At 43.5% G+C, this 72,089-nt stretch overlaps 2 protein-coding genes across 4 annotated transcripts in view; one reads left to right on the top strand and one right to left on the bottom strand.

Moving 5' to 3' along the window:
- UBLCP1 (ubiquitin like domain containing CTD phosphatase 1) overlaps positions 1-470 on the bottom strand; it is a 14,059-nt gene extending 13,589 nt beyond the window's left edge. The window contains exon 1 of the mRNA XM_082213772.1: positions 392-470. The gene's annotated coding sequence lies outside the window, so the exon portion shown is untranslated. The remainder of the gene's footprint in view (positions 1-391) is intronic.
- A 12,478-nt stretch (positions 471-12,948) lies between these two features.
- RNF145 (ring finger protein 145) lies at positions 12,949-71,377 on the top strand. 3 transcript variants are annotated; one of them, XM_082210990.1, is made up of 11 exons: positions 12,949-13,280; positions 30,457-30,670; positions 39,192-39,300; positions 48,347-48,438; positions 55,712-55,947; positions 59,483-59,658; positions 60,913-61,053; positions 62,964-63,146; positions 65,327-65,474; positions 66,224-66,580; positions 69,698-71,377. In XM_082210990.1, the coding sequence occupies exons 2-11, from the start codon at positions 30,487-30,489 to the stop codon at positions 70,130-70,132; spliced, it is 2,061 nt and encodes a 686-aa protein (XP_082067116.1). In that variant the 5' UTR covers positions 12,949-13,280; positions 30,457-30,486; the 3' UTR covers positions 70,133-71,377. The 3 variants fall into 3 exon arrangements, with proteins under 3 accessions (XP_082067116.1, XP_082067115.1, XP_082067117.1); XM_082210989.1 differs by lacking the exon at positions 12,949-13,280 and adding an exon at positions 14,038-14,289; XM_082210991.1 differs by lacking the exon at positions 12,949-13,280 and adding an exon at positions 14,363-14,488.
- The last annotated feature ends 712 nt before the right edge of the window (positions 71,378-72,089 follow it).

Genomic DNA, 72,089 nt, shown 5'->3' with positions numbered 1-72,089 from the left:
CGCTGCGCAATTCATATAGGTTAAGGGACGCAGACAGGCTCCTGCTGCACCGAGGGCTGCGTCCTAAAGGCTCCCAGCAGGTGTGCAAGGGAGGGAGGTCTGGATTAGGTCCCCTGCACCATCGCCGCCCCCTCTGCATGGTCCGGGCCTCGCGCTTCCACTAGCAGACCCTTGGAGGTACTGGGGGGGGCGGTTGTAGGGCGCTCCTTACTAGCCATGTTTACCCCCCGAGTGCCACCCACGGCCTTTGGGGTGCCCGAGAGGGGCGGGGCAGGGGGAGAGGGCGCCCCGCTCTGGAAGACTTGCGGGCTGCGCCCATAGGGGCTCCCGCAGCCCCGCCGAGCGCCGGCCGGACCATAAGGAAGAAAGAGGAGCAGCCGCCCCGCCTCACCCCCAAGAGAGCGTCCCAGGAACCAGCCGCGCCGGAAGCAGAACCCGGCGACCGGAGCTCGCGCGCCGCGCGAACCGGAAGCACTTCGCGCTCTCGGAACCTGGACGTGGCGAGGGGGCCAGATGGCAGCACAGAGATATAGCGAGGGGAAAAAAGTAGAGCGGACAGCCCGGGTTTCGCGTGTGGCTCCCCCCCCCCACTCCACCCACACAGACGGGATTTCCGAGTTCCCCTTGCAAGAGTGAGAGCCTTCGGAGCGTGTCATGGCGGTTCAGGGACTAGGGCTGCTTGGGGAGATCAAAGAGAATGAGGGGCTCCCGACGGCCCCGCAGTGTAGGTTGTGACGGTGCCGTGGCAGCACCAGGGCTTGCAGGGTCGCTCCCTATTGCCTCCAGCAGATCCTGCTCGTTTCACCCTCTTGCGTCTTAGTCCCAGACGGGGTGGACCCAAATTATAGCCTACATACACACAAGCAGACGGACACCCTACAGAGAACCAAGGTCCCGATAGCTACAGGTTTCCGTGTGATCTTGAGCCCCTTTAGAAGTTTCTATATCAGCTTCCACCAGCGACTTATTAATACCCAAGCAGGTCATATGCAGGTTTTGCCAGGAACTTCGCTAGGATGGCTGCCTTCGTGTGATTATGCCCTTGCTTACAAGTAACTTTCCATATGCTAACCCTGCAATGTAGTCCAGAGTTAGTAACCTGGGACGTGGGTCAGGTAGAATGGTATGGATTTCTGTCCAAAAATCGCTCATGCAAAACACCCAGTCTGCTTAAATTTCCCTCACAGATGCCCTGCCGGTCCCAATCCATAAAATAGGATAAAGAGAGCAGGATCTTGCTTTTGCTACTACTGTTCGTTTCAGGGTGGATGCTGAGGGGCAGTCCTCATTGGTAGTTCGGGGATGAAAAGGGCTTCATTCAGAAGTTAGGTCTGAAGCCTATTGTCTGTGGAACACAATACAGGTCTGAGAGAAGAGAAGCACAATCCCTATTAAGAATACTTTCCTCCAGGTGGTGTAGGGCTTTGAAGTTCAACACCAGCCGTATGAATGATGCCTGGAAACTATTTGAAGCTATTTGTGGAATAGATCAAGGTTAGCCAATGGTATGCAGTGATGGGAGTTGTTGTCCAACAACATCTGGAAGCCAGTGTGGTTGCTTCATTCTAGACCAGAACATTCCTGGACAGCAGCAATAGTTTACACATATTGCTCTAAGTTAGAGGTATGGCATGAATGATGGAGGAGGCAGGGTTCTTTTTACTCCTGTAAGGACATATCAGAGGAGGGACAATGGGGCCATTTGGCCTGGATCCAAAGCTCAAAGGGGGCCTCAAATTTAGACCCTTGTGAATTTGTTGATACTTGATAAGTTTCGCAATTTGTTTGTATGTACATAGGACCAAAATGCAATACACTGTCAGCTTAGAGCTGCAAATTCAAGCAAACAAGGTATGTAATTTGGGGAAAGGACACTGGCATTTTTGGTTAACTGATACAGATTTTATCATATTAATGAGTTTTAGATTTTCATATTCATCAAAATAAAGTTTTGATAGCACAATATTAGTCCACGGTGAATGTATCCTCAAAAGCATGAATTAGCCCAGGCCTCTCTGGACCTCTGAGAGGGCCTGCCTATTGGACAGAGGTGACTATCCAGAAGCTGTTGGATTCCATCAGCCCTAGTCAAAAAGGCTGATGAGAGTTGCAATTTAACAACATTTGGAGAGCCATGGGTTCCTCATCTTTGTAGTAGATGAGTGTGCAGCTGGTACGCCAGAACTAGCTGGAAAAGCATCCCTTGCCACAACTGCCACTTGAGAAATCATCAGCAATATTGTGTTCAGGAGCACTCACTCTTCATAGGGAGCAGTACCTGCTCAACAGATTGTCCATCTACTCCCAAATCAACAGGTTCACCATCTCTTTATTAGCTGGATTGAGTTTTAGTGGACAGCTAAAGCCAGTAATGTTAGAAATTCAAAACTGATAGCCCTGGGTACAATTTGACTTATGCACCATTGTATAAGTGTAGCAACTGAGTAGGTATGACATGGAGTTGGCACCTGGTTTTATTCCATGAGTGCAGTTTTTAGAGTTGCCTACTGTAATGTAATACCATGCTGGAATCTACAATATACAGGGGTGCCTCGGGTTACTTAATTCGTTCTGGAGGTCCGTTCTTAACCTGAAACTGTTCTTAACCTGAAGCACCACTTTAGCTAATGGGGCCTCCTGCTGCTGCCGCACCACCGGAGCATGATTTCTGTTCTCATCCTGAAGCAAAGTTCTTAACCCGAGGTACTATTTCTGGGTTAGCGGAGTCTGTAACCTGAAGCATATGTAACCTGAAACGTATGTAACCCAAGGTACCACTGTATATCTGTTGCAGGCAAGCTTATTGAGTATTTGGATGTGATTTCATAAAGTTTGTGGGGAGGTAAGATAAAAGGCTCTTTATTGAGCATTGATTCTGAGTTGTTTGCAATGCGGTCACAAAAAGTTGTGCTGATCTGTATCGTACCATTCCAGTACATTTTGCCATCACAAAAGTGTCAAATCATCTTAAATTTGCTGGTGTGACTGAGTATCACCTGAAAACAGTGACAGCCTGGCCTAGTTTTGACACAATAGCCATTAAAATCAATTTCTATCCCTTTCGCTTACTTTTTGACAGTGGATTGGATCAGGTTCCAAGTTAGGCATGAACTGTTTTATTCATGGTGAAGGTATAGGCTAATTTGAGTATGTGTCATTGCATATTAGGGTCCCTTTTGTGTATCTCATGATCAGCCTCAAAATTGTATGACTTACAAGAGAAAGCTGTTCTTCCAGTTATGACGGATTAAAGTTTTAGATCACTGTTTAAATTGCTACTGCTTGCCCTCTGCACCTTGGGAGGTGTCCAAATCTGTCTCTCTGCTGACAGAAGGAATTCATCAGTAGATGGGAAGGGAGGCTATTTTCAGCAATGTCTCTCCTTTTCTGCAGCCTGCCCGCCCCAGCACAGCAGTTGTAGGCAATACAGATGTGTTTAACACTGGTTGTGCTAGTGCTTTGTAAATGTCAGCACTGTATTATCTGTCTGTAAGCAAACATCATTGGATACTACCCTTACCAATTCAACACTTTAAATGCAACTGAAAGGTAAAAGGCTATACAGTATTTCCCCCTTTCTTTTCTTGGGTAGATGTCATTTTCATCACCACATCTTAAATACGTGTTTCCTTGGTTTTACTTAATACAGGACCACAAGGGACTATCCAGACCTGTATATAATGTGAGCTGTGTATAATGTGTGGTGCCTCGCAAGACGAAAAGAATTCGTTCCTTGAGTCTTTTCGTCTTGCGATGTTTTTCGTCTTGCGAAGCATGGTCCGTCGCAACTGCGCCTCTTCAAGCGGCTTTTTAAAAAAAGTGCAAGACGTTTTCGTCTTGCGAAGCAAGCCCATAGGGAAATTCGTCTAGCGGAGCAACGCAAAAACGGAAAACCCTTTCGTCTAGCGAGTTTTTCATCTTGCGAGGCATTCGTCTTGCGGGGCACCACTGTACATGGATTCAGCAGTGTAAGCATGGATGGGAAACTAGTAGCCCTCCAGGTGATATTGTACTACAACTCCCATCATCCCTGATCATTAGCCATGGTGTCTGGGACTAATGGGAGCTGAAGTCCTACAATATCCTAAGGGCTGCAAGTTCCCCATGCCTAAGCTAAAAGGTTCACTTTCCTTAGGAATCTCGTGTTGGAAGAGATGAAAAGAAAAGAGAATTCTGAATGAATTTAAGTACATCGTAAACTTCTGCCCTTCCCTTAAGCATGAAAAATGCATGTCTTGTCCATGTACATTTCATATTTTATGTGGCTGGGGGAAATGTGTTTGGCAAGGTAAGGCTGTTGTTTTTGTAAAAACCTGTTGGTGATGAGAGCTGTACACTGACAAATTGCCCTTACACTGTAATGTGTTTATAAAATGTTATATACAATGCATTACTTTGGCATTGTATATAATTACCTCATAACTATGCTAATAATGAAGCTATTCCCCTCCCCTGATTGCAGTGATGGCCATTAGCTTTGACAAATTGACAGACAGTTCCAACAGTAGCTGATGTGCTGAATGGAATGTCCCTGTCCAGAGGCAGTGTGCTGCCCAGTATCAGAGCTGAATGTAAATAACAGGGACTGGCCGTCCCTCTGCTGGTGAGCTTCCAGAGGCATTTGGCCAGCCACTGATGTAAACAGGATGCCTGACTAGAAGATGATCCTGTTTCCAGGATGGGGAAGGGGCAGGGCTAAGCTGAGTTGCTCCAGATCCCAAACTGATGTCATAGCCATCACCAGCCAGCATCAGGCCTGATCCAGACCCAATCCCTGAGCCACCCTGGAGATGGCACAGGGATTGGGCCTGACCGTCCTCCTTCCAATCCACACATCCACACCCTCCATCGCAGGGATGGCTACTGTTGCTCTACTATCCTCTGCAGAACCCCAGCAGCGAGTTTAGATTTAGCTCATGTTTTGTATTAGGGTTGTTTTATTGTGTATTTTAATTGTGAATGTTTATTTTTAAATACTTGTGTTATGGGTATTTATAATTCGTAGGCCGCTTAGGAGCCCTTTCTGGCATTAAACGATAAATAAGCCAATACCACCAAATGCATAATAATGATTGCCTGTATGTGATTTTTCCTCTGTGAAAAACTGTTCTAACAATTAAAAGAAAATGCAGCAAATGCAAAAGAAGACACACAAATGCTAGTCTGTACCTGTGATTGAGCAGTTAAAGTGCAGAAATCTCACTGTATTATTTTTTTAAAAAAATACTTTCTGCTAGAGTAGGATTCTGCTTTACAAAAGCAACTGAGTCAGAAAGGAGAAGACTTTTCTAGTCCAGAGAAGTTCAAAGTATTTGCCATGTCTGATGATTCAAACACCAGGGTAGATAGGAAATTCCCCATGGAGTTCAAACTTGTTTACTGTTAGCACTTGCATGATGACTATGTACTGCTTCAAGTATCAAAGGCAATGTGCCTTTAATTACCACTGCTGGGGATCATGAGTGTGGCTGTTTTGCACATGCCATGCTTGAGGGCTTCTCAGAGGTATCTGGCCATTGTTGGAACAAGATGCTGTGCTAGATATGCCTTGGGTCCAATCCAGCAAGGCACTTCTGGTATTCTATCCACAGAGTAAACGATGTTTTACACTTCTGATGTTTCACCCTTGGAAACTAATTTAATAGCTTAAATTAGTCCTTCATATCCTGTTCCCTTTGTTTTTAAGTACCTAGTTCATACCATGAAGGGCTCTCTACCGTGCGTAAATATTCCATATTTTAATAACTGAAAGGAGAGCTCAAACTTTCTCTCCAGTGATAACAGTTACAATGGTGCATTTTCTTCCATGACATTTTTCTCTGCCTCTTTCAGATGCCCTCAAAGGAATTTCCTTTCTGACTAATTTAAGGTGATGGCTTTTGTCCAGGCACTGTCATCAGACCTCCACATTATCTCTCAGTTCTGAGGAAATCTTTGGAAACTTTTAATGAGATTCTTCTGCATACTGCAAGCTTTTATTCTTCAGAAATCAACAGAGCTTTTGTTTCTGAGAAGGAGTGATTCTTTTCTTTTATCGTATGCTGAAAAGTTGAGAAATCCAATTTATATAAAGCTCTGTTAATAATGGGGTAAATTATAGCTGCAAACATCATGGCAGCAACAAATTAAAATTGCAGGAGGCCTTTGAAATGTTTGACAAATAAATGATTCTTCTCAAATGATACACGGCTGCAAATCTGTGTGCCTGGTTTCCCTTTTGAAAGATTTCCGCATTTCTAAACAAAAACCTTTTCCAGAAAGGAATCCTGGCAAGTTTCAGGTTGGGAAATATTAATTTGCCTTCTTGCCAAATATGAGAAGATGATTTGTTATAGCACTTGGAAAATCATACAAATACTAATACATCATGAATACAAAATGCATGAGACGTAGCTAGCTGGTCACCCTTCTGTTATCAAAGCCTTGTGGGTGGGTGGACGGGCTCATTCACACTTTCACTTGCTCCATTTTTTTTAAAGAATCAGAATGTACACCAATTAATTCCCCTGAGTCTGAGAGCTGTTATTGTTCTGCAGCTGTGCCTTATGAAAATCCAATCTTACCCACTTACTAAGACACCCAGTAATCAAAGTATCTTTTTTTAAATTTTCCGTGCACCTGATAATATCTGATTCAGCAGGTAAGATCTGATTTTTGCAAGGCACAACCACAGAGGAACAATTTCTCAGATCCAGAGGAATTAATTGATACACAGTATGTTCAAAATACAGGTCAAGCGAAAGTGTGAATGAGCCTTAAGTCACATTAAGAAATGCCCTGTTATTACAAATAATCTCTCCAGATTTGGCAAAATTAATATTCCCCAACCTCGAGCCACAGGGGTGGGAGAATTCAGCATTCCCCTCCCCCACATTCCTCTAAAAATGAAAGCGTTCGTATTAACTTTGTTTTGGGGAAATCATTGATATTTGTGAACGTGCATGACCTCAGATTAGCCTGATCCTCCTGGCTGGCTGTGGATATTTGTTTGTTAGTGCAATTTGCTCACATATTCATGTATCTGAAGCCTCTGCTTTGCCCTAAAGCCTGCACAAAGGGTGCCTGACATGTGCAATACTGGCGCATCCATGCAAGCAAACTGCATATGACTTTAAGAACTATTTTTGTGTGTGTGTATGTTTAGGAGTGACAGCAGTGCCTTCCATCTTTGCAGTTATCCTTGCACTAGGACTCCGTCCTCCAGCTACAGCATGACAACTGTTCAAACACAAATGGTTGGGGGGGGGGAGGAATCTGACTGCAGGAGGTCTATTCTTGCTGTGGGAGGGGAAGTCTGTCCGCTCCTTTAAACAGCAACAAATAGAAAGTAGAGCCACGCATTTCAATGCTGGAGGGTTTTTGAAAAAATCATATCCTTCAAAGGAAAACAATGTATTTTTCAAAAGCTTATGACAGCACTTCATTGCTGTCGAAGAGGAGCACAGCTTTGCTTTAATTTCCTACTTTCCCCTTCATTGTAATCTCCTGCACCAGGGGAGTCACTCTGGCCTGAGAGTCATGTGGCTCTTCAAGCCTCTCTTGGCAGAGGATCAGGAGCGGCCTAGGATGTTTTGCTGCTGTAGGCGAAACACCCCTCTGCCAATGGCCTGCCAGCCTCGCCACCACAACTGCATCTTCACCCACAGATGCATGCATGCTGCCAGAACTATGCAGTAGCAAGGGCACAGTGTTAACGGCAAAGGCAAGAGCTCTGTGGCATAGTTGAAGCCAGGGAGGGGCTAGCAGCAGTACAATGGCAGGGTCGGACCTGCTACTGGGGCAAATTGCTTTGCCTGGCCTCATGGAAACGCCGGCCTCCTTAGAACTCTCTCCAGGCCACACCCCTCACTGGTCCCCTGCTTTACACCCTCCTTGAGTGTTTTTGTCTGGCTGAAATGTATTCTTGAACTCGGATCCTGCCCTTTGCTTTCCCAGATGGAGGATAAAGAGGAAGCAGCCTACCATGCAAAGGTGGTTATTTATATTTGTTGCTCCACCCACTTTTGCTGGTACCCCTGCCCACTACTGACGTGTGGCCCCTGGAAGGTTGTCCAAGTGGAGATCTGGCCCTTGACCTGAAAAATAGATGAGTTGTGTTAGCTTCTATTAAGTTCACATTGTCAGCAATGTAGAAAATACTGTCCATGTGATAGGGCACTGGTTATTAAATGGGTGCTTACCAAGTATAGAACATAACATGTGCACTGGACGTATGCAATACAACTATATGATTTAATCTTGATTTCTGTGATCTATCTACAGTACAGTGGTACCTTGGGTTAAGTACTTAATTCGTTCCGGAGGTCCGTTCTTAACTTGAAACTGTTCTTAACCTGAAGCACCACTTTAGCTAATGGGGCCTCCTGCTGCTGCCGCGCCGCTGGAGCACGATTTCTGTTCTCATCTTGAAGCAAAGTTCTTAACCCGAGATACTATTTCTGGGTTAGCGGAGTCTGTGACCTGAAGCATATGTAACCCAAGGTACCGCTGTATCTTCTTTTGGAGTGTTACGGTAAAATCTGGGTGCGAGGCTGCTCTGCCACCCAGCTCGTCGGACTAAGTTCGCGGGTCCCTGCGGAGGAAAATGAGCTCAGCCGGAGACAGGAGCAAGATGCAGAAGATCCAAGTTTATTGCGCAACAGGTTCAAGGTGAGATTGAACAGCGAGGAAGGGGTGACATGAACTTTTAAAACTTCCCTCCATGTCCCAGAATACAGTGCAGAATACATCCCAGTTACATCATGAATACATTAAGAAGAGGTTGGGTTACACAGGATTAACATATGGAGGAGGGAGGGGGAAATATGCAGAGCTGGAGATATGCACAGATAAGTACATCCTGAGTACCGGTGATGAGAGGACAATAGTCCAGGTATGCATAGTCTGCTACCTGGCACTGCCCGGAGGAAGGGCTTGGCAGGGTGATTAGGGAAGATTAGGGTCTTCCTGAGTGTACGTGACACCTCACTTGAGGGATTATGGAGGACACTGGAGGTGTCATGGAGTCCTAGAGAAATTGAGCAAATTGGCACCGAAAGCAAGAAAATCGGTGTTACAGTTGATTTTCTATGAATTTTATAGATTTTAGTCCCTTTTGACATTGACAATTGGACTCGGAAATAAATGGATATATTGTAGCGAAGAAGAAGGTGAAGAAGACATGCCCCCCCTTCCGTATCAGGAGATAACACGCACACGTGAAAAAAGACAGTGAGAGATATACCTGCGCGCATACTTATTTTTTACTTTGTTTTGAAGGTTATTATCCTACATTTTGACGAGTCCACAAAGCAGCTCACAATGCATATATATATATAGAGAGAGAGAGAGAGTGTACTACGCTGCTGGCCTTAAACCTGTTGCTTTGTTAGAGTAATGATAATAGAAGCAATATTGTATGTAACACTAATGTCTCACAACAAATGAAACTGATCTGTAGGAAACGCAACTTGAAAAAAGAGACAATACACGTGTTTTTGTAAATCAAGAAATCTTTGATATTTTTTTTTAAAGTATAAATACAGCATTATAATAGTTCCAGAGGAAAGATAGCACAAGAATGAAAGGTGCCTCCATTATTTTGTAGTAAGGATTTTTGTAGTAAGCCATTATTTTGTAGTAAGGATTCGAGGTGTGCACTTAAGGTGGTGCACATTTTAAAATCCACTTTTCCAAAAAACAGACTGTGGTTGGAAAGTGATGCGGAAATGCATTGAAACTTTTTAAGCGCAATTTGGTGGAACTTTATTTTATATATATTAACCGCAACAATCTACAATATCAGTTACAGACAGTATCTCTTGAGGTCTGGAATGCTTCGTTGTACTTTTGACCTTTTGTGTTTTAATTTTAGGTACATATCTATGCTTTTGAATGTTTTCTTTGTCCTTTGTGTTTTCTATGTTTGTAATGCTTTATTTAGTTATGTTATTCATATAACAAAAATAAAAATGTTAAAACATTAAATAATAATAATAATACATAGAAACAGTGGTAGCATCACTGAGCATTTATATACCACATTTGTATGGTTTTAAAGTGCTCCCCACAAATTAAACATAGCGACGAAATCTGCTTTGCATTCAGATTTGCATTTGATTCAGCAAGGGGGGGGAGGGGAGAGCTCAAACCCACATCCTCAAATAACTTTCCACTAAACAGGAAACAAGAGACTCCATTAACATTTTCTAATTGAAAAAACCCCCAGCCTTTAACCAAAAAGAGGAGCTTGCAAAAACCAGTAATTAGGCAATCCCTGCCCTCCAGCTTATCATCTAAAAGTTATGACGCAGGCACCAGGAAAAAGGGATGTGAAGGAGCAAGAACCCAAGCTCAGAAATCTTAAGGCCACAGATCTGTTAAGGACCAGCTGGGATGGAATAAGTTCAGGTAGCCTGGTGGAAGAGTTGCTGCCAGGTGGAGACGCACTGGAACAGCCCAGCAGCTTCTCTGCTCTGAAGCTCATTGGAATGGCTGCCACATAGTCCCACTTCGCACATCATGCTGAGCCAAAAGTTATTTTCCAGCAGGACGTTGCCCACATTTCTGTGCCTTCAGACCTCCCTCTTTATATTTCCCCTCTCCACAACCATGCACACACATGCTTGCAACTCATGGTAACACTTGTTGCATCTGATGAAATATACTGTAGTCCACAAAAGCTTACGCCACAATGAATTTGTTAAGTCTGTAAGGTGCCACAAGACACCCTTATTTTTCTCTCACTTTCCTAGTGAAACCTGGTATTTACTATTGCCTGTAAGGTGGCAAGCTCATCTTTATTTGGGTATAAGTCAGACTGAACTAAAATTTATTTCCAAGTAGGCATGACACTGCAAAACTAGCTATTTTCAAGAAGTCACCACGGCTAATTAAAAACGGACCTACTTCAGCACTGGACTTCAGATCGTCAGATGGAACTGATCCAAACAGGTCAAAACTGAGCTTTCGATAATTCAAACATCCTTATATTCAAATCAGTAGGTATGAGAGTATTTGTGCCAATTGCAGTGTGGGACATTGTCTGAATGGACCTAAAAACAGGCTCTGCAATGTGGTGGGATTGCCACTTGGGGAAGACATAGGGGTGCCCCTACTTGTGGGATTACAGACTAAGCACTATGGGTGACAAGTCTGGTTGAGAGAAAGTTTGATTAAGTGGGGCTCCCCCATTGTGAGAGACGGGGGAGGAGAGCTGAAGTGGACTTTTTCTCTCCTGACAGAGTGGGATGCACATATTATGGGGGCCTTACAGGGACGCGGACTTATAAAAAATATTGGGGGGGCCCGGGAAAGCTCATGAATAATAAATAAGCTCATGAATATGCAGATAAAGTGGCGGCGCCTCCTCGTGAGCGAATAGGGGAGAGCGTGCTGCGCCTATTAATCAGCTCCGGAGCGGAAATTGGGTGGAGCTTTTGCTCGGGAGGGAGGGAAGGAGGCATGCAGCCCGACCCTGTGCATTTTGGGCTGGGGGAGGGGCGGCGATGGCGCTCTGCTGGAGGGGCGCCGAAGATTATTGGGGGGGCAGAGCCCCCCCAAACGAATTTTTGAGGGGGCTCGGGGCCCCTCAAGCCCCATGGAGTCAGCGCCTATGGGGCCTTAGTTTAATATCTGTGGCTCTTAAGTACAGTATCGGTTGATATCGCAGTGGTGGAATTGGGGCTCTCCAATTTCACTAGCGCCCTATGTGACTGCCTCTCGCGCTCTGTTCTACAGCATTGTTGTGGTAGTCCCTGCAGCACAGTGCCCAGCTCAAGCACACTGGTTGTGCAACCTTAAAACTGCCTTTGGATATTAAATGCTAAAATGTGTCTTGCTGGGCATATAGCTAGGAATTGCTAAGATGCTTCCTCTATTTCAGTGGGTGGGGGTTCAGGTGAAGAGGCTAACTACCACATGGGTAGTTAGAAATCGTTTGATTTCTGTTCCTTCCTCTAGAGATACTGGTAGGCTATCCACCAAGCCTCCCTGGTTTGTGCTGCTATTGAATGCCAGAGCAGTCCACCATGATCATTCAGGACTGGATGATCTGGTTTGCATTACCGAGACTTGGATGAATGAACTGGGTGGGTTTGACCTTACCCAGCTGTGCCCATCTGATTTCTTTATGCAGTATCAGGCCAGGTTGGGGGGGGGTCCTAAGGGAAGTTTTGCTATTGTCCATAAAAGGACCATCTTCTTTTCCAGAAAACCTATTATTGTATACCTTGGGACAGGCTTAGGAGGTCTGCACCTGATCCGGGACTAGAGAAAGCGCCCCCTTGAATGCAGAGGGCTTACTTTTTAATGTTTGATGTCTCACTGTGTTTTTATATTATTCCGGAAGCCGTCCAGAGTGGCTGGGACAACGCAATCAGATAGGTGGAGTAAGAATTATAATTTATTGTTAGTTCCTAGTAGGCAATTATAGGATTTCGCCACAATCCCAAATTCCTAGGTGATTATTATTACTATTATTATTAATTAGATTTATATTACCGAGGGCGGTTCATAGGGTAAAAAAATAAATACTGTGGTTAAAAGCAGCAAAACAATAACGCCCCCACAAACACATTAAAAAAGCCGTGGAATATCATTTCTTATTAGATTTATATAGTTGGGCTTATGAATCCTCGATTTATATATATTTACTTGGAAGTCCCCGAACACAACGGGGCTTCCTACTGAGCAGCTGGAATCAGGCAGCGGGATCACCCCGAGGGATCTTCTCTCTCTCCGCCTTTCGCGACAAGCTAGGCCACCTGCGGCCGCGCTGGCTGGGCTCCGCTCCCGCGCGGAGCGGCTGGACTGGCCCCGCGGGCGAGGAACGGGACCTGCAAGCGCCGAGGCGCCCAGGAGAGGGCGAGCCAGCCGCATCCTGCCCCCGCCCGCCAACCGAGCAGCGCGCCGGCCGCGACAGCAGCAGCAGCGACTTTTTGTTTCGGCGGGGCGGGCGCATGCGCTCTCCGCCGGCAAGGGCTAGAGGAGGGGGACGGACGGGCTGCTCTGGGAGCTGGCTGCAGGCGCAGAGCGCAGCACCGCGGAGGGCCCCATGGCCGCCTGCTAATGGGGCAGCGGCGCTCGCCGGCAGGCGGACCACGACCACGACGATGCTGCTGCCTGTGGAGGCCGATCGGGTGCCGCTGAGCCGACGCAGGCCGGGCATGGAGCCTTGGCAGCTGCTGTAGGAGCAGCCAGGAGGAGGCGGAGGAGGAGGAGGCGGCGGAGGAGCGGGCGAACAAGCGAGCGGAACAATCCGAAGCCCCCCGGCTGGGGCGGAGGCGGATCGCACAGCCCAGGTGATGGAGAAGCGCCCGAGCCGCTTGCATCCCCACCCCGCCCCCGCCCAGCATGCCCATTCCCCAGCCTTCCTAACGGCCCTTTCTCCGGAGCCTCGGGGCCCTTCCCAGATCCCCTCCCGCTCCCCGATCTCCTCCTTAGTCACCCCCCCCCTCGATCCTTTCCAAACCCTCGCCCACGTTGCCAACACCGCCTCCCTCTTCTCCAGATCTGCCTGTCTTTTTACCCCCCACCCCACCCCGTCGCCTCTCGTTTCCTGAGGATCTTCCCTCCCAACGAGGGCCTCCTCCATCCCCTCCCACCTTCTTATTATGGCCCTTTCCCACCCAAACTCCTGGCTTGGCTGCTTAAAAGGCCGAGAGGCTGTGACTGAGAAGGGGGGGGGGTCTTCCCTGCCTGGATCCTCTTAAAGGCCTTCCGAACACCCCCTGCCCATTTGCCACGATACGTCGCCAAATTCATGGGACAGTTGCACAGTGCCTTTGAGTTATTGCAGCCTCTCTCTCCCCCCCCCCTTTCAAGAGCAATACTGGGAAGCCCCCCCCCTTTCCCCGCCCTGCCCCCTTTTTCCTTGCTGCGCGCAGGTCTGGAGACTGCTTTTGCTGCCGCTTGGGTCTGGCAGCGAGCTTTGGAGGGGTTACTAGAGTTCAGACGCAGCTGAGCTCGCAGGAGGGGAGGGTGCGGGGGGGGGTCCGCAGCAAGTTGTAGATTAATGGAAAGTGCTGAATGGAAATAAAAAGCGAGGTGCGGGGGAGTGGAAGGGCCAGGGGAGTTAGGGAGAACTCGCTTTCCAAGGAGTGCGTCGGCTCCTTGCGGTGGGATCCTAACCTCACCCAGGGTGGTGACCTGGGTGCTGAGGTTTGGCAATGGCACTTGCGGCTCCCGGTTCCTTAAACGCTTTCGGTCTGTTCACCTTGCTGGTCTTGCCACCGAGTTAGCCCCGAGCACCTAGATCCGGAACTGGTTACGAGGAATTAAAGGCCTGTCGAGATCAATGGCATGCCCCAGGTATGTCGGATTGGAGTATGGACGATGGCTATTTGTTTATGGTCAGTCGTCGCGAGCGTTTTTGTTTTGTTTCTTACAGCGAGGCATGCTTTGCTGCAAAACCGTCCCATTTTGTGTGTGAAACTCGGTATTAAAGAGAGAAAGAGAGAGGAAGGAAGCGGGGAGTCTGAAGAGGTCCAGTTGTAAAGCAAATGCTTATGTAAGAATTATTTCCCTTTTCTCAGTCTGGTGAGCAGGGCAGTCCGCCTGCACCTCTCCCTCCCAACCTGATTCTTTTAGGCACCTTAAATTAAAGCTTGAAATGTGTGTGTGTGTGTGTGTGTTGGGTTTAATAATAATAATAATCTTTCTCTTTGGAGCTGCAGTTTGCCTTGACAGATGGGTAGCTATTGGAAATCTGCCTCCCTGTCAGGTATTACTTTGTCCTCTGGCAAGTACAGGAAAGGAGTGTGTGTGCTAGGAAGACAGGCTGGGCTGGAGGAAAACGTGACTTTAAAGATAATTTAACAGGCTCCACTCCTGCGCATTATATATTTTTAAAAAACCCAACACCTTAGTATGCTAACCTTTTGGTTATGATCACATGCAGATTTTGCTCTCTTTAATGTAGACTTCTGGAAATAAGTTCATTTAAAAGCTATGCGATTTTTTTGGCAGTGATCAGCTTCAATTTTTGTTAAGAGATGTGTTTAAAGCTCACTGTTTCGTGTGGAAGAGGCAAAGAGATTAATTTTCCATACATTATTGTAAATTAACACAGTTAACATGCTGGCATTGTACTGCAGATTTGATGTAACTAGCTCCTCTTGGTTTTACTTATTGTGCAGTGTAAAATTGCAATTCTCTGTATATAATTTTGGGGGAAATTCCACTAAATTCAGTGGGCTTTTGTCCAGTTTGGGATTGGGCTGCAGATTAAATTAAAACCACATTGTTAACTAAAGCTGTAATAAGAAAAGGATGGTTTAACTTAAATAAATAAGTTTTATGGTAAATAAAAATTGGCTTCTTTAATTGTGATCAATGGCATGCTTGTGTGAGTAGGCCAGTGTTTCCCAAACTTTTTTGGGCAACGGCACACCTGTTTACTGAAAAAAATCTCGCGGCACACCACCATTAAAGCCCCGTGACGTCAGCGCGCAGCGTCACGCCGGGAGGGACGCACGAAAGTGAAAGTTTTTTCCCTCCCCCTTGCCGGGGAACCTCCAAGCTTTGGGGGTGGGAGGAGGCAGCAGAGCGAGGGACTGAGGGGCGGCGGCGGCTGTTGTGGTGGTGGCGGCGATAGCGGGCGGAGGAGGGGGCGGCGGCGGGGCTTGAGGAGCCATCGCCAGGAGTTGCTGCTGCTGTTGTTGCTGCTGCTGCCCGGACATGCCGGCCTCCTCCTCCTCCGCTGTCTCGCGCTCCTCCCTTTTGCACGCGCTGCCCCGCCGCTCGGCACCACCACCGCGGAGCCGCCCCCGGCTCGATGCAGATCCTCGCCGCCGCCGCCTCTCACCGCCCGACTCCCTCCCACGGCACACCAGCCAACGTCTCACGGCACAGTAGTGTGCCGCGGAACACCGGTTGGGAAACACTGGAGTAGGCATTCTGACAAGCTTCTAGTTATACTGTTAGGAATATATTTGCATCAAAGTGATTTGGAAATAGGGTTGACAACACTTTCCTAAACAAAGCTCCTGTATTTCTAACAGCAGCATAGCTTGTAAAAAATAATATTCAGAAACTATCTGTGGAATACAGGAAAAGTAATCACCTACTACGTTTCTGTTTGTCTTAAAGCTGTTAAATGGGGTCTTGCTGGATAAAAAGTTGGCAACTCAGCAGGGAATAGGCAACTCTGTGCTTTTAACATTACGGTGTGACAATGTCTTTCAGAGCAACCAGGTTTTCTTCTAGCAGAAATGTGAACATCTTTCAACATAGCTTTCTGTCTGCTTTACAGTACTGTATTACACTTATAAAGTGAATGAAGAAACTGATGTCAGAAGTGAACTGAAATCAGTCAAGTATACCAGAGAGGGATTTCCCCTGTCCCCTTTTGAAAGTGATGCAAATTTCAGTTCCCTCCTAATATCTCATGTCCCGGGGGTGGGAATTAAGAACTGCAGATAAATCAATATGTTGCAGAACTGACAAGTGCTGCAAAAAGGTGTGCTACTTTATAGTCTGCTTTAAGTAAACACAGCACAAAATCCATTGAATTATTGCCTTTTGCCCTTTTTAGCTTGTCTATTGGTAGTTCAAACTATTAGAAGCCCAATTGATGCTTTATATTCCAGCTGCTCTTTTCAACCAGTACTCTGCATGATATCATCACACAATGTTTGATTCCAAATACCTTACTGCAGTGATTTTTTTTTTTAATATAAAAAGCTGTGGAACCAAATATAACTTTAATGTGTACTTGTCTTGAGTAGTAAAAGTGGTTGACGATGGTGTCCTTCAGCGTGTGCTGTGTTTACAATTGCCGAAATTCCATGAGATTTTCTCATGCAAATAATACACTTAATTTAACAGATTATTTATTCTGTGGAATAGCTTTGCGTTCTGCTTATACAGATTTGCATAGGATTTTATTCAGCCAGCTTTCCCTCAGAGTAGACCCACTGAAATGAATGGGATTTAAGCTAGTCAGTGTCATTAATTTCAGTGGGTCTACTCTGAGTAAAAGTTGGTTGAAGAAAACCAGTAATTTACTGATATATGTATAAAGTGAGGAGCCCCAAAGTAGTTTACCACTTCAGTTTTTGTAGGATCAGAACTGTATTGTATACCGGCTGAACTTGGCATCCTTACCTTCTACTGGAACTTTGTGGCATTTATTAATTTTTACATCCAGTACAAGTTTCGTAGTGTCTGTAAAAAAACAGATCTCTCAAACTTATATCCTAGAAGTCATCTATGTATGAATACATATGCGCTTTTATTGGAGATTCCGAACTGGGTTCCCACCAGGTGTTTGGGACTATAACTCACTTCTGCCCCAGACAGCATTGCTGATGGGACTTGTAGTTCAAGACATGTAGAAAGCACCTGGCTGAGAAAAGCTGCTTTAGATACCCGGAAGCACAGCACAGATTTGTATCCTTGAGTTGGTTCAGTATTGTTTCAGCCAGATGTCTGGTACATTTTACTGCTTTTGTGAATCTGCTGTACTTGCACTACATATGTTACATAGGTATCTTGGGGCACCCCCCCCCCTTCTCTCACCCACAGAGGTGGTTGTTGAATAAAGACTTTCTGAAGGCAGCCCTGTACAGAGAAGTTTTTAATGTTGGATGTTTTGCGGTGGTTTTTATAAATTGTTGGAAGTTGTCCAGAGTGGCTGGGGCAACCCTGTCAGATGGGTGGCATATTATTATTGTTGTTGTTATTGTGCCTGAATTTTTTTAAGTGCTGCACAGTTATTAAAAGATAGGACAGCTCCTGCCTGAAGGTGCACAGTCTAATAAGACAGGATACGAAAGGGGGTGGGGAGAATGATGAGGTAAAAGGAAAACAAACTGCCTCTGATTGATTGATTGATTGATTGATTGATTTTCTATGCCACCCTTCATCTGAAAATCACAGAGTAGTTTACAAAACACACACACACAAAAATACACAGCATAGTAACAAACGAAAACAATACCCCACATAAATGCTTTAGAAATATTGTACCACTAATTTGATTTATCCTGTGCTTGCAGGATAAATCGTATAAAAGTGCCAGAGAGCCCACTAAAGTTAAGTGTGGGCCAACTCTTTTGAGAAGGTGTATTTGCAAGACATCTGCAAGGACAGAGCTAAATGTCTGTGGATGCATACCTGAGTGTTGCCTTTCTCATATGGAACTTTCACTCCTTTTAAGGCATGGAGATGCACACTGACATCTTCCAAATACCACATGAGAAGCTTCCCCAAGAGCTCCTTTCGTGGAGCTGCCTTCTTTTCATTGGAAGGAAGGTGTCAGAGTAGCGTCCCTGGAGACCTGTCCTTTTTTCACTCACTTGACAAGGCATGGTCAAAGCAGGAGCTTTCAGATTGCTAAAGTGCCTTCTCTAGATTGGCAGCCACTTCAAGGTTGCTTTTCATTATTTATTGAACATAAGATGAGCCTGCTGAATCAGGCCATCGGTCCATCTCATCTAGAAGGTGATGGTGGTCCAGCTTCAGGCATGATTGCAGAAACTGGTTACTTAGGCTTCAGGCCTGGTCATGGCACAGAAACTATCTCAGTCTCACTGGTTGATGACATTTGTTGGGGGAGAGATGGAAAGAGTGTGACCCTGCTTGTTCTCTTCAATCTCTTGACAGCTTTTGAGACTGTTGACCATGGTATCCTTCTGGATCGTCTCAGGGAGATGAGGGCACTGTGTTTCTGTGGTTCCGCTCATACCTCTGGGGCCATTTCCAGAAAGTAGTTGTGGGAAGCTGCTGTTCAGCACCCTGGGAGCTGTCCTATGGCATCCGATGAGGTTCCATCTTGTGCCTCATGCAATTTAACGATATGAAGCCTATGGGAGCTGTCACCAGTTTTGGTAAGAAGTGGTAATCAATATGCCGGTGACATCCAGCTCTGCATCTTTGTTCCATCTGAATCCCGAGAGGCTATTGAGGTGTTGTAACGATGCTTGGAGGCGGTGATAGGCTGGATGTGGCCCTGCAAACTGAAGTTGAATCCTGAAAGGACAGAGATGTTATGGGTGCCAAGTTCTCATGTCCTGGAGGCAGGAACCTCCTGTCCTGGTTGTGATTGTACTCCCCTTGAAGGAAGAGGTCTGCAGCCTGGGGGTGCTGCTAGATTCAACACTGATGTCCAGATTTCATTATTGCAATATGTTCTAGATGGGGCTGCCCTTGAAGACAGCTCAAAAATGTCCAAAATGCAGTGGCAAGAATACTGGTCGAGGTTCCATTGAGTTTCCACATAATGCCTGCTTTTAAACAGCCTCAATGTGGAAACTTTGATGTGACCAATGTCTCTTGACAAAACAAACAGTAGAGGGAATATTTAGCAGAATTGATGCGCTGGGAAAGGTTTGAATGCCATAATTGGTGCACTAGTTAGTGGAGGCAGGAATTCTGACACAGTTGAGACCTACCAGACAAGAAACTGAAGTTGGTGATAGTTTGGAGGTACATCAAGATGCGGATAGGTCTAAGCACAGACAGGAGGAAAAGGCAGCGGGTGATGGATTAATAAGCACACTTGGAAAGGTAGTGAATGAGTGGGAAAGTCATATTTCCAGTGATGATTCTTCTAGAAAGAGGCCCCCAGATGTTCCACAGATGTTCATAACTGGCCAGTGAAGAAATCCAGCAGAATGGTGAAAACATAATCTGAACTGAAATTCAAGCAGGCATGGAAAAGCAGCTGGAGGAGGAAGAGAGGACAGGGTGAAGAAAGAGCTGTGAGTGGGGAGAGTCTTTCCCCCATTCTCTGGAGCCCCTAGGAAACTCCACAAATCTGCTGAGGCTGGATGGGTCATGACTGTGGGCAGCCTGAGCAAGTACCCTCTGCCTCGGGCCTGTCAATTGTGAATACCTGCCTTAACTGTAACCAGGTAGGCAGTGTCGCATTAATCTTTCAGGATCGAGATGTGTGGGATAAAGTTTGGACTCTAATTCATATGTTTGCTGACAGAAAGCTGTTACTTGAATTAAAAAGTTGTCCAAGGAAGCCCCTGCCACCCACCCATTCTAATGGCAAGTTAGATATTCATTCCCTGTACTAGAGAAAGGGAATTTCAGTCTGGAAAAGGCAACTTGAGAGGAAGGTGCCGGAAGTTCTCAAGCCATAAGATTCCCGCCTTTGCCACCCTATCCTAATTATATATAGATATGATGCAATAAACAAGACGGGGAACTTCATAATATTGGCCTGAATGTAGATGTTGGAATAAACATTTCCAGGTTTGAAGCTCCAAACTCCTACCCTTCTAGCAATCTGTTTTGCAGAAATCAAAGGGATTACCCATTAACAAATGCTCAAGGTAAGCCCAGGCGTAGGGGTAACTATAGAATAGCAAATTATGATACCTTTAGCTCTTCTCTAAGATACCATAACTGACTAGAAGGCATCCAGAAAGGGCTTAGCAATCATTAGTGCAACCTGGCGTGTTGGGATAATAAAAAGGCAGATTAGGAATTTAATTGTATGCTTCAGCAATTTGATACAATATGTTTGCAAGGGACTTGGTTGCACAAACTGAACCCACCCACCCCCTTTTACAGGGTTGTAACTCTCTTAGTGAGCCAGCTAAATGAAGAAATTTTAAAAGGGCCGAGGAAGTGGGGACTTGATTACCTTGATTTGGCAGAGGAAGTTTTGATAGCAGAATTTGGAGTAAAAAATAATTAACTTTTGTCCGTACAAATCAAAACTGAATTTGGAATCTTTATTTTCAGTATCAATGTAAGCAGAAGAGCTTATTTACTGCGTTGCTATCCTGCCTTTCCCCCCAAGGAGTCCATTGTTCACCCCCTCCTTAGTTAATCCCTACAACTTCCCTGTGAAGTAGGCCAAGGTCACCCAGTGAGCTTCAGGACTGAGTGGGGATTTAAACCCTGATCCCCCGGGTCCTAGTCTGATACTCTAGTCTTATACCACACTGTTTTCTTAGAGTACAGTGGTGCCTCGCAAGACGAAAAGAATCTGTTCTGTGATTCTCTTTGTCTAGCGGTTTTTTCGTCTTGCGAAGCAAGCCCATTGACGGATTAGCGCTATTAGCGGCTTTTAGCGGCTTATCTGCTGATCGGATCATCTGATAAGCAGCTTAGCAGCTTAGAAAGGGGGGGAGGGGAAAAAACCAGCAGGAACTCGCAAGACATTGTCGTCTTGCAAAGCAAGCCCATAGGAAATTCGTTTTGCGAAGCACCTCCAAAATGGAAAACTCTTTCGTCTAGCGAGTTTTCCGTCTTGCGAGGCATTCGTCTTGCGGGGCACCACTGTACTTCTTCTATTGGACAGCTATATACTGTATTTTTCCATGTATAAGATGAGCTTTTTTTATCCAAAAATGCGGCTCAAAATTTAGGCTTGTCTTACATACGGGTAGTGCTGAGGGGGATGTGTGAATGGTTTTTTGGCGCGAGCCTGGATTGTAAGCGGCGATTGGCCGCTTGATTGTTGGAGGGCGGGGTTGCCGAACATCGCTGACCCGCCAGAATGCAGCACACAACCGCTCGCGTCGCAGCTGCCTGATCACTGCCTTTAGCCCTCCTGCTTGCCGCTGCAGCAGCCAATAGACAGCTGCCCTTGTCGCAGCAAGCGGGAGCGTGTTTGGCGGCCGCTGGCGGCGATCGGGGAGCTGATAGGTGGCTTCTGCGATGCAAGCGGCAAGCAGGAGGGCTAATGGCAGTGATCAGGCAGTTGCGACGCCAGCGGTTGTGTGCTGCGTTCCAGCAGGTGAGCGATTTTCGGGATTCCCCCCCCCCCCAAAACAATCAAGCGGCCAACACTAAAAATCGCTCACCCGCCGGAACAAAGTGTGAGCCCAAGATTGTAAGCGGCAATTTTAAGTGATGCGAACGGTTGTGTGCTGCATTCTGGTGGGTGAGCGGTTTTCGGCATTCCCCCCCAAAAATAATCCTCCCCAAAAGCTCACACACACCCCCCCGATTTTCTAAATTTTGAAGCCCAAAAAATAGGGGACACCTTATAGACGGAAAAATAAAGTAAATTAAGTAGGTAAATAAATATGGGAAAGCAAAACGTCATTTAGAGAAGGATCTGAACTATTTTCCTTGAAGCTTGAATTTGTTTTATTTGATGTTTTAATGTGTTGTAAACCACTTTGAGAATTTTCCTTTAAATATAAAGTGGTAAAGAATTGAAATTAATAATAATTAAAAATTCCCCTGAAACAAACAAAAAAGTGCCTAGACATTCTGTTCTGGCAACTGTAACCTAGGTTTAGGTGCCATTTGGCAATTAGCTTTTATATCTCAGTTTCTAATACTGGGGCCAAATGTCTCCCCAAATCAACACAGACTGTGGAAACTTCACACTGGACTTCAAGCATCTGGCATTGTGTGCCTCCCCATTCTTCCTCCAGACTCTGGGTCGTTGGTTTCCAAATGAGATGCAAAAGCTGCTCTCATCAGAAAAGAGATTTGGGGAGCCATGTCATCAGCTGGTGTTGGTCCACTGTGCTTCATTAAGTCCAGGGTCAACGCAGCCATCTACCAGGAGATTTTGGAGCACTTCATGCTTCCTTCTGCAGACGAGCTTTATGGGGATGCTGACTTCATTTTCCAGCAGGACTTTGGCACCTGCCCACACTGCCAAAAGTACCAAAACCTGGTTCAATTCCCATGGGATTACTGTGCTTGATTGGCCAGCAAACTCGCCTGACCTGAACCCCCTAGGGAATCTATGGGGATTGCCAAGAGACAGATGAGAGACATGAGATTGAGCAATGCAGAAGAGCTGAAGGCTGCTATTAAAGCTTCCTGGTCTTCCATAACACTTCAGCAATGCCATAGGCTGATAGCATCCATGCCACGCCGCATTGAGGCAGTAATTGATGCAAAAGGGGCCCAAACCAAGTACTGAGTACATATGCATGCTTCTACTTCTCAGGGGTCCAATATTGCTCTATTTGCAGTCCTTGTTTTGCTGATTTCATTTAATATTCTAATTTTCTGAAATTGTTAATTTGGGGTTTTCAACAGCTGTACGCCATGATCGTCACAATTAAAACAAATAAAGGCTTGACATATGTCGCTTTGCATGTCATGAGTCTATCTCATATATTAGTTTCACCTTTTAAGTTGAATTACTGAAATAAATGAACTTTTCCACGATATTCTAATTTTCCGAGTTTCACCTGTATATGCCTGGTATCTCCTTCATAAATGATCAGACTGATTGTAAAGTAAAAACATTAAGGGTAGTTCAGTCGGTAGAGCGTGGGACTCTTAATCTCAGGGTCATGGGGTACACCCCAGCAGAAATGGTTTGGTTTCTTCTGAGTGACAATAATAGCTTCATAACATGCAGAGTGGTCCTCTATGCACTGGCTGCAAAAAAAAAGGGGGGGGGGAAAGTGTTATATAAAATCACTATAAATTGTTGCGGTGATTCAGAGGTTATACGTTTGAAATCAAATTGGATTTGAATTTCTTGGTGTCTCCGATAACCTCTCTCTTACATCATGGATGTTGGCTCATATTCTCGATTCTGCATTGTTTCGCTGCCACTCTTGCTGTGGGTTTGCCATGGCCTTTGGCTAGAACAATAAACTTGCATTGAAAATTGAACCATCTTTATTCATGGTGGTGCCATGCTGTTTTTATTGCGATTGTCTGCATGCTTTTAATCCATTTGCCAACGAAGCTGAGAAGAGCACCCTTCTGTAGATAGAATCTTGGCTGCTGTAGCTAAGAACTTAATTTCTATTAACTTGGGCGGTGGAATACTTTTGGAGATTGTATTTTCCACAGCTCCACACACAAAATAGTCGATATCTTTCAAAACTTTCTGTGTGAACCCTTAACAATCCCACTTTGATGTCATTTGGAAATTGCGCAGGTACTGCGATGAACTACAGGGTGGGTTCCAGTGGAAATTCTGACAAGCCCTTAGTGTTGGTGCACACAATACTTACTTTCCACCTGAGGTTTAGCAGTATGATTATTTTCCAGGGTGCACTGCGTACAGAAAGAAGTGTTCCTATTGTTGATACCATTTTGTATAAACCCCACAATAGTCAAACTGCTTTTTTGCCAGTGTGGTATAATGGTTAAGAGCGGTAGTCTCGTAATCTGGGGAACCGGGTTCGCGTCTCCGCTCCTCCGCATGCAGCTGCTGGTGTCACACTTCTTTGAAGTCTCTCAGCCCCTCTCACCTCACAGAGTGTTTGTTGTGGGGGAGGGAAAGGAGAATGTTAGCCGCTTTGAGACTCCTTCGGGTAGTGATAAAGCAGGATATCAAATCCAAACTCCTCCTCCTCCTCCTCCTCCTCCTCTTCTTCTTCTTCTTCTTCTTCTTCTTCTTCTTCTTCTTCTTCTTCTTCTTTGCTTTCCCGCGGCCAGGAGGAGTTCTTGTCTTTGTGAGTGTGCAGGCAACAGGTTCAGTTTATGGCATCTCCAGTGAAAAGGGCCAGGTATGAAGTTGTGGAGAAGACTTTAGCCCAAGACCCAGGAGCAGCTGATGGGGAGGGTCACTGCCGTACACCTGGCCTCTGGAAAGTGGCATCGCTGCTGCTCACCAAGGGGTGAGAGGCAGTGGGGAGGTTGGTACCCTGGGAGGAATGTCAGGTGGGCACTGCCAGTGCGCCTGCTGGCCTGCTAAGTGGCAAATCACTCAGAGCCAGCAGTAGATCCTGGTCTACCTTCTGCCCACTCCTGCCCCACACCACACATCTTAATATAAACCAATGTTGTGTTCATCTCTAGGGTTACCTCTCTAGTCCATTAGAAACATACCGTATTTCTCCATGGAGAAGACTCTCCCATGTATAAGATGCCCCCTATTTTGGGGGGGGGGACGACTCAAATTTAAGAAATTTGCACTATATACTATCCATGATGACCCCCCACTTTTAAGCATAATTTTTAAAGAAACAAACATAGTCTTATACACGGAAAAATACGGTAGTTATTTAACTATGGTCAAACATTGTGAAATACGCCATCATAACCTGAGGATGATGGTAATACTTGAACTAGTCCGCTGCTACTTATCATGATTGCCTTTTAAAAACTTGGTTTTTTTTAAAAAAACAACCAGCTACAGTCACCTTATTTTAGTTTTACATTTTTTTTATTTGAGAAAACAAATGGCAACCGTAGGCTGATCCCTATGTATTTCACAATGAAGAGAAGAACGTGGCAGTGAATTAAAAAAAAAACTTTGCCTACTGCAATAATTACTATTTTAAAAATAAAAATTATTTTCACTTCACAGTGTTATGTGTTCCCATAAGCATTTCAATTAGCATAATATCAGGCCTGTAAAGCACAAACTTTTTTTTTTTAACAAAAAAGAAAAGAGACTTTAATCTTTCTCTCTCTCCCTTTGTCTTGCCTTCCAAGTTCTTGGCTATTCTTTAACAATGTTTGGCTGGCATCTTCTCCCTGCTGTGGGAGATGCAAAAGGGCTTTTTCTCACAAGACCGCAATTAGGAAGAACAGGAATCGCAAGGCATTGGTTTCCCTTGTTCCCTTTGCGTAATCATAAACTCCAAAGACCTTGCCTGCTTCATCAGATGCTCCTCCTGCACTTTGAGGGCAATGAGCAGCTTTAACTTCCTCATGTTTTGTAAATCAGAAGTATTTTACTTTATTGGTTAAAGTGAATGGTTGTGGCTTTTCTGATACTATCTCTATTAATACAGCCTGCAAGTGGGGGGGGGGGAATTATTGAACAACTATAACCGGGAGATACTGTACATTACCATAGTTTTCTGTGTATAAGACAACTTTTTATTATAAAATAATGTTTAAAATTGGGGGTCGTCTTACACATGGATAGGGCGGGGGCGGGCGATTGTGTTGCAGCCGCGAGCAGGAGATTGTCAGTGGCGATTGGTTGGGTGATTAGTGTCTGTGGCAATCCCTGTTGTTGATTGGCTGCTGCTGCGGCAGTTGGGCAGGTGATCAGCGGCTGCTGAGCAATTTTTGGCCATCTGGGCAACCCCCTCCCAAAAATGCTCAACAACTCTGGGTAATCTCCCCCCATTTTCTTAATTTGGAGTCCCCCAAAATAGGGGTCGTCTTAAACACAGGGTCGTGCTATACACGGAAAAATACAGCAATTTTGCAAGAATTGGTGTTGCAGGTTGGAACAGAATCTTGACATAGAACTAACAAGAAATGGCTTTGCCAGGTTTCTGTTTGGTGAGTTCACAAAAGCCTGTGTAAGAGGGAAGTTCAATCAGGGTAGGCTTAATTTTTTTATAAAAATACATTTAAAACATAATAATACACTGGTAGTAAGGGTTTCTCAATATTCTTTCTTAAGGGAAGAATAACTGCTCATTGCTTTCTGTGTTAGCTTAATTTCCAGATTGGCAATTGTATTAAATGCTAAAACAAAGTACAATATCTTCAGGGCTTTTTCCAGCTGGAACTCACTGGAACTCAGTCCTGGCACCTCATTACAAGAGAACAAGGGAGGCAGCCTTTCCTTGTGGGTTCCAGCACCTCTTTTTCTAGAAACATGGCACGGAATGTGTTTAATATTAGCCCTTCTTCTTTCTGAGTTTTAGAGGGTGCACATTACCAAGATGTTATTGAAGTATGTTTGCATGATGTGCCAGGCTGCTGAACTAAAGCGGAGAGGCAAATACTTGAAAGCACTTGTCTTGAGAGCGAGCAGAGTGTGCTCTCGCTTGTTTGCTATATGCAGCTATATATCGCAGGCAGCTCCGTACAATAAACTGTTGTTCATAACTGAAGGGACATCATATCTGAATCATCTTATCAATTCTTCTTCTCCGACCACTGGCACGACAGTGTATCTAGCTGTGGATTAATGTTTTGGTGGCTGGGACTACCGTTCTAATGGTATTCTGAGGCCGAAGCAGATCTATGAAACTCTTGGAAAGCCTTTCCTAAACCTAGATATTGACGAGCCTTATAAAACTGAAGTGGACACAGGTTGAAAGGTTGGCAAGATCAGCTGTGCTTTCTTGCACAATCCGTTTAAAGGAGCTGCATGCTTTACACACAGACACCCAGTTCCAAGATACTGTAGTAGTTTTGCTGTTGTATAACATCATGTATTCAGTTTTGTTGTGTTAAATTGCTGCCTTTCATCTTTCTCTCCAATCTTCTATGATTCTCCTGCCTGCAACATAAGTGTGTTCATAGCAATCGCCACCTTTTCCTTACCCACCTTTCGTGGGTGAGCAGCCGCCTCTGAGTTGTACAGGTAGCCTGCCCTGTGAGTATTTTATGCAAACTGCTTAGAGGTTTTTGTCTTATCAGGCAGTCTTGTCAAATGCTTTGATTCTGGCAATATTAACTCACATTGCAGTTTTTATGGATGATTTCCAGTCATGCCTGGTTTATATGGATTTCTCTCTTGCAAGAAGGTTTCCTTCCGAGTTACTTGTTTTTATTACAAGACTATTGCAGATTTCATTAGTCCTCAGTTGTACTAAATTCCTGGTCCTGCTTATGTATACCGATTTTCAGCCTTGAAAATCAACTCACACACATCATTAGAGATCCTGTTTTTATGGCACTATCGTATTCTTTTCTGCTTGATTCCCGGGACACCTTTATAAACTAATCAGGTTGTCAAAAGATAATCCTTATCTGTTAGATGTGCTAGAATTCTTTCATGCCTTACTAAAATGTATCCGGGGTTAGAGTTGGTTTAGCTCTGTTTTGTGGTAAAGGCAACAATCTGCGGGCTTGATCTTAGAAATGTGAAACGTCATTGTAATGGAGAAAATTCTGCAATTGCTGGCTTAATAAATGGGTGTTATTAGACAGTAGGCTATCTTCTTTCTCCACACCCATCTCTTCTATTCATTTGAACCATATTTTCAGTTGGATTTTTTTTTATGACTGAAATGGTAACTTGGGCTGGTGCAATAAGGCCTGACTATTACCATTCCACATCTCAGTTTATCCACTTGCCTGTTGCTCATCCATGCCATACATAGATTTTGTTCTTCCCTTTTGTAAGTATTCAATCCCAATGGCTGGTTTAGCTTTCATTTGTTGTATTCATGCACATAATTTCCAAACTGTCCACTCACCCACACCCAAGTGGAACTTGTTTTTTAAAACAGTGCTCTGAAAACAGGGGATTGCAGGAGAGTAAGCGGGACTTAGAACTGTGCCAATAGTGTCCTTTGCTAACAGAATCCACACCACAATCCAAAAGGGTCTATAGCAGGGGTAGGTGGAAAGAAGGGACCATGAACTATCAGTGGATCCCCTCCCACCTACTGGGTCCTCAGATTCATAAACAATACTGAGCTAGTTGGATCTTGGTCTGATCCACTCTCACTTCCTTTGTGTGTGATTAGGATCATATATTTTATATCATATATTATTTTATAATAATTTTCGTACCTTATCACATTTCCAAAGGAATTTTTAAGCCGTTTAACACAGACCAGTTCAGCCTGTAGACCAGGGGTATCAAACATAGTGCCTTGTAGATGCTGTTGGACAGGAATGCCCGTCAGCCTCAAGCAGCAAGGCAAATGTTCAGGCATGATAGGAGTTCAACGGCATCTGAAGGAAAACATGTTGGCTATCCCTGCCTTAGACATTCAGTGACCCTGAGGGTGCACTTTTGATTTGTAAATTTAAAGTCTGTCAATGGACCATGGGAACACTAGTTTTTAATTATCTTATGTGTAGAACACTTTGCAACACTGCTTTAGAATGCAGTTAATAAATTTATTGCAATAATAATAGTTTTTTAGTACACCATCTATGACTTAAATAAGCTTACCCCTGGCTTAGCGTCTTGATATTGTGTCGTCTCTTGATATTACATTGTTTTGAAAACTCCCGTTGCCACCTTTCTCCTTGTTTAATTGGTTACTACTTTGTCTTCTCTTTGGTTAAGAATAATTGGTACATTTAGCTGTCTGTGGTTTATGTAGGAAAAAACAAGTACAGTCAGCCTACTGCTATGCAAACTATGTGCTGAAAAAGACTTAACTGCAATTATAGGTTTGTAGGTGTTGGGTTAACCGACATCTCAATTGAAAGCCTTCACCCGACTGAGCAGTAATGCAGTGTCCTTCTCATACAACAGAGCCTATCTGTTGACAGTAAGTGACTGTGAGCGCTGAAAGCTACATTGACAGAAGGGCACTTTATGCAGTTCTCCCAGTTCATACTGTCATCGCTTTGGTGACTACACAGCACCTCTGGTCAGTCCATCAAATATCAGATGCATTACTTGCATTTCTAAAAGTTCAAATAGAATGTAGCACAGATCAAAGTTTTGAGGCTTTATGCCCAGACTGAGTTCAGTTATTAAAAGGGTGTTGTTTAGTCATATAACAGCTGAGCTCAAATTGACTCAATGAGCAGACATCGCTGCAGCAGCTTTCCATGTTTGTCTCTGCCAGTGTTCAGTATCGCTAAGAGTTGTAGCCATAGTTGGTTTTTTTAAACCATGGCTTAGTACAGTAGCTGGTTGTGTGATAGTCTACATGGCAATAGTGTGTGATAGCTACATCCATCAGCACTGGAATGTGGCCCCTGGGGTGTGTATGTTGGCCAATGTTGAATGTGGCCCTTGAAACAAAAAAGGTCAGCAACCCACGGCTTAGTGTGATGTGCGAATGCTGCCCAGAAGCTTAACTATACTTTGTTTATTGCCATCAAACGACAATCTGAAGCCATGATAAGTTAGTGTATGGGCCAATGGCATGCCACTATGTGCAAATTGAGCACCTTTCCCTAATCATGGTTTGTTTAGCCAACAACCACAGATGCTCAAAAAGCTACAAAGACATGAGGCATTTGGGAAACAAAACAAGCTTTGCAGAAACAATCAATGGTTTATTAGAACCCCTGGGGTCGACAAGCCATGTTTAACTTGGCCTTTAATATACAAACCATGGTTTACTATTATGTGCAACCAGATCAGTGTGTGTTTCTTTATCATACATATCGCAGTCCAACATAGCCTTGGGTGGTGTGAAAAAGGAAGGCTTTAATGTTGTTTAAAATAGGGGGAAAGTTTGACAAGGAGCAAACCCTGTTTTTAAAAGCGGCCTAGAAGACTTCACCTATTTTATGTCAGATCTTTTGTCCAATCCTGCTCCAACGAATCATACAAAAATTACTAAAATGTGAAACTGTAGAAAATATCCTGTTTTGACAGCCCTTTTAACATGCTTTAAAGACTTTATATGGAGCAACTGAAAAGGTAAAAGAGAGTCCAGACTTAAAGGGTAGCTGGTTTATTTTGAATCTGAAGTTAAGCTTTCCCCAAATCTAAAATAAGCATGAGTGAGTACAAAATGGTGAAAACATTGCAGCTTAATGCATTGTGGTGAAATTGAGGGTGCTTTTTTCTGATTTGTAGCCCACCTTTGTGAAAAATGTTTACCATCAAACTTCCATCTACTTAGTCAGTGTGAACAGTACTGAGCCACGTAAGCCAGTGGTCTCACTCTGTACAAGACAGCTTCATAAATTTTAATGCTGTGGATACTTTGGTGTGCCTAACTTGCTGTCTTTGGCTCTTTACAGTCTGCTACCCATCCATTGATAAGGAACAGAATGGCTGCCAAGGAGAAGTTGGAAGCAATGTTAAATGTGGCCTTGCGGGTCCCAAGCATCATGCTTTTGGATGTCTTGTACAGATGGGATGTCAGTTCCTTCTTCCAGCAGATCCAAAGAAGTAGCCTCAGCAACAACCCCCTCTTCCAGTACAAGTACTTGGCTCTCAATATGCATTACGTGGGTGAGTATGCATTGGCTGGCCAGAGCATTTATTCCCTGCTAGTGCTGCATTCTGCCTGAAGCAAAACCTCTCTCAGTGTATTCAAAGCATCTGATGATAGTCAGTGTCTTAATAGAGAGGTTTGAGTTGCTAAGAGGCATTTAAAGCCATTACTTCCTCTGGCTCATGAATTACCTGAGGGAAGGCATTCCAGAGGGTGGGTGCTGGCACCAGAAGGTTATTGTCAGCAAGTGAAAAATCAGTAGGGTGCCCTCAGAAGGTATTAAATATTGACTCGGTCTGTATTGGGAGGCAGTCTGCTAGGCATCCTGGTCCCAAGTTGTATAGGTCCCAAGTTGTGTCAGCAACACAACCTTGAACTTAGGTCAGTAGCCAGTGCAGATCTTTCCACACCAATATAATATGTGTTAAGCTGGACGTTCCTGGGAGCTGCATTTTGCACCGGCTGCACCTTCTGGACCGGGAGCAAGAGCACAGTCATGGCTGCCTCCCAATTCCCAGGGTTTCCTGGGAAGAAGGACTGATCGTCAAACCACTCTAAAAATTACAGTTCTGTGAGGGAAATAGGAGGTCTCCTAAAAACTCTTAGCACCCTTAGCAAACGCCTGTTCCCAGGATTCCTTGGGGGAAGATAGGACAGTTAAAGTGGTATAATAGTGTTGTAAACATACAATACAAATGCTGCCCATATCTCCACATATGTAATTAATATTCCATAAGTGACTGGGTCACCCCTCGGGGAAAGCATTCTTGAGTAAAAATGTCTTCAGTAGGCTCCAAAACATTGTGACATTAGGTGCCTCATTTAGCGGATAATTGATTCCAGAGGGCTGGGGCCATAACACTTAAAGCTTGATTTCTAGTGTAAGCTACATGCACCTCTGGGGCGTGTGATACTCTTGTGCCCCATCTGAGGAGTGCAGTTGCCGGGCAAGGTGGTCCCATAGGATAGTTCGTTTGACAACTGATGGAGCCACGTGTGCATTTTGTAAACTCTGGCACACTTCGTACCTGTGTATCAGAAATACACTAGCCCTACTCAGGCACTTCCCCTGACTGTGGCAGGGTTCTAAATCATGCAGAGGAGCCTGCACATGGAGAGCAGACCTTCCCCCTTCACTGTGTGGAAAGTGGTGATGGGGACACAGAAGAGGGGTTGGCACCATTGAGCCATAACCCACTGTCCCCCACCCCACCAATGATTGTAATTGTGTGAGAGAGAATGTAAATTATGTTTGCTTTGTTCACCATCTAGCTTGATGGATGAGCTGAACAACGTATACTTGGTCTGTTGTTGTTTGTTATTGTTTTTAAAATAATTATGTTTTAAATGACTGAGCTCTTTTTAAGGTACAGTGGACCCTCTGGTTATGAATTTAATTCATTTTGGGGGTCCGTGTGCACCCCAAAAAATCTATAACCAGAGGCACCGCTTCTGTGCTCACGCGCGGTACACAGAGCACTTCTGCGCATGTGCGAGTGGCGAAACCCAGAAGAATACACTTCTGGGTTTGCCGCTTTCATAACCCGAAGATTATGTATCCAGAGTAGTACGTAACCCGAGGGTCCACTGTATCTTGTAATCCTACTGTACCCTCAAGTCAGATTCATTGCCTTACTTCCCAGCACATCAAAGGGGAAAATACTTTCATTTATGCTAGTACCATGCCCTTGTTTTTATTAGTATAAAACAAGCAGAGATTCAGATTCGGATATTTCAGACCATGTTGACTGCACTGCTCACCCTGGAGGATATTAAGCAGCAAGAAAGGACGTTTCATAAGTTCGAGAAATATTTCACTGAGAGAGGGGTGGTCGCTGCTATTTGATTTTAGTATAAATGATTTCGTTGGTTGGATGGTCATTCATATTGATGTTTGTAAACTGTCATAAGTGGTCTAGATTTTCAAATAATAACCTTTGCCACATGATGTCTTTTATATATGTACTCTCTCCCTTCCCCATTTCATTCATATGCTTAAGATGTACACGGACAAGAGTGGCATACAAATAATGTTACAAATAAAATTATGTAGATATAATAAAATAGCTTGTAGTGCAGATGCTAAGCTGATGCTAGATAGGAAAAATAAGTAAATTCCTTTAATTCACTGATAATCCTACCTTTCTTCAGTAGAGCTCAGGACCGTGTACATAGGGTTACTGAGCAATTGCCCATCCAGGTGCTAACCAGACCCAGACCTGCTTTTAGCTCCAGCAATGGTACTTTCAGATAATGGGCCTACCGTATCTTAGATCTATGTAAAGAAATAGAGGCACTTTCCTTTTGCGCTGCTGTACACTGTTTATCCCTCTGGCATTTTCTAAGGCTGATATGTGGGAGGTCTCTGATTCTTCAGCCTAATGCAACCACTGGCTATTCCTAGTAAGAATGCCAAAGTCAGTGTGACACAACCAGATGTAATGGTCAGATAAATTGTTACGCTTTGTGGACTTGGGAGAAAGCGCCCCCTCTGACAGCTACAGAGATGTATAAAGAGTTCATAATGTTGCTGCCTTAGCCATATTTGTGAGAATGGGGTTCATTGTAGATTGCTGATTCTGAGCTGCATATTGGGTTTCTGGGTGAACCACGTTGGGGAGGATTGTTGGCATACACTTCTTCCATTGTGCTTGGCAATCCTTCCTTGTGAAACCTGTCCCAGAAAATAAAGGAAGTCCAGCTATTGCCAGTTGCTTATGCTGCCCTCTTAAGAGTACATGTGATAAAAGTGTTGCTTTGTTTGCGCTAGTAGTACTTCCCTTTTAATCCTATGATTGCAGGTGGGGTGATAATGATCTGCGTACATGTCTACTGCCTGCAGCATACTGATTTTCACCACAGATTACAGCCTGCAACCTGTCTTTTTGACTTGCGGAAGCTGGGCATACGGCTTGCAGAGCTATGGAGAAAATATACTTAAGAAAAACAGCCCGAACCCTACTCCATACCAAAAGGGATAGTTAGTTGACTTCTGACTGTTTATATCTAAGTTAAGTGTAAGGCAGTACACTTGTAAGCTATTGTAGGAGCAGGCCGAGTTGATTTTGCACTGTATAGATAAAGGGTGCTTACAAGTGTTAGGACTTGGGAGCCCTGAGTTTAACTCCCCAATCTCTTGTGAAACTTGATGGGTGATTTTGAGCTACTCGCTTTTTCTCAGCCTCAACCTCATAGAGTTGTTGTGAGAATAAAATTGGGGGATGGGGGAAGAACCATTTATACCACCCTGAGTGGCTTGGGGGGAAGAATCTGAATGGGAAAAGAGAATACAGTGAAGCAACATTTTTTTAAAATGCAAGGACAAAATGAGGTTTGCATTACAAACCGGGAAGTGGTTTTTAAAAGGTTACTATAAGCAAAGTACTATCAAAATATTTGTTTCCAGTGTTAGAAAAAAAAAAAATGTTCACAAATATGTTGCTGTCTGAAGCTGTCTGGTGGTATCATATATATGTTGAATCTCTTTTTGTTGTTGACTGTTCAGAGACAGTGGATCTCTGCACCTGACATCATATGACTTTAAGTGACCAGGAGGTGGGTGTGGATTGCTCAACATGGCCTTGCAGGCCAAATCCAGAGGCCTGCCAGGGCTAATTAGGGCCATGGGCTAGGTTCCCCACTGTTGCTTTAGTCCTGAGGTACCCAGGCCCTGTAAGGCTTTCTAGGTCACAGCCAGCACTTAGAATTGGCCTTAGAAACGAAACAGATGCCGGTGAAAGTGCAAAGTGGTTAACTTCTTGACTTCTGTCAAATACCATCAAGTAATAGTCAGTCAGTTGGATATTATTCCTCTCCTCTCTTAAGAACATCCAGGTTGCATAGTGTTATGCTAGCTGCCCTGCCCCAAAGTAGATAGTTGGAAATCGGATCTGCCTGTTAACGTGAGTGCAGAATTTTGATGCTTAGTATAAATCTGTCACTGCTTCAGAAATGCGTGGGCTGAGGAAGCCTTGCTATATAAATAACAGAGTCCCCTACCTATCTTTCTCTCACCATTCATTTGATTTTTGCTTCTCTCACCTCTGTCCTCTGGCTGCCGTGATATGCTGCCTTTCCCCTGAGAGGTTTTGCTGTCACATTAATAGCATCCCCAGGCACATTCAGCAGCCATTCACTTCTATGGCACAAAGTCAAAGAGCACACTTGAGGCCATGATCACATCCCGGCACTGAAATGCAGAGGGGGAAAGAGCAAGTGGTTAAGCACTTTTAACAGACCTCTTCATAGTGTGCCTTCATGCTCAGGCCGACATTAGTGCCTGAGTGACAGATCTAATTTTCAAATGTTCTATTTTGGAAGTGTAGCTATTTTTAAGTGAACCCATAATCTTATGACTTGCCTTGTGTCTCTTTGTGATCACGCACTGGGAGGGAAGTTTTTGTGTGGTGATCAATTGCTATCTTGAGTTCCTTACAGAAAATTAGTTACTTAATACAGTGAGAAGGCACATGAGGGCTAAAGCTATCCTCTTGCACTCAGTACTTGCTGTGCGGTCTGCATCCATTCCCTCTTCCATCCTTAGTGGTTGCTGAACTGCATGCATGGATCATTCAGACACAGGAGAAAAAGCAGAGTGGAGCATGTTAAGTAAGGTTTTTTTTCCACACAATTAGTTAACAGGGTGGGCCTATCACCTACTTACTTAAGTCCTTTTGTAAAGGAAGTGCCTAAGGGGATAGCAGTGTTCTCTGAGCCAGTTTTCACACATATTAGTCATTTAGTAGTGGCCGCAATTGAGACATAATGGACGCAACATGTGAACTGGACCATTGTGTCATTCTTGCTTCTGCTGTTGTGGAGGAAATTGAAAGAGATGGCTGTACAGTCGTACCTTGGTTTTCAAACGCCTTGGGAGTCGAACACTTTGGTTCCCGAACGATCGGAAACCGGAAGTGTTTGGTCTGGTTTTCAAACGTTCTTTGGAACCCAAACATCCGACACGACTTCCACAGCTTCCGATTGGCTGCAAGTGATTCCTGCAACCAATTGGAAAGCCACAGCTTGGTTCGTTTTGGAATTCCGTTTGATGTCCAAGGTACCGCTGTACTGCATAGCTTAGCCAGTATATTCTCTTTGTAGCCAAAGCTGTGCAGTACAGTGGTTAAGACCCGTCTGTTTGAGTAATTAGAGCTGGGGTGTGGAACCTCCAGCCAGTGGGCTAAATTTGGCCTAGCACAGTCCCAGTTTGACCCATGAGACTGTTTTCCCCAAACCATACACATGCAGAGATGCAGCTGGATCAGCTGCATGACTGAGTTCTGTGTGGCAAACTCAACCTCGCACCCAATCCTTGCAGAGAAAGCAGGATTGAAGTCACTGTTCGGCAGCTGATAGAATGTAGCCTCAAGGCTACCGAATTGGCTGTGAAACCAAGTTTCCCACAGGGAACTCCCTGTAGCAGATCCTCCTGGATCGGCTGCATAATCAAGTTCCTCATTAGATCAAGACTAATGATAGTGTTGCCATAAGTCTTTCATGCCTGCATTTGTCCTCCAGAATAGATACTGATTCCTGGCCGTAGCTGCATGGCTAAGGGGCTGTATAAGGCCAACAGTGGACACCGTTTACTGAAGATAAACACTTTTACTTGAAACTGCAGACCAAGCCTGATAAGAACTATGTTCACCTTGTTGCTGCTACTAACTTCAAGTGGCTTTTAACACTGGGAGAAATGCTACTGACAAGGTGCAAGTGATTTTGCACGTTGGTGTGATATGCAAAGTTATGTACCTGTATGGAACAATGAACAAGCTCTTTCATATCCCCCTATATGGAGTCCATGCATTTTTCTCAAGGATAGTATCCTCCTTCATATGTTACTGGTGCAAAGAGATGTGCTAAAGCTCATGTGCTTGGTGGTTGCCCCGGATCTATAACTAGTACTTTATTACTTATTATTTCCATGCCTTTGAACCTTCTACCAATCTTGTGGTCTTCAGAGGGTCACAGGTTCCTCAACCCTGCTTAGGGTGTTTCAGCCTGTGATTTGGTAATTTTTCTGGAATATACTGCCTTAAAGTTGGAAACTTGCACAGTGCGTTGCGCTACTAACATGCTGGCTTGTGTTTGTGTGCCTGCATTTAAAGTGTGTATATCAACCTTCAGCTGATCTAATGGCAATGATTATGTGAGAGAAACAATTTACAGACATTTCAGTGATCACACACTTTATTTGATCACCAGGGCCTTGATTTGCTAAGCAGCTGGTGGAGTAGAAACCTGGAGATGCTAGTGAACATTTACATTAGTGAGGATGGGGACTGGAATAGAGGTGCAAATTCCAGTTTCTTCTCAGAATCCCCGTCTTTCCACAGAGAGTACCAGCCCATTCTATCTCTGAATGTTTAGCCACTGGGATGTAAAATTCTCAGTTGTTTACAGGAAGTCCCACATACTGCATTGATCATTTTAGCATGCCAACGTTGTTGATTATGAAAATGCACATTGGCCAGATATGAGGCTTTTGCAGGAAAAAAATGGAAATCTGCAAGGTGCTTTTTTTTTTTTAAGTGGTTACCACAATCATAAAATCAGGGTGAATGCTGAGATATTGGTAAGCTCATAAGCAGCAGTATTGTAGCTGCAGTGACCTTGACTCTTCAATTTTTGCCTATCAGTTCCAGCATTTTAAGGTTTGTGCTGTTGGGGCTACCTTTTCTAGAGAGCTCTTGCTCATGGCATTGTCTTACTTGCAGCCGGTGATGTGGGATGGAAAACATTATGTGGAAAATTTTCCAAAATGGGAAAACTTCCTGTAGCTTTTTTTCCCCACCAGAAAATTTTCCATTTCATTAGTTCCTTGGTAGCAATGTGAATGAATACCAACTGCAAATACTTTTTTAAAAAAGCTTTCCTTACTAAAAGAGAGAGAGACTGAGAGAGTAAAATAAGCATTCTGAATGGGTTCAATCTCTACGATTTTGGAAAATATTTGATGCAAAATGAATATTCTCCAAGGCAATTTTTTTCTAAAAGTTTCCCTGATTAAAATTTTTCAGGAAAGTACAACACTGCTTGCGGCTTAACATGTGAACTGCTGTGAAAGCTTTCTCACACAGCAGCTGCGTGTGACCTCCACACATTCAGTGTTGGGTGGGGAATCAGGATCATGCCCAATGTGATAGGGAGCCATGTAAAACACAGGTCTTCAGAAAACAAAAACATTGAGAAACTGGTACTTCATTGGTGATTCCTTTTCTTTTTTTAAAGGAAAATCTTAGTCTATATCTAAAAGACTGAAATGTCTTTCCCTATTTCAGCGTTGATTTCTGACATTTTTCCTGAACATTTTGACTGACAGCAAAGTTATGTCGATCACCTCCTTTTATTACGACAAATGAAGAATGTCATTTGCTTAGTGAGTGAATAGACCACTTCTGCTGCTGTTAATCAGAATAAGCAAGTGTTCAGAGCCCCAATTGATAAAATAAGCAAGTGTTCAGAGCCTGAATTGAAGTATTGATTCCTTGGTTGCTTTCCATGATACCATCAGCTGTCTCCTCAATGAGTTTACTGTTGTTTGAGAGTAGTAATGAGGGACTGTATGATTAATTGCAAAGGAACATTCTTACCTCCCTAACTATTAGAATCATAGCATTGCAAAGTACTTTGGAGGTAATCTAAACCAGCCTTGTTTTCCATTAGGGTTCTGCAATGCAGCTTACAGCATCATTGACAGAAGAGTCCAGCCTTTGCTTAAATACAGTTAAAGAAGTCCATCACCTCCCAAGGCAGCTTACTGTTAGGAGGTTTCTGCTCACATTTGTATCTGAAATCTGCTTCACCACAATTTCAACCCATTGGTTCTTTTACGCCCTCTAGAGCAGAAAAGAAACCTGTTTCATCTTCTGCATGGCAGCACTCCAGATATTTGAAGGGAATGCTTTTATGTCTCCCCTTCTCCTCCTCCTCCATGTTCAATATAAGCATCTCCTTCAGCTGTTCCTCATAGGGCTTGGTTTCCAGACCCTCTCCACTACCACAGTCCTAATTGCTCTCCTCTAGACATGCTCCAGTTTGTTAACGTTCTTAAATGTGTTGCCCAGAACTGTCTGCATTATTTCAGATGCACTCCGACAAACAGAGAATAGAGTGGAACTGTTTCGATCTGCCTCTGTTAATTCAGCCCAAGACTACATTATGTTCTTTTTTATAAGCTGCTTCGCAGTGCTGGCTTACGTTCAGCTTGCAATTATTTTGCTTGGTTTTGTTGGGCCAAACTACATGGGAGAGATTCTGTGATTGGATTTCATGAAGTTGAAGGACTTTTGTCAATTCTCTCTCTCTCTCCCTTGCACCGTGCCTCCTTCTTAGCTGACGTTTTGTGGATCAGTTGACCTCTCTAAGATTAATTGTCTTTTTCTTGATTTGCTATGGCTCTAGCCATAACACCTGCTTTTTTGTTTTTTAAAAATGCAGAAAGTGGTACCTTTAAATTCACTTTTAAAAGAAATGAATAATATCATTCTTTAGAAGTCCATGGACTTAACTGTGAAATTATTTCCATTTCTTCTCCAGGTTACATCTTAAGTGTTGTGCTCCTAACCTTACCCAGACAACACCTGGTTCAACTCTACCTGTATTTTCTAACTGCACTGTTGCTGTATGCTGGTCATCAGATATCCAGGTAAGAGTTGTCTCATCACCCTTGTAAGCTTTGCTTTCCATGAGTTTTTTTGCCAATAACCTCCACTTGCAAAATACGTTATTTATTCCATTTATGTATTTATAGAAGGTAGCAGCCAGTGGTGACTGTCCACTGACAGAAAGTGAGGGAAATCAGTTTTTGACAATCCCCCTTCCCTACCTCCAGAACTCAACCCTCCACAGATCTTCTCTAGAAGTCCCTCCCCAATCCTCTAGAGCAGATTTAGAGGGGGAATTTCTGAAATCTGCCTCCCACTCTATTCTGCTGACTATACTTGTATACTTTATATTGTGGCTTTTCTCCAAGGATCTTGTTGCATATGGTTCCCACTCCCATTTGTCTATTCACAAAAGAGGGGTAGGTTTAAATTAGTGCCAGTGACTTGACCTAACTCACCTATTGAGCTTTGTAGGAGAATGGAGATTTGAACTCAGATTCCACAATCCTAGTCAAACACTAGTTTTCCCAAGGAATGAATGAGAAACCTTTCTGTTGACTTTAGTTGTAGTCTGGAATGAGTCTTGAGACTTGAAACACAATCCTGTACTGTATTAGGTTGTAATGGATCCCTTATCATGCCTAGATATGTATGGGGTATGGGTGTGCGCGCACGAGTGTTTAGATATAAAGTGGCTGAGAACATGTAAAATGCAAAACTAAAAATAACAGTATCACACCTTTAAAAGACAGTCGTGAAAAACAACCCAATTTTAACAGCATCAAAACCAAAACCCTGTCTTTGAGGTCTGGAGTGCAGTGTCAGAGGAAATGTTTAAAGTATTTAAATAAACCATCTCCCATAAAATTCTTGTTCCTAACCATTTTTGAAGGACCAGATATGGACCTAACAGTTGAAGTATTGCTTATTACCCCAATACAGTGGTACCTCTGGTTACAGACACTTCAGGTTACAGACGCTTCAGGTTACAGACTCCGCTAACCCAGAAACAGTATCTCGGGTTAAGAACTTTGCTTCAGGATGAGAACAGAAATCGCGCAGCAGCAGCATGGCGGCAGCGAGAGGCTCCATTAGCTAAAGTAGTACCTCAGGTTAAGAACAGTTTCAGGTTAAGAATGGACCTCCAGAACGAATTAAGTTCTTAACCTGTGGTACCACTGTAGTAGCAACATGTTTATCCAGAGCCATCAATGGAAATTATTTATATATATATACACACACACACACATACACACACACACATACAGTGGTACCTCAGGTTACATATGCTTCAGGTTACAGACTCCGCTAACCCAGAAATAGTACCTTGGGTTAAGAACTTTGCTTCAGGATGAGAACAGAAATCGTGCAGCAGCGGCGCAACAGCAGCAGGAGGCCCCATTAGCTAAAGTGGTGCTTCAGGTTAAGGACAGTTTCAGGTTAAGAACGGACCTCCAGAACGAATTAAGTACTTAACCCGAGGTACCACTGTATACCACTAAATGTGGCACAATTTATGGAACTCTGTTATCTCTGAAAGCAACCACCCATCAAATACAGCTATTAAGTGGTCTTTTTACACAGTATGGAATTTCTTCAATTCTGCAGGCTTTTAACTCCCTCCCCCCTCCCCATGTATTCACATCTTCACATGCAGACTTTGGGTTAGTAGGAATATTCAGCTCAGGCAACAACCCTTCCATTTGTCTGAAATCTGCAAGTCCTATCTACATGTATAAAGAAAAGGAAAATAACGTGTGCACTTTTGACTGTCAAGTATAACATTGCTATGAAAGATACTGTGCTTTTACTTTTGGTCACATTTACATTTTCAAACAAAAGATTTATTTAAAAATGCAGAAAAACCATTCCCTTCATGTTACCACAGCTGTGGGAAACCTCCGGCCTGCAGAACTAATGAGGCCCAACAATGGTTCTGATATGGCCTGCAAGGCTGTTTTCCTAAAGCTGCACCCACCCAGCACCTGACAAAAGTGGGCTTCCAGGGTGTGGGGAAGCTCAGCGTTCAGCCTACTGGCCAGATCCTGTTTCCCATCCCTGTGTTAGCATATTTATGTGTGTCAAGCAGATACGCAGGGCCATCCTTAGCCAGCTATTGAACCTCTGCCATCTGAGCTGCGTTCTGGGCCAACAATGTGATTCAGCTTTTCAGCCTACGGTGGACAAAATATGGGAAGGGGGAGCTAGGAAGGTAGCCAAGAACATAAAGAATCATTGCTGTGACAGTTATTGTAGATATTTATTACTTTTCCGGTTAGCTTTGCAGCAAGGAATTTATTGACTTTGAGGGTGTGAAATAAAAAGTTAGACATTGGATAGCCAGGGGTGAAGTATCAAGAAGAGTAAGACTCCATGGTGTCTGCAAGTTTTCTTCAGGGAGAAAAATTCTCTTTAGAACAGACATTGATTTTTTTAAATTTATTTTTTAGCAGAGGAGCCATCTTGGAGATTTTGTGTGGGAAATGCAAGGAATGTGGAATTGAAGCCAGTTCCTTGCAGTGCTCTGTGGTGTGGAAACTGGTGTATTAAAATGATGTCCAGAAAGTAGTATGTTGGCTTCCAAAACCAACAGAATTTCTCTTCCAGCAGATGGTTTGGAATTGGAGAGAGAAAAGCAAATGGACATTGTAGAGACATGTAAACAAAGAAGATAATTTTCTTGTTCGGAAATGAAAGGAGGTGCTAGAGAGTATACATGAGCCTGAATCTTGTTCAAATTACAATAATCCAGTAGTCAGTCGGTTTCCCATCTCCCCATCAAGCAAGCTTTCCCCTGTATGTTCCTAACTTTCTCAAAGCTTTCCATGATATAGGCTCACTTTGGCATCTTTTCTTTCATTACTACTACTACATGTATGCTGCCCTTTCCTCCTTTATTATAGGATAAATTGATTCTGCAGTGACTCTGTGTATACAGAGACAGCTACACTGGCTTTAAATCATACACATTGGCTAGGGATGGGGAATTTGTGAGTCTCGAAATGTTGGCTGGCAACTCCTGTAATCCCTGCCCATTGATTGTGCTTCCTGGGGCTGATGGGAGTTGTAGTGCAGCAGCATCTGAAGGGCACCACATTGGCTAACCCAGTTGTAAACATCTGCAAAGATGCTCCAGAGGGTTGTGGGATCCTCCAAAAAAGTGTGGGAGATGGTGTGGAGTACCAGGTTGAATCAGATTTCCTTCCATGAACAGAAGGGCATATCTAGATCCTACCCAATGTATGTATGTGGAATAGTAAAGTTCAGCAATTGCATTTTGCATTGCTTTGAACTGTATGACTTACTTCACATTGTTTTCACCTTTTTATGCTCAGGGATAATTTCCCCATTTTGTTCTGGTTACCTTGATACAAGCCTCAGGTACAGAAGTTTCCTTCGTTGTCATGCAGTGCCCAGAGAATGCACAGCATCCACATAATCGCAGACTAGCAGCTTGAATGGTCAGGCTGTGGTGTGTGAGAGAGCAAGGGAAATTTTGGGACGTCATTCATTGAATAGAGAGGGAAGGTCTTCGTTTGCTTCCCAGAGGTCGTAGGATGAGGATGAGGGCAAGCTGGCCTGCCAAGGCCTCCATCATCCCATGGTCCTAGGGAAGCTAATAGGGGCCTGGCAGTGCCTCTTCCTATGAGTTGTACATCCTTACATGTATAAAAGGACAGGATTGTGGTAAGATACTCATTTGTTAATCTCTGGACATGGCCTCATGTGCTACTGTAGCTTCTTTTCATATAGAGTGGTACCTCGGGTTACATACACTTCAGGTTACATACGCTTCAGGTTACAGACTCCGCTAACCCAGCATAGGCGCCGACTCCATGGGGCCTGAGGGGGCCCGAGCCCCCTCAAAAATTCGTTTGGGGGGGCTCCGCCCCCCAATAATCTCGGGCGCCCCTCCAGCAGAGCGCCACCGCCGCCCCTCCCCCAGCCCAAAATGCACAGGGTCGGGCTGCATGCCTCCTGCCCTCCCTCCCGAGCAAAAGCTCCACCCAATTTCCGCTCCGGAGCTGATTAATAGGCGCGCAGCACGCTCTCCCCTATTCGCTCATGAGGAGGCGGCGCCACTTTATCTGCATATTCATGAGCTTATTTATTATTCATGAGCTTTCGCGGGCTCCCCCAATATTTTTTATAAGTCGGCGCCCCTGTAACCCAGAAATAGTGCTTCAGGTTAAGAACTTTGCTTCAGGATGAGAACAGAAATCTGGCTCCGGCAGCGCAGCAGCAGCAGGAGGCCCCATTAGCTAAAGTGGTGCTTCAGGTTAAGAACAGTTTCAGGTTAAGTACGGACCTCCGGAACAAATTAAGTACTTAACCCGAGGTACCACTGTACAGTGTATCCCCCTATGAGGTTATTCAGCAACCTGTTTGCCGCAGCAGAATAAAACAAATACTAATGAAGCAAGCTCTACAGATTTATCTCTGTATTTATTCCTGTGCTCCTTAATAGCAGTTTAATAAACAGGGCTATTGCTTAGCTAATTATTATGGCATTTTAGTTGCTACTATATTGAAAACATCCTTAGAGGATCCCTTTGAAAGCTTGGCTCATAATTACAATGTAGCTTCAGGGCAAAGTATTTCTTTTCTTAACACATAGCATCTTATATAGTGCTTTTAAGAGTTTTTAAAGCCCTTTGCATATATTACTGGTACAGTGGCTGTTGAGATACAGTAGAATATAATCAAGTGATAGGAGGAATAGGAATCCAGGTTTATCCTGACTCATGAAATGACGTCATGAGTTTTCTCTGAGCAAACGCTTGTCCTGGAGTGATAGAAGTTGCATTGGACACCCACAATTTGGGGAAATAGTACGGTAGAGGCTACCAAACTTTCTTCTCCATGCAGCCATTTCAAGATCTCAGGCTTCAGCAGTCCCACTGACTGCGCAAGATTCTCAGTCCTTGGCTGTCAGGTTCACACTTTCATTCCAGTTCCTTTCCCCACACTTTCAAAGAGATGGGTAAATGCCGAAAAATGCAATGAGTGCTATTGAAATTTTACAGATAAGTGGCACATAGAAATCCAAGATGATAGTAATAATATGAAAGCTAGAAAGGAGTTGTCTAGATGCTTGCCCTTAACAGAGAAGACCGGCAACAAAAGTGTCTGTTGAATTATCTGATGTGGCTAAAGCAGTGTTTTTCAACCACTGTTCCGTGGGAAAAATTGAAAAATTTGAAAGATTTTTAAAAAAATAAATGTCAATTTTTTGCCCACTAGGCGGGCGCCGGACTGTGTCCACCCTATTTTCCATCCATCCTGGGTGGGGATCAGATCGGATGGGATCAGATGAGAGCGGACAGGCGGTCCGCTCTCATCCGATTCCCCATAGAGAGCAGCGGGGCTCTGACATCTCCCTCTCCGCACACAGTGGTGGTGTGCCTCGTGGTTTTTTTCACGAAACAAGTGTGCCTTTGCCCCAAAAAGGTTGAAAAACACTTGGGTAAAGAAACCACAGCTGCCTATAATTAATTCATCCTTGCTAGCTTGCAAATACGTCTCTTGTATGCCCAAGAATGCATGCATGTAGGTTCAGAAATGCTTCTTAAAATGTGTATTTTGTTTTTAAACAAGATTAGTTCAGTGTGTGTGTGCAAGGATCCATCTTGAGAACCATTCCTGAGAGAGCCTTTACTTACTTACTTACTTACTTACTTACTCACTTACTTACTGTTAGCCATCTGTGGAGTAACAATACAAAGGGTGGGATACAGTGGTACCTCCAGTTGCTAACAGGATCCCTTCCAGAGCTCTGGTCGGATCCTGAGGTTTCCACAACCGGAGGGGCCGCTTCTGCTCATGCGCATGGCACAGCGCTTCTGTGCATGTGAAACCTGGAAAAATGCCGCGTTTGCATCCTGGAAAAATGCCACGTTCGCATCCTGAAGGATACACAACCGGAGGTGTGTGTATCCAGAGGTACCACTGTATACACATTTTTAAATTAAGGTTTTTATTATTATTTGATTTTTAAGAAACATGGTGGGCACTTTTTCCAGAGTGACAGATTACATACTACTGGCTGGACAAGAAAAAGGGAGAATGTGTGCAGCAAAGATGGAGGGAGAAGGTCGTAACGTACTAGCAGTAGCGGTCCTTTAGATTCCTTGCTTATTCTCATGCATTTTAATTGCCTGTTGTAGACGAAAGAGAGCCACTTCACCTACTTGTAGCATAACCTGCACCTACTTGTAGCACTTCAAACACCTCTTCCATGTACCTGTGTCAGGCTTGCTACTTCACGGCAGATTTTTAAAATGTTTATAACAAGAGAATTACTCATTTTGTTAGTTTCATAACTCTGAAGGCAAATAGTTTGTAATGAGTTAAAGAGAAGAATTTGTTATCCAGCTAACGTTGCAGCTTGAGTGGGCTTTTTTTTCCTGTTTATGATTAGTGCTGCCTTAAGTCCAAGAGTATCTTAAGGCACAAGGCTATGAAGGATAAATGAATCAGATAGAGGCCCACATAAAAATTCCTAAATTAATATGCCTCTCCTAAATCGAGACAGAGTTTATTTTACTTAGTACTCACAGTTATTCCCTCAATTTCCATTACCAGTTATTTTGCTCTCTTTTTGCATACTTGCCTTGTAAATTTCACATTCGGCTCAAAAATTGGGCCCAAGCTACAAATATTACCGGTATGTCATCACGTCAATCTTGTTTTCATGACTGCTGTTCTCCCAAGGAAAATAACTTTTGGGAATTTTTGATCCAGGGGTTACCAACCTTTTTGGGCCCATAGACACAACTGCAAACTGGAGAACCTGTTGTGTGCACTACATACACACAGGGCAGCCAAGCACATACTGCAACCTATTTTATTTTATTGACTACAGTAGAATACTTCTTTCATGGCTAATTGCAGCAGGGGAGGAGATCCTGTGGACGTCAGGGAGGCCTCTGCAAGCACATCTGTGCCCCCTGGGGGCCACACTCCTTGGAGACCAGTTTGTGTGTGTGTGTCCTCTCTCTCTCTCTCTCTCTCTCTCTCTCTCTCTCTCACACACACACACACACACACAATCACTGCCTTAATACTTTCCCTATCGTCTGTTTTGCCCTTTCAAAATAACTTCCTAAACCTGATTTCTACCTACAGGAGGGGGGAATGCCAGGACCCCTGTATTTTTGCTCATTTGTGAAAAAACAGCTTGAGGGGTGGTGACTGGTTTGGCAAGGGTTAACCAGCATCTTTCGCCAGCTCTGCTGCTTAAGATTCCAGCCTCCTTTAGATGCTTCCCTTCCCAGGGAGGGCTGGGGGGAATCTATCAGCAAAAAGGAACATGGAACAACATGTAGCTTGGCACTTCTTCAGATTGCAGATTTGGTAGAATTGCAGCTGTTTGGCAGAAAGGATCTGGCGGACAGGGGCAAGAATTGAGAGAGTTTCAGTATTACTCTTTTCCATTGGTAGCTCTGGATGAAATAATAATTCAATTTTTGCTATTGGGGAGTCTAAAAAGATCAGATGCAAGATACTAATAGGCTTGATCTATGTTTCTTCATGGTTCTGGTATGCCTTTCAGTCTCATTCATCCTTGCAACCAATTCTGTGGATTGTGGTTTCAGTTATAGAAGCCCATTGGTAAGTCCAAGGCATAGACATCAATTTTATACAAAAATCTGCACTCTTAAATATTATTACCCAAAAGTAAGTCCCACATATCATTATTCTCAGTAAACATTTTGTAGCATCAAGTAGCAGCTGTGCAGAGTGTTTACGTCCTCAGGAAAACCTGTGATCTTGGATATTTTTTAAACTTCTTTGAGAGAGGCAAAATTGAGACTGAGTAGCCCAAGACCATCTAATAGTCAGTGATCTCAGCTGGGATTTGAACTTGGGTTTTGCAAGTTGAGCATGTGACCTTTTACTTACTATATATATTTTAGAATAGACTTCTGTCTCTCTCACTATCAATCGCTTTGAGAGAATGATTACTTGTTGAAAGTTAACTCAGAAAATAGCATTGCCAATGAGAGCACGTAATAAATACAACCTGGCTGCCTCTTTAATTAATCAATGTATGGCTTAAGTTGTATACAGCCTTAAGTTTGGCCGTATAAGCCTTTTTGTGACTTGTTTGTAGCCCCAATTCTTTCATTATTTAGTATTTAGATTGGATTACAGAAGTGTTTGTAAACCATTGAAAGCTTCTCTCCTTGAAGAGATTCAACAGTGGTTTTAATTATTTTTTGTTCCTGTCCCCAAAACAGGAAAAGAACATGATGCATATATGGAACTTCTTTTTTTTTTTTTTTTAAATGAAATTGGTACATTTTTATGAGGCTTGTTTCTTCTGCTTATCTGTTTGAAATGTCACATGTTTGCAGCCCACTTCCCAATAGGATGTATTCAGTTTAAAGAAAGCTGGTGAAATTTCTAGGAACGGTAAGACACGATACATGCTTTAGTTTAAAATGAGAAGAGTTGTAGGTTCACTGAGGGCTATTTCACACAGGACATTTTCATGGCTTGCACCTAGGACAACCAGTATACAAAATCTTCTTCTGTGAATTCTGAGTGAGTTTTGCTCACCACGCCCTCTGTGATATTGGGAAACAGCACTTGTTTCCCAATGGTGCGCAATAGTGGCAAAGTAGCCAGTTGCGCAATTGGTCACATGTGACATTGGCCCTATTCAGATGTAAAAAAGAAGGTCTATAGCTCAGTGGTAGAGCATCTGCAAAAGGTACCAGGTTAAGTCTCTAGCAGGTAGGGCAATGAAGATCCCCAGTCTTGAAACCTTGGAGAGTTGCTGTTGGCCAGCTACTGAGATTGATGGGCCCAGTGGTCTGACTTGGATAGGAATACCAGAAGATGCCTTATACGACCTCAGACTGATACACTATGATAAAGGAATATAACAGACTTGGGTACTTCAGGAGCATCCATACAAATCTTTGCTAGATTTTGTCTAAACAAATGGACAACAAGTGTCTATGATTTCCTGGAATGTGCATGGCAAAAAAGAAAAAGAAATGGAGGGTCATTTTGCATGAACAGTTAATGGCACCCGTTCTTACTCCTGACTTAATAATGCTTCATTGTGTTCCTCAGGGATTATGTGAGGAGTGAGCTGGAGTCTGGCTATGAAGGGCCAATGTACTTAGAACCTCTTTCTATGAATCGTTTTATGACAGCCTTAATAGGTGAGTACACTCAAATTTGACATCTCCTAAGGGGCACCATGTTCTTTCTTGTACCATGAAAGCACACTTCACATAATCAAAATCACCCTCTTCAGCCATCTTTATCTGCCTGTGTCTTGTCATTTATAGCAAACAAAATTAATAGTGATTGTGTAGCTTCACAGACCATAGCTGTAATTTTGGCTCCTTTTCTTCAGTTACTGGGTACTGCTTGTTCTGTGTCTTCTTTGGAATGGTCTGCTCGTTCAGTCCTGTTTTCTATTTGTGCCAACCTGTGATCTGGATTATGTGGATTAAGCAGTAAGGGGCCTGTAATATTTGGAGGTTCCAGCTTTAGGGCAGGGAATTGCAGCTACACGTTGCTGTGAAATCTGTTTGCTTGTTTTCAAATATTACAGGCCCTTGGTAAGAAACTGTGGGGCCGTTTTGAGACAGGAATGAAGACTGGTGTCACTGTTATCCCCTATATAATGACACTAACACAAAACACCACTCCTACTATACTATATAAAAACGCTGCACTATATCAATAATTCTAATATTTTTTTTTGTCTTTCCAGAGGACAGTCCTCTGCTCGGAGGCCTATCAGAGGATTGTCCTCTATTTGAAGGCATGTTTTGACTGGTTTATAGAGCAAGAACCATAAGGAAGAGCAGCAGGGGCCTTGAAATCTTTCTTCTCTTTTTAGATGACTTTTTTGTGATGTAGATGAGGACACCCTAACTAAACAATCAACATTAAAATAGACTGAGAGCTGAAATTTTAAGGGAAGAAGGAAATAAATAAATGCTGATCCATTGTTGTTGTTTTTTTAATTTTAGTTACAGACTAAAATAGGTTAGCATTGTACTCAAGACTGAATATGGGCGTTTTGTGTCCATGGTGGCCTTGTGGCTTTTTACCAGTTTTTGAAGACTTATTGGGACCTTCTTTCATAAGCAAAGCATGTTCCAGCCCTACAAAGGGATATTCATCTTCTGCTTTATGGTGATGCTACAGCTGGTCTGACAGGAAATCAGCTTGTCTTTTGGCAGTAACTTTTTTAAACAGCTCATTTACCGAAACTACCAGTAATGCAGCCTTCAGCAAGAAATCCCAGCTTTTTCAGTCTCTTTGCTCTGGTGAATGTGTTGTGGTTTTTGAGAAAACAGAGATGGGAGGCCTGAAAGCTTTCTTTAGAGGTGTTTGTTCTAACGCAGGAATAAAAAGCTGCTGTTTCTGGCTAGGCTGGCTGCTTTCCCTTCTGAGCTAATTTCGCAACACCCACTTATTTCTATGATCATTTTTTAAAAAAGTCCCACCACTACCACCAGGGACTACTTGTAATCTTGAAAAGGATTGTCTCTTTCCTTACAAATATGTTTTCATTCAGTTTCCATTTTACAGTTAGCATCTTCTTTTCATGAGCACTCTGGAAAAGAAGCTCCTGATCCAAACTGTTTTCTTGGCATTTATTTTCAAGTCTCAAACTATTTAGTTTTAATCTTCCAACAGTTCTGCTGGCTCAGTTTTTTTTAATTTCCCAGTTTCCATTTCACCAGTAGCCAAACTGAGCCTCTCACTGAGGGTGGGAGGAAAGCAGTTATAAAATACAATTGACTGTATTCAGCTAACGTTTAGTCAGAGTAGACCCATTCAGGTTAATTCATTACTTCGATACCAACTCTTGTGGGTAAGCTGAGAATCCTCTTGGGAATCCCTAGCCTTTCTCCCAAAATTGTTGTTCCTGGGGCTTTATGTGAAAAGTCCTGATAGTTAAACTTGTAGGACTGAAATCATCCTCAATTGGGTATCCAGGAAAGACTGGTATCCTAAATTTCTGATGTTAAGTGACATTTGAGGACTGCCCAGGTGTGCAGAGAAGTGAAAGTTTGGAAATACAAAAAATAAAGGGAGACAACCCCCCTCTGCAAAACATATTGACAAAGACTGAACATAGTCCTTCTAGTTAGACTGGAGGATTTGCGCCATAAAGCATGTGTCATCCCTTAACCCTAATTTCCTCCCCCAGCTATATGATGTTTGGGGTTTGATCTCCTCTAGAAACTAAGAGCGGTGGCGGAATAAATTAGAAGTGAAGAAAAAAACCTGCTTCCTCCAGTCTTAATTAAGCCCACCTCCAGGACTCAATTTAAGCTGTAAAAGAGTTTTCACATCCTGAAGTATCTCAGAGTGGCAAGTGGTAACGGGTAAACAATACTACCAGCCGCCTAGTCTGTGCACTGTACCACTCGGAGATCCTACCGAAAGCTCAACCTCAACATTCAGCACTATATAGGGCAAGTGTTGCCAACCACATTCGGGCCTGTTAAGCACATATGCAAACAAGGGCACCACACACACCACAACCTATTCTATTGGTTGCACTGCAACATAATCCTTCTTTCCACCCTAATTTCAGTCGTAAATGCCTCTGTGGGTGCATGTGTGGCTGCAGGTGCCACAATGGCAACCCCTGTTATAGGTCATTTGCATTATAGTGGTTGGTTGCTAAAGGTCAGGGCCTGGTGAGCAGGAAGTTGCTCTAGTTTAACCTTCTTATGCTGTTGTGCAATGCAGGAACTTCCTTCCCTTATCTGTCTGTGCATATATACACACATGCTCCCTGCACTCATGGCTCTCAGCTTGTTTTTTCCTTAAATAGCAACATGCATAGGCATCTTGAACCTGCCTTGAGAGAATAGGAAGATTAGGTGGGGAGAGATATGGTCAGGAATCTGAGTTATGGCCACCATTCTGCATTAATGGCATGCTTAAGCGCACAAAGCAGAACACCCTTCGCTATCAAATCAGTCTCTGCACCCCTGGTTGTTCCCACAAAACTTCCACATAGTAAGAATACTTTCAGTTAACCTAAAACTTGAGGTGCCAGCTTATTTCCTTTGCCTCTTGTGAGAGACATTCAGATCAGAATATATGCTGCCCTTTGATCTGATTGTGCCTGCATTTTTCTAATTCGTGTAATGATAAACAGACTGCAGTGGAAATTAGCCCTCAGCTATGATTAAGTCTCCAAGCATCATACTTCAGTGCAAGGGCTTAACAAGCAAAATGAATGGCTTCTGTTTCATAGCTGATGAACTAATTGCTCAAAAATCCCATTTTCCAGCATTCACACTAATGGGCCGGTGCACAAAAGTATTCTGCTGTTGGTGTGGTTGTTTTTGTTCTCTCCCTCTTTCCAGCCACATTGACTAAGCTAGCCCTGTCTCAAGAACGCTGGGCTAATTTTAAAACTTCCCCATCTTGTGTGTCTTAGCATATGGGAAGGTTGCGAAGTTGCTTTAAATATTGATGTGTATAATTAATTTTGACTGCAGGCTCGTGCTGTGTGTTCCACATTTCCCTCTGGAACAAGAAAGTACCAGTTGCACCAGTGATTATGTAAAAGGAGATGGGCCTAACAAAATAAAATTAAAAAGTTAAATTGACAAAGAGGATTGTCTAACTCTCTGCCGTGTCTCAGGGTGGTTGGGTGAGACTGAAGGTATTTGAGAGGGTGAAGACAGCTGGCATACAGGCTTGTTCATACCATCAACCAATTAGGGGGCACCACAACAATTCTGTAGAATTTAAAGATTGCCTTTGCTTTCCAATGCGCCTTCACTTTTTGTACCTATAATTGGAAAACTGCAAAGAGAAAATAATATGAAGTTAAGCAACAAGAGGAGAATTTGAGAAGGCGCTAAATTTTTGGGCATTTTATATGCTGCTTTAATTAGACTATTACTCAGATCACCTGCTCTTAAATTATTCACTCTCAAGCTCCGTTTTGTCATTTGTGTTGTGTGAATCATGTTCTGTATTCTCTTATAAATGAATGTGGAGCAACTTCAAGTAACCAAATATGTGTACGGTACTTCAGAAGTTCTGAACTATTCACTTAGCTGCAGCCATAAGCAAGACTTTGCTTTAATATTCAGCCAGTCCTCATTAATGTCTGGAAATGAGCAAATGGCTTATTTTTGTGGATGAAATTGGAGGACGTAGCTTTGGTTCTAACAGATACATTATATGAATGACACTTTCCCACTCCCAGAAGGGAGAATCGCCCAGTCAATGTGCACTAGAGGTACAAGTATAGGAAGTTTGGTGTTGCTGTGTCACTGATGACACTAGCTTCGACACAAAAGGATTTTCTGCCTTTAAAAGGCTTATTGTGTAACAGCTATAATGTGTTGCCGCGTATGTGTTTTGGGCCACAATAGAAAACAACAATTACTAAGCTAGAAACAGTGGAAAGTTCAAGCCATCTTAATAAGCACCTCCATAGATGGGACTTTTACCTTCACTTCTGTGAAACAGCTTGTATATTTGTTGTTGTTGTTTAGTCGTTTAGTCGTGTCTGACTCTTCGTGACCCCATGGACCAGAGCACGCCAGGCACTCCTGTCTTCCACTGCCTCCCGCAGTTTGGTCAAACTCATGCTGGTAGCCTTGTATATTACTGCCTGCATTTTAGAACACACACACACACACAGTATCCAAATGGTTTGCATCAGATTTGGATGAATTCAGAACTAAGGTGAGGTGCCTCAGAAGTGAAATGGGGTCTATATGAGGTGATAAGAGTCAAAGACAGAGCCCCTAAGGGGTTTTGTGGCACCTGGGTGATCCCGCTGTAAAAATAAAATAAAATGCTACAGTCAAGTTTTTGCTAAAAGCGTATTTGAAAGCTTACCATATAAGGTGTAAAGCTACTTCTGACTGGGGGGGGGGCTGTTTTCTGATGTGAAGAATGTGGGTTTGAACTGAATTTTGTGGTTTGTGCACACCTCTGGTAGTTTGAAAGCTATCCTCCTAGGCTGTGTTGGATGATTGGGAAGCAGTCTTCCTAAGACGAAGTGGCTTCTGGCTGCCACTTTTCAAAGCACAATCCTATGCAAGGCCTACGTGTTATTAATTCTCCTTGAGCTCCACATGGTTGACTCCTGGGTATGTGGGCACAGGATTGCAGCCCGAGTCTATGTGTTATGTGCAGCAGTCACTCTTAACTGCGGGCATGAGGGCATCCTTCCATTTATGAAAGTTGAAAGCCTCATTATCTTATCAAGAGTTCCTAAGTATTCCCTCACGAGTCATGAGTAAGCTGCATTTTGGGCATACAGTGGTGCCCCACAAGACGGAAAACTCGCAAGACGGAAAACTCGCTAGACGAAAGAGTTTTCCATTTTGGAGGTGCTTCGCAAAACGAATCTCCTATGGGCTTGCTTCGCAAGACGACAATGTCTTGCGAGTTCCTGCGGGTTCCCCCCTTTTTCTAAGCCGCTAAGCCGCTTATCAGCTGATCCGATAAGCTGATAAGCCGCTAAAAGCCGCTAATAGCGCTAATCCTCTAATCCGTCAATGGGCTTGCTTCACAAGACGAAAAAACCGCTAGACGAAGAGAATCACGGAACGGATTCTTTTCGTCTTGCGAGGCACCACTGTATTAATCTCTTTTGAGCAGCATTTCAGTGTTAAGTACACTTACTCCGAGCTAAGTTATTGGGTGTGGAGAAACTTGCTTCATATGTTACATTTTTCGTTTTATTCCTGCAGTGGAAGCCATTTAAATGGCACCCCTCCCTCTCATTATTATCTGTGCATACGTTGTAATGACATAGGCAGCAGGGAAGCTGTATAGCTTTTTTCAAACAGTACAAGTTTTAGACTGCGGTTCTAGGCACCCTGACCTCTGAGTAAGCTCCGTTGACCTTGGTGCAACTTGGTTCTGAGTAACCGTGCTTAAGTTTGCACTGTTAAGCAGACACAGCCAGTCTGTAATGTATAAATATAAAAATATACAGTCATACCTCGGGTTGAATGTGCTTCGGGATGAGTGCTTTCGAGTTGCGCTCCGCGGCAACCCGGAAGTAATGGAGCGCGTTACTTCCAGGTTTCGCCACTTGCGCGGACGCTCAAAATGACATCACGCGCATGCGCAGATGCGCCAAAATGTGACCCACGCGGACACGGATTACGTTTGCTTGTAGATGCGAACGGGGCTCCAGAACAGATCCTGTTTGCATCTAGAGGTACCACTGTATATCACTGAAATATAATATGTAAGGCAGCCCTTCCAACCTCAGCCCCGAAGCCAAATGTGGCCCTCCAGGACACTCCAGCTGACCCCTGGGAACCTGTCCAGGCTACACACCCTTTTAAAGCCACATTTCCCATTGGTCGTGCTCCACAATTTCCTTGAGTGCCCTGGTGCATGTTTTTGAAGTGTGATAGCACCGCTTGCTTGCTTGCTTAGAGTGGTGTGTGTGTAGAAACCTCTGACCGAATATAACCAAGTGTACAAAGGTAAGGATCACATCTGTTGGTCCACCCATACTTGTCTCTGACCCCACCCACCACTGCCATGTGGTCCCTGGGAGCTCACCCATGAGGGACTGTGGGCCTTGGACTGGCAAAGTTTTGCTACCCTTGCTTTAAGCATACTGCCTAGGGCTATATTTTTATATTTATATTTTTGCCACAGTCCTCCCATATTTTCACAAAACATGCAGCAACCACAATTTTGCCTTCTGTTAAAAAGCAACTGAACTAGTTGAGCTATGTTTCGTATGCAGCTTTTACATATTTAGATTTGGCAGTCACACATAGTCCCAGTGCTGGATTTATGTATAAGCTAAACAAGCTATAGCTTAGGGCCCCATTCTCTTGGGGGGCCCAAAAAAGTTCAAAGGGAAAAAACAACTGGATGTACATTTCCAAAATATAAGATTAAAAAAAACAAATAAAATAAAACCTACATACAACAACAGTGTTTTGTGTTGTGTGGTTTGTGCAGTTACTCTAATCATATAAGTAATGGGCCCTGCCTGCTAGCCTGCTCCCTAGAATATTACTGGTTTGCTCATTTCTATATATAGGGTGCCTACATTCTGCATGGACTGGTTGCATGGAAACATGTGAAAATGGCTTTAGATACCTATTAGGTCCATATAGCATATATTCAACACAAAAAACAGCGACAATTTGTTGTTCGCAAAGGACATCTGGACATATAAAGAGCCCCATTACCTGCAGTAGCTATGGGCCTCATCAAACCTAAATCCGGCCCTGCAGAGTCCCCAGTGTGAACTTCTCCCTTTGCTATCGATTTAGTCCATCATTGTTGCATGAGGACAATGTATTTAATCAAAATAAGATGCGTCAGGCTGCGTTCTGGGCTGTGGCGCTGCTTAATGAGGTTACTGGGGGAGGTGGGAGCCATTAATAAGATACAGATTTTGTTGAAATTGAAAGGATGTCGCTATTCAGTGTTCTCTGTCACTTTCAGGTCAGCTTGTGGTCTGCACCCTTTGCTCCTGTGTCATGAAAACCAAACAAATCTGGCTCTTCTCTGCTCACATGCTCCCTCTGCTGGCACGGCTTTGCCTGGTCCCTCTGGAAACTATTGTGATCATCAACAAATTTGCCATGATTTTCACCGGCTTGGAAGTTCTCTATTTTTTGGCATCCAATCTTCTGGTACCATACAATCTGGCCAAGTCTGCATATAGGGAACTTGTCCAGGTAAGATGTATGCATGTTGAAATAAAGTAACTGGTTTTATCGTTAGGTCTTGCATACCTTTGTAATATGGTAGGTGCATATACATATGCAGACAAACAAACGCACCTATATCCAGCATTTAGGTATTGGATGCAAGCCTGGGTTGCTTGTAGAATATAATTGTGAGCCAATCCTAAAAATGGCTATTGTTGAGTACTGCAAAGTGCAGTGCAGGTACCGATAACACAGAGGTCTCTTTTAGCCCTGTACATCGGAGGGTTTCATTGTTGAATGGGAGAAATGCTATCTATTTCAGTTTTGCCTTATCCCATGAATTAATAGAGGCCCTATTGCCCACAGCTCCCTTTCGCCCTTGCCACCTACATTGCTTTCTGCTATGCGAAACATTTTGACAGTAGTTCCAATATGAACCATTCTTGCTGTTCATAAGCATTGCCTCCGCTTGTGTATGAGTGTTCATGAGGAATGAATTCTCTCAACCCAAAAATACTATGTATCCGTGAAGTTAATGAAACACTGAAATAGCTAATTACACTGCTGCAATCTCAAATGCAGCTGTAGAATTGAAGATGTATATAAATAACCATCAGCTTGTTAATTAACACGATGGTACGTTCTCTCTTTAACAGAGAACTTGCTATCTGATCTGTGTGTACATTCATCTGTGCGGTGATGGAAAGGAGGGGAAATGGGCAGGGGAAATTAGGGCTCTCCCAGGTGACAATCTTACTGTTTGCAAGCTGCTTTGGGATTCATTTGAATGAAAAGCAGCATTGAAATATAATAAATCAAATCAATTTAGTCTTGCTTTGTGATCTACAGTCCGTGCCAAATAGCTGAAGGATAATTAATATTGATTAATGAAACATTAAATGCAAGAACCACTGGCACTGAAGGGTGGGGTGATGGCATCACTTAATTTTACATTTAAAATTGCATTTGCTGGCAGACATGTTAGTGGAGGGAACTTCAGTACTTCTGCCTGTGGCACCCATGATGTAATTGGCTGTGGCCCCACAACATCTGCTGGAAACTGGGGGCAAGCTGAATGAAAGAGAACCCTCACAACAGTCCTGTCAAATAGTTTGGATGGATATACCTTATTTGAAAGTTTATTCAAGGTGGATCACTGAAAAAGATAATAAAATCTTTAATAAAAACATAAACCAAATGCAAAATGCAACTTTTTTAAAAAAAGTACTTGTATGTAAATAGTTTAGATTGCCTTAGTTCTTATTCATTTGAAGGCGTAAAAAATAAGCTGGCTTTCTAATGCAACCTGTGCAGGAAATCTTAATGCCTGGTAAGTACAGTGCCACACACTCTCAACATTTGCAGAAAGGTGTTTGTCCTTGACAAACAGTACTCATACCACTGTTTTGTTAATTCCCTGTGCAAATCTTGACATTTACTTGTTGAGAATATCTAAACAATCTGGAAGATGCTTACTACCTTCTGTTTGGATCATAGAGATGCTAATAAATAAATAAAAGCCTGTGATTAAGAATAACTGTGTGTAATGTAAGCTAGAGAGAATGGAGTGCTGTTTACAAGAGGACAGAATTGTCACTAAGTTAATTTCCCCCCAAATTGCATCTCAGACAAACTGCCTGCAATCAGAGCATAATTATAGCTCTGAATTGGCTTTGTGTTAAGATTCCAATATAGTGTAATTTAGGGTTAGGGCATGACAACTTCTACAAAATAACATGCTGTAATCAGAATTGTATTTGTTCTGAAACAGGGAAAATATATATTGCTCAAAACAAAAAAACTGAGGCTTTATGCTTACAAGTAAAAAAAAGATCCAATGAACTCATCCAGCAAATGTTTGTCTGTCTGTCTGTCTGTCTGTCTGTCTGTCTAATATATATTCCAGGCTAGAACTCGTCTTGTTTAATCTTGCCCAGAGTTGGCTTAACTGTATTTTGCTTACTTTGTATTCCAGTTGCTCTCACTGATCTGATTTGTTGCCTTTTCTCAACTTGAATTAATTCAGTGTAAATCAATATTTTGCTCATATGTCTCCTTCTGAGACTTGGAGGTGACATTGTTATCAATAGTTTTTTTTAATGCCAGAAGAGGCAGGGGAAATGCAGGAGGAGGATTTAAAACACACACAGAAATACTGCTTTGCAGCCATATCTCCAGAGAACTACAGTTCTTGAAAGCACATGGGTGAAGAGTAGAGTTTCTGGGCATTCTGTCTAGTGAACTTAACTCTGTTGTTTCCAGTTGCTCATGGCAGTGCATCCTTTTCTATCCCCCCATTAGGGAAACACCTTGTTGAAAGTTGAAAATGCCATATCAGGGGTAGCCAGTGTGGGGTCCTCCTTATGTTGTTGGGACTCCAACTCCCACCAATCTCAGCAAGCATAGTCACCTTGGCAAAAGCTTCCATTGCTGAAGTAACAGTTGAATCAGCGAAGTACATGTTTGCTGCTCAGCAGTGGCTAAAGAGTACAAAATTTAAGAACGGCCATTGAGAAACTGCATTTTGATATTCTGGTACTTCCATTGTTATCTGTAAAGTAGTTCTTAACCATAAATAAGTGCAACAGCTGAACTTTCAAAAAAGCCAAGCAGACTGTTGTGCACATTGCCATAGCTGAACTTCAAGCACAGAAGTTTTGTGCAGAGCTTCTTGCCTCCGTTTTACTTAGTCATCTCAAAAAGCATTTTGATCTTGCCATAATTGCTTTCCCATCCCATATTGTTCCACACACCCAACCACTACTGGTCCTACTCTTAGAGCATGATCATATTCAAAGCCTTCCATTGATGCAGAACTGAGTGTATTACTATTACGATTATTATTAATTATTATTTATACCCTGTCCATCTGGCTTAGTTTCCCCAGCCACTCTGGGCAGCTCCCAATCGAATGTTAAAAGCAATACAGCATTAAATATTAAAAACTTACCTAAACAGGGTTGCCTTCAGATGTCTTTTAAAAATAGGATAGCTATAGGATAGCTGCTTATTTCCTTGACACCTGATGGGAGGGCGTTCCACAGAGCGGGCGCCACTACCGAGAAGGCCCTTTGTCTGGTTCCCTGTAACCTCACTTCTCGCAATGAGGGAACCGCTAGAAGGCCCTCGGCGCTGGATCTCAGTGTCCAGGCTGAACGATGGGGGTGGAGATGCTCTTTCAGGTATACAGGACCAAGGCCGTTTATCATCATCATCATCATCATCTCAGTAAAGTGCCAAGACACAAAGGTGTGCCTTAATTATCAAAATGAATGCCACATGCTAGTTTAGGAACCATAGATTGCAACTGAAAAATGATTTTCTTCTTCTTCTTTTTTAAAAAGGTAAAAGTGGTGGCTCAGATTTGATACCTGTGATTAGTCAACAGGAAGGTGGCAAAAATAGTTGGCAGAGTGTCTGTTTGGTTGTGACAGTAAATGTGAATAACTGTGCCGTCACTCATTGTTTACATCCAGTGATCCCCATTTTCTCCTTCTGATATTTAGATTTTGGGGAGGCAACGGAAATCATTAAAAATCTTCTCTTCTTTTAACTTGTCCAGGTGGTTGAAGTGTATGGCCTCCTGGCCCTGGGGATGTCCCTGTGGAACCAGCTGGTGGTCCCTGTCCTCTTCATGGTCTTCTGGCTGGTACTGTTTGCTCTTCAGATTTACTCCTACTTCAGCACACGGGATCAACCTGCCTCTAGGGAGAGGCTACTCTTCCTCTTTCTAACCAGGTAATTAACAAAAAAAACTGTAGCGGGATGTTGCTAATCTGTGCTGTATAAAGCAGCATGGCTGGCTAGAACGTTATACTCTAAAATGTTTGGAGGGCATCAGGGTGCAAAAGCTGTATGCACCTGTTGGCATATACACCATCATAGAAGTTTCTACACATGTGACAGGGCTCCCCTCACAAGCAACGAAACCTGCACCACAGAGCGTTTGCGCGTACCTGCATATGCCTGCAATCCTTCCCACCTTATTTTTTAAAGGAAGAATTACAGAAATTGGGAGTTCTTGTTTCTGCTAAACTTCCTTGCCCCACCCCCCAGGAAATGGTTTTCAGGAAGAAATCTAAGAGATGGCTTCTTCGGCAGGTTTAGCAGCCAAAAATGATCAAAAGTGGTTGGCACTCTACCCCAAGGAAAGGATCTGTTGCACTGTGCTTTGTGGAGTCATTGTAGCCTTTGTCTCTCGGGGCCTTTTGCAGTCTTGCATGTTCCAGGAAGAAGAAGTTGGGTTTCATTGATAACCAGAAATAACTATAAACGGTTTAACGGGATTGCAGAGTAACACATCAGAATGGACCCAAACCCTCATGCGGCAACTTAATTTCTAATTTTACAATCATATTAGGCTTGTATTGTGCAGACATCCTTGGGCTACTGCAGACTGACACTGGAAATTGTGTAGAGAAAATACCTTGTCGACTACTAATGGAAACCTTGTATATGTACCCTTCAATGTTGGTGCCCCACCACAATTGGTTTCTTGTGTCTAATATTTGGCTAAATGGGAATTGATGTATAAATGCATTGGTATAACCTTGCATCTAACTGGACTCTTTTGGATTGAAACATCAATGAGCAAACTAAAAGTATTAATTTCTATTCGTCAATGAACGACTTGTTATCAAAATATAAGCGGACTGGACCCCCCGCCTCAATGGTACTATCTTGTAATACACATCTCCAGTAATATCACCAATAGTTGAATATTGCTGCCTGGTACATGTGTACATTTAAGACCCATTCTGAGTAGAAACGCTTTAGGATTTCACTGCTATGCTAGATGTGTAGCTTCAGCATTAGTATTTATAGAATACGGCAATGGACTGATTCATATTGATATTCCCCTGCTTACCCCTGTCTCCATTCCCCTCCTCTTCTTACTCTGTTGTTCTCCTTGTGTCTGTTTTAGCCGCATCAGGGACCACTCTGTGTATCTATGCACAAAGATCTAATTCAGCTGTATTTTCTCCCTCCTAGTATTGCAGAATGCTGCAGCACTCCCTATTCCCTCCTGGGTTTGGTGTTTACAGTCTCCTTCGTGGCACTTGGAGTTCTAACCCTCTGCAAGTTTTACCTGCAAGGCTACCGAGCATTCATGAATGACCCAGCTATGAACAGGTAAGTGCACAGCAGAGGATGCTTAAACCTTTGACAACTCAGGCTGTGTTTAGTTAGGCTGAGCACAGCATAGTGTAATCTTTCTAAATCCCGCTCGCCACAAAAATAGCATACTATATTGCTCAGGTCCTACTGTTATTAGATTTGACACTGAAATATAGGCTATCTTGTACCTTTCCCCCTAAGAGGATTGCAACTTGCTCAAGTTTTACATACACGATCACAGCTCTATATGCTTGGCTGAATTGGGCCAGAAGAGCAGGGGACCATTGGAGATCTCACAAGAGCCTCCATAGCTCACACAGGCACTTCCCAGTAAGCAAAGCAGAGAGCTTTAAAAGTTCTTTTGCACATCTGATGGTAATATTTCTCCTAAGCTTTTATTGCATTATCAGTTTGCTTTTTATATTTTTTGCTCCCTGCCAGAACACCCCAACCCAAAAGGGAAAAAAAATCCTCTTCAAGCTCCTCCCCCAGAGCTTTGTTTTAACACAGGGGTGTAGGACTTGTGGCACGTCAACTTCAGCTAACAACCATTGGCCAGAGCTGGTGTAAATTGCACTCCAGCAACATCTGGAGGGCCACAGGTTCCCCATCCCGCTTTCAACAATTCTTCTTACTTCATCCTGCAGTTTCCTTGTGATGTTTTAATGAATGTACACTTGCATTTGCTCACCATCTTGATGAGTAGCCCTAGTCGGTTGCCCTTGGCTCTCACGTCCCCGGTTTTAGATTGTAGGCTTCTCAGAGTTGCATCTGGTGTTCCTTAGCTCTCAAAAGCACCAGGCACATTGTGATATCATTTTGTGATATGTAATAACCTGTGTTCTCCTCCCTCCCTTCATACCACAGTTTCCTTCCTTTCTCTTCTGTGTGCCAACCAAAGTAATTTTGTTTCATCCTGAAAGCCTGTTTAAATTACACGGAGAGACAGCTGAAAATAGCTTCCTTTCTCCCAACAATGGCTTGGCATAAAAATAGGAATTTATAAACATTAGTGGTGCAAAATTTCTAGAATGCTGAAATCTTATATTGTTACACAAGCATATATATTGTACTCAAAAATGAGCCAAGAATCAAAGAGATCAGAAGTGATCCAGGATCATTTCAGGTGAAGACAAGATGTTGAAAAACATTCTCTGGTACCAATATTGTATTTTACAGGATATGTGCAGTTGTATTAAGTCTCAGAGCTCTGTAATGTAGGGCCCATGTGATCATTATTAATTTATATTAATTGCTAGTGATTAAATTTGTCATCTGCCCTTCACTGTAAGGTCTCAGGGTAGGTTACATCTAGAAGAAAAATACAAGGCACCAAGAAAGATTAAAAACAACCCTGCCCCCAAATACAAGAGCATTCTCTGTAACCCTATCCGACATGCAATTCTATTTATATGCATTTTTATTGTAGAAGTTCTTAGTGTTAAATCATTTCAGGATGTTTTATGGGAAGTGATTCATAAATTAGATAAATGAATAATATTATACGTATCAACTAAATAGTTTAGCTATCAAAGGCCAAAAGCAAAGTGACTGCCTTAAGTTGTAGAGAAGATGGTGCCTGACACACCTCTCCTGATAGGGAGTTCTACAGTTTGGGGGCCATCACAGAGAAGGCTCTCCCATGGGCCCACCACACACATACCTCACACCAGCCATTTTATGGATGGTGACTTGCCTAAGTCTGCCAAGTGAACAGAGATTTGAATTCCAAGACCAGTGCACTGTATTGGGGATTTGCAGCTGACAGCCAATGTCTCGAAAAAGGATCAGATGCAAAAGACAACAGAAACCCACAACATAGTTCTATGTTACGTTGTACAATTCTACAATTGAGCCAAGTTCATTAATACTACAAATGTTATTCTTGTTTCCCTCCCCCGTTTTTTTCCTTTTATGTGATGAAGAGGGATGACGGAAGGAGTCACACTTTTGATTCTGGCTGTGCAGACTGGCTTGATTGAACTGCAAGTTGTTCACCGGGCCTTTCTGCTCAGTATTATTCTCTTCATTGTGGTTGCGTCCATCCTGCAGTCCATGCTTGAGATAGCAGATCCCATTGTCTTAGCTCTGGGAGCTTCAAGAGACAAGTAAGCCGTGCATTTTCTAGTGGTGTCTATTGATTCTTGCTTTGCAAATCTAGTATATATGTGGGATTTTGGACTATGGGCTTGTTAGTTTAGGCACCAAACTATGGCTTCAAAATATGAGAATGAGCGTTCAAGGGTCATCAGGCTCACTTACTCCTTCCTTCCTTCATGCGTGATGATTGCTTTGCTGGTTGAGGCAAACTCCTGCTTGCCATTTCCTTTGAACTGATCAACTATGGGGCTTACAATCCTGGTTAGCAGAGCATGCACAAATCATAGTTTGTCAGTGTGGGCAAAACAGCAAGCAGAGGTTTGCCTCAAACTTGGGAATACAGGAGCAAACCACTGCACGATGCAAGGGAGAAGGGAGCAGCTGATCCCAAGGCTCATTGAAATCTTAGTCTCTGTTTCATTTGAACCAGCCCTGTGTGTCTGGAAGGAAGGCTTAGATCCTTAGCAGCTGAAAAGAAGTGGGATACAGGTCCTCCCTGTTCAGTCCTCTCTGCTCTCTCTGGTGCTATTTATAATGTATGGGAGTAGTTCTCAGTCTTAGTAGTCACCGTATTTTAATGCAGATATAAAGTACTAAAATAGCGTCATGAGGATTAACAGCTCTTCTGCTAAATGTCTGCCTAAGTTTATTTTTTGTGTGTATGTTCTTATGTAGAAGTTTTGAATAGTATATTGAGTTAGCACTGAAAAGGAGCAGCATGGCAGGAGGTGCAAAGGGTGGGATTTGGAGTATGGAACCAAGTCGACCAATAGCAACCGAATGAATACATAGCAGAAAGCGAGCACAGCAGCTGAGGACCATAAATCAAAGGAGTAGGGAGAGAAAACCTTGAATGTGTAAGGGTTGGAAACCTGAAATTGATTTACTAGAACAGCAAGAATTTGGGACTAAAATTGCTTTAGTGTTGCATCTTACCTGTGACCTAATGCATAATATTTGAGGGGTTTCTTTAAAAAAATGTCCTGGTTAGAAGCTATGGCTTTTTGTACCTTGCCACCGTTCCCTGTAGCTTTGTCTTTCTCTCTTCTGTGTAGCCTGAAAGCGTGGTAAATAAGAGAAGGCTTATTTATATCCACTGTGTCTTGTGTTTGTTTTGCTTAGAGGTTACTTGTGGCCAGCACAAGTTGTTGGAGCATGTTAAATGCTAAATTTATTAGCTGAGGGGAAAGGGAATATCAGAGCTGCGGAATGCAGAGCTGGCTCCTATAAATTGGCTCTGCTGGCAGCAGGCTGTAACTCAGCTCTGCTAGGTACAAACTAGGCTGGGGAAAGAAGATCTAGAAATGGCTATGGGTGGTGTCCTTAAATTTTAAGATCCAGATGTTGCGCCTTGGTATTTTCATGAATAAAAGATACAGGAATATGCAAGTCCTCTCTACACAGACACTTCTGTAGCTTGGAGTTGTGGGTTCCTTTCCTCCCCCTAGGAGACAGCGATATATCTGTGTGTCCACTTTATGCTTATGTACTGTTACAGAGAGATAACCCCTTCGGAGGGTGGGGCATGCAGTCTTCCTCCATTGAAATAGGTCATGAATGAGAGAAGCAACATGGCACTAAATAATGCTACTTTTATAAAGCTAACTGAGTGCTTTCCCCCCATCTGCTGAAACGAAAAGACAATCATGTTCAAAAGTTAAGTGGGTTGTTACATAAGAACGTAAAATGTGCCTGCTGGATCAGGCCAGTGGCCCTTCTAGTCCACCATCCTGCTCTCATAGAGGCTACCCAGATGCCCTATGAAGTCTGCCATCTGGACATGCGTGCAGCGACACTCTGCCCACCTGCAGTTCTTAGGATTCAGAGCCATGTTGTCTCTGACTAGGGGGGTAGCACGTAGCCACTGTGGCTAGTAGTCACCGATAGCCTTCTCCCCAATGAATTTGCTTAATCCTCGTTTAAAGCCGTTCGTGTTGGGGGCCATCCTTGCCTCTTGCCGGAGCAAATTCCACAATTTTAACTACACATCGCATGAAGAAGTGCTTTCTTTTACCACTTGCCTTGAATTTTCGAACATTCAGCTTCATTGGCTATCCACTGGATGCTTAACACTGGGTTTCTTCTGTGGGGATTGTGATGGTCCCCACTGAGACGATGCGACTCAGCAAGTCACTGAAGACTAAAGCCAGGGCCCTTTTTAATTTTAAAAATGTGTTTCTTTTTACAGGAGCCTTTGGAAGCATTTTCGCGCTGTGAGCCTGTGCTTGTTCCTGCTGGTCTTTCCAGCTTACATGGCCTACATGATCTGTCAGTTTTTCCACATGGACTTCTGGTTACTGATCATCATTTCTAGCAGCATTCTCACCTCCCTCCAGGTAAGGTAAAATGGCCTCCTGTATGCTGCTAATTATTTTTTAGTTCATACCTGGCAGCAAGGCCTTGTGTGGAACAAGCTGGGAAAGGATTAGAAAACCAGAGCTGGAAAGCAGAATGCAAGGTGTTGACCAGGTTGTTGTTGGGAATACAGACCGAAAGTATATGTCTTTTCCATCAAGCTTGGTCTGTGTTGCAGGCCCAAGTACAGGGCATTTGTATTTACAGATTGTAATGGGTTGCATGACAGATATACCAATTTAGAAAACTCCCATTACTAAGGAAGTTTAAACATAAACCATCTATGTCAAACAGTTGGACACAACCCAGCTAAAGCAGAGCACTTTCCATTGATTTTTAACAGCAGAGTTGACCGTGTGCTCAAATCTCTCCTGCTGAAATCAGTGAGCCTTAAAACTACTTAATGGCTGGAATGTATCTAGCGATGTTACATGTAACTTAAGCTATCCTGATCATGCCATAATGTATTTGTGTTGAAACTCTTAACATTGAAATTCAGACTTCCACTTAAAATATATAAATCATTAAAATATATTGTTCCACTTTTTTTAATAAAAAATTAAGCCTTGAGTTTGTCTTGTTAAATATATCAATTATATATTTATCATTATGCAAGTGCATTGTTAGATTAGGTATCTATATTCTTCACCCATGCAAACATAATATTGAGAAGTTCTAGCTTTGTGACTCAGTCCCCTTTTTAAATCAGTGTCATTTTTTCTTGCTCCAGGTGCTTGGAACACTCTTCATTTATGTCTTGTTTATGGTTGAGGAGTTCAGGAGAGAGCCGGTAGAAAACATGGATGATGTCATTTACTATGTGAATGGCACCTATCGACTGCTGGAGTTCCTAGTGGCTCTCTGTGTCGTTGCCTATGGTGTGTCGGAAACCATCTTTGGAGAATGGACTGTGATGGGCTCGATGATCATCTTCATTCATTCCTATTACAATGTGTGGCTTCGTGCTCAATTGGGATGGAAGAGTTTTCTTCTCCGCAGGGATGCTGTGAATAAGATCAAATCACTGCCCACTGCTACCAAAGACCAGTTGGAACAACACAATGATATCTGTGCCATCTGCTATCAGGTGTGTAGTTCTTCTGAAATGGTACTTTTGTGGATATTGTTCTGCCTCCTTATGGTATTTTATTGGAAGAGCTGAAGTTTATGCCTTTGAATTGGGTTAGAAATTAATTGAACTGGGGAATTTATTACTACTACTACTACTACTACTACTACTAATAATAATAATAATAATAATAATTTATTATTTATACCCCGCCCATCTGGCTGGGCCTCCCCAGCCACTCTGGGCGGCTTCCATAGAAACCAAAAATACAATAAAATATCACACGTTAAAAACTTCCCTGAACAGGGCTGCCTTAAGATGTCTTCTGAATGTCAGGTAGTTGTTTATCGCTTTGACATCTGCTGGAAGGGCGTTCCACAGGGCAGGCGCCACTACCGAGAAGGCCCTCTGCCTGGTTCCCTGTAGCTTTGCTTCTCGCAATGAGGGAACCGCCAGAAGGCCCTCGGCGCTGGACCTCAGCGTCCGGGCAGAATGATGGGGGTGGAGACGCTCCTTCAGGTATACTGGACCGAGGCCGTTTAGGGCTTTAAAGGTCAGCACCAACACTTTGAATTGTGCTCGGACTGGGAGCCAATGTAGGTCTTTCAAGACCGGTGTTATATGGTCTCGGTGGCCGCCCCCAGTCACCAGTCTAGCTGCCGCATTCTGGATTAGTTGTAGTTTCCGAGTCACCTTCAAAGGTAGCCCCACGTAGAGTGCATTGCAGTAGTCCAAGCAGGAGATAACCAGAGCATGCACCACTCTGGCGAGACAGTCGCAGGCAGATAGGGTCTCAGCCTACGTACCAGATGGAGCTGGTAAACAGCTGCCCTGGACACAGATTTGACCTGTGCCTCCATGGACAGCTGTGAGTCCAAAATGACTCCCAGGCTGCGCACCTGGTCCTTCAGGGGCACAGTTACCCCATTCAGGACCAGGGAATCCTCCACACCTGCCCGCCTCCTGTCCCCCCAAAACAGTACTTCTGTCTTGTCAGGATTCAACCTCAATCTGTTAGCCGCCATCCATCCTCCAACCGCCTCCAGACACTCACACAGGACCTTCACCGCCTTCACTGGTTCTGATTTAAAGGAGAGGTAGTACTACTGTTACTACTGTTACTATTGTTGTTGCTATTTAAATTTGTATTCCGCCCTTCATCCATAGATCTTAGGGCAGTTCACAACATAAAATTACAGTGCAATTGTCCTGCAGGGCTAGCACTTCCACCTGTGCAATGGAGGAGTGGGAGCAAGGCTGCCCCTTCACTATGATTCCTGCATTGCAGGGGGTTGGTCTAGATGACCCTCAGGGTCACTTCCTGTTCTATAATTCTATGATTTGCCAGCCTGTCTGCACAATGACCTGACTTGTATGATTCTTCCCTTCAGAAGAGTAATAGATGGTGTAGATTAAGTCATTATATTTCCAAGACTTCAAGTAGTATATCCACATCACACATTTTGTTATGCACTACTTCCCCCGTGCAAATTGTAGCCCCAGCCCAGTTAAGTGTTTGAGCTGGGCCAGCCTCTTCACCAGTCACAATTAAAAACAAAACAAAAAAAAGTGGTCAAAGGCAGATGATGCCTGTAATTTTGTAAGATGCATCAAACATAGCTTTTTAAATAAACCAAAGCTTCACATTTTAATTCATCTTGAAGTCATATCTTTTGAAACAAATGTAACTGCTTTATAAAGGATCTCACTTTGACAATTGTGCCCGAAATAAATTGCGTGATGTGTATGCTGATAAGCTTGCAATGGCAACTTGCTTTGCAGCCAATGTTTGTAGCCACCCAGAGATGCAGGTAGGCTGTTGGGTTCCTTCGCACACAGTCTCAACTAGTTTCTCCAAACCCTTGCAAGAACAATTTAATCTCTGAGGCCTGTTCACTGCATCCCTGAAGAACCAGTTGGGCAGAAATTAAAAGGCCAATTATCTAAATTAGATCTAGCCTTTTAAGTGAGCATTAATAATGAAGTTAAAATAAAAACCTGGAAGCAACACTTCCACATTTGTGCTTTAAACTCCCCCAAAACTGTCTTTTCTTCCTAAGAGTGCATGTTGGATCTGAATGAAGTGGTTGTATTGATGGCTCTTGGAATACAAAGCTTCTTGTACTTTCCTAGCTACAGTTTAGGAGCATCAAATCCAAGCCACAGGTTACTAGTAGAGCACATGCACTGCATATATAAGGATCCAGGTTCAATGGAACTGCCAGTGAAAAATGCTTCAGGCAGGCATCTGCATATTTGGGCTAGTCTTGGTAGCCAACCAGAAATTGTGCCAGGAACTTGCTGCTCTTTCCAGGGATGGTACCCTCTCCCTGACCTCGTGCTGCACCCCAACAATCAGTGTGAAGTCAGGGACCTTCTCCAGCACCAGCTTAGAGAAGCTTGGAGCTGAGGTTGGGGGCATTCCAGCAATCATTCTGCACTTTTGAGGAACCCTCATTACCTTGGAAATAGAGCGCCAAAGCAGTAGGCCCTTTCCAAGCTTGGAACTGGAAAAGGGGAGTGGAGATAATCTTGCAGTTGTGCTGCACTTTGGAGGCTTTCAAAGAACTTCAGAAGCCCAGTACACTGTCCTCGTCTCCAAGGGCGTTGGCTCCTGGGGGCCAAGGCACTATGCCCCCCATCTTATTTTTTAGGGGGCTGGGCTCCCTCAATATTCAGTGGGCTCCACGTGTGATGTCAGGACATCACATCAGACCCCCTCAATTGTCTGGAGAAGCTGGCGCCTCTGCTTGTCTCCCTTTCCTGTTCAAAGGTTGGGAGAGTGACTTATCATGCTAGCCAAAGGGTGATGGGACATGCTGTTTCTGCACAGAATTGTGGCATTCATCCAGCTGTGTCTATGTAGTTCTTGCACTGCAAATCCTTAGTAATTAAGATTTAGCCTACTTGCCTAGAATGAAATATTATGCTTTGTGCTTTGCTGTTCTCGTGTGTTACTAATGCATAGATATAAAGCAAGTCTCCTCTGTGTATGAATAAAGGGTGACAACTGAACATGGGCAGTTGGGTCATTGTGGTTTACCTTTTAGCAGTCCATGCTGAGTTTTAGGGTAGCTTCAGGACTCTGCGTGTTTGCTTGGGCGCTGTGTGATCCTTCTGCCTTCTTTCTTTCAGGACATGAAATCTGCTATCATCACGCCTTGCGGCCATTTCTTTCATGCGGGCTGCCTTAAGAAATGGCTTTATGTGCAAGAAACCTGCCCCCTGTGCCACTGCCAACTTAAAAACCAGACTCAGCCCCCGGGGCTAGGATTGGAGCCCGTGCCACAACCAAATCCCGGAGCGGAACAAAACACTGTTCAGCAACAAGCCACTGAGCCCGCCGGTGCAGAGCACCAGGAAAGGGCAGGAGGCAAACCTATTGACAATGGACAAGCTGCCAAAGGATCAGGCTCCCTGCAGGACTCTGTCGATGTGAAGGATGACTCTGTCAGTCTGGACACTGCATCTTCCAGTGAGTCTGGCCAGGGGGAAACTGCCGCCGAAAGGCCGGCTAAAGAACGGGAAGAAGTTGCAACGCGAGATCTAGGGAGCTGCATCCAGAATTGAACAGGCGGGCGCTGGTGGAAGAATTAAGCACTCCAGGAGCTCCTGATTTGGCAGACGGAATCTGAAACCCTTTATTTGTCTCGAACAAGTTTTAACTCTCAGAATGCTGGCCAAAATGTATTTATGATATCCTATGCTGATTTTCTGTGAGCTGCTTCGTTTACAGGGCTGCCAGTGGATTCCACTGGAAACTACCTTAGAAGCTGCCACCATGTTGCAAAAGGGCAGAAACTGGAAATCAAAACTCAGTATTGTTGGAAGGGAAAGTTGGGCGGCGGGAGGTGGGGAACAAATGTGAGGATGTTGGGGTGTGAGTGGAGAGAGAGGAAGAGAGATTAAAATAAAGGACAGTGTTGTTTAAATGGAAAAGGGAGAATAAAATTCAAGGGCAATAGAGGTTTGAGTCCATATCCTTGGCCTTGTCTTTCTACAGTGAGCGGAGCTCAGTCGAGAACAGTGACACAACTCCTGTAGATCTCAGAAGTAACAATAAACAAATCAAGGATTGTGTTGGGACAGGGCAGCACTCAAGTAAGTCGAGTGTGGTGCTTTGGGCATGTCGGGGTAGGGCATTTGCATTCATGTAATCTATAGCAACTCTTGAATTTTTATGATGGAGTCTTAAACACTTCAATGTTTTAGAAAAACTTTTTTGTTCATGAACTTTCTGGACAGCATGGGCTGTGTGAAGTCATTAAAGCTCCGGTGAACTTTCTGTCTCGCCTCCAGCAGTGAGTGCAAGAGAGAACTGGGAGGAGTTTTATGGTGCTGATTGAAGCCTCTCAGTGCTGTTGAGTTGTGTAGTGTATAATTTCTTGCAGATGAATTGAAGCAGTATTAATCTCCTGGCAATATTTGCACCTTTGGGAATGAGTACATCAATTGTATGATCAAACGCCGCAAATGCCACTCCTAAAGCTGTTAATAGGATTTGCACCTTTTTCTTCCCCTTCCCCCTTCTTTGACAAAAATGTGTGTGTATTTAAATTTTTACATTCATCATGGCTTTCAGGTAGAACTAGGGATGTGGGAGGGATGGGAGCTGGCAATTTTTTATGTGAATTTTGATATGAAAAGGAACTAGTCACTTATTTATACACTAGGCTTGGCTCATTTTTTTGTTTTTCTCGAGAGTTGTTGTTCCTAATGTGAAATGTGACATTACTTTATTTTTTAGTAGTGAATTTGGATGTAGACTGACAGACATAGCTGAATGTCTCAATAAAGTACTTTTGAAGATTTTTACATTTTGATTGTCTTGTTCTTCCATAGGAAAGTTTCTTACATTGCAGGATTTTAGACTAGATTACACTTGGGATCCTTTCAAACCCTACAATTCTAGAATTCCTCACAACCCTGTGAGGCAAGGCTACATTATCCTTATTCTATAGAGTATGAACTGAAGCTAAGGTTGCAATCCTAATAATTTAATCATATATACTAATAATAAACTCATTATATGAGTATCTGCCTAATGGCATCATCCATACACAGGTAGGCAATATAAGGCTTGGGAAAACCCTAATGTTTGTAGGAGTTGTAAGACTACAATAACACACACTAACATATGTTAAATCTATATATTTTGGAAAGTGGTTTGTCTGTTTGTTCTATGTAGGTACGGACACCTGTTGAGATAATCATCACCAAACATGACATGAGTATTCACCGTATGGGAGCAGCAGCTTTAGTCAACATTTGGATGCTGGCTGCCATTTTGAATCAAGATGGTAGAGCAAAACGTGACTTTATCCTGACTCTGCCCATTTTGGGGCTTAAGTTCAGCCGCCTCTCAAGATACTATCACCAGACTCGGCACAAGGCTTCCCAAGGTGGAGCTGGCAGACTTTATTGCCCTTTGGGTGCCAAGCACGATTTTGAATCAAGGCAGACCAAAACGTCACTTTGGCATGACTTCAGATTTGTGGCATCGCAAGTCCAAACTCGCAAATTACGC

This window comes from Podarcis vaucheri (genome assembly GCF_965113315.1).
Source record: "Podarcis vaucheri genome assembly, chromosome: 2".
NCBI lineage: Eukaryota > Metazoa > Chordata > Lepidosauria > Squamata > Lacertidae > Podarcis > Podarcis vaucheri.
This window is presented reverse-complemented; position numbering and strand designations above follow the sequence as displayed.

Bases quoted from the DNA above. Each gene is read 5' to 3' on its own strand.
- RNF145 (XM_082210989.1), top strand. The intron at 65,475-66,223 runs GTAAGGTAAAAT...TTCTTGCTCCAG, and splicing joins GCATTCTCACCTCCCTCCAG to GTGCTTGGAACACTCTTCAT. The intron at 66,581-69,697 runs GTGTGTAGTTCT...TCTTTCTTTCAG, and splicing joins TCTGTGCCATCTGCTATCAG to GACATGAAATCTGCTATCAT.